The 72,089-nt window shown below is 42.8% G+C and overlaps 1 protein-coding gene across 1 annotated transcript; it reads right to left on the bottom strand.

Annotated features, from left to right (window-relative positions):
- Positions 1-35,185: 35,185 nt before the first annotated feature.
- On the bottom strand, positions 35,186-63,654 carry LOC147461451 (ER lumen protein-retaining receptor-like). Its single transcript, XM_086509009.1, has 6 exons — positions 63,351-63,654; positions 62,756-63,021; positions 61,940-62,055; positions 61,751-61,824; positions 35,780-35,843; positions 35,186-35,541 (listed from the first exon to the last, which is right to left on the bottom strand). Exons 1-6 carry the CDS (start codon positions 63,439-63,441, stop codon positions 35,505-35,507), a joined length of 648 nt encoding a protein of 215 aa, XP_086365135.1. The 5' UTR covers positions 63,442-63,654; the 3' UTR covers positions 35,186-35,504.
- Positions 63,655-72,089: the final 8,435 nt, after the last annotated feature.

Raw genomic sequence — 72,089 nt, 5'->3', positions numbered from 1 at the left:
TTAAAGTTTCGTTCTTGTCACTTGCTGGGTTGTCTAGATTTCCATTATTGGCATCTTCTTGAAGCTCCAAGTGTTCTAGATCTCGTCTTCTTCTTTGGCTCACTTTCTTGGATTACACTCACTGCAAACTAAGGAACAACATCTTAGCCATTTTCATCACAAAAATTTGTTGTTGGATCGTCTTGAATAGCACACACATCAAGAGTAGCCAAGATGTCTTCCCATTCAAGTGGCTCTAATTCTTCCTCAGAAAAGGGTCATGTTTGTAATATGTATCTTCAATTTCCCTTTCTAGCATGCCTTTCTTGCTTTAAGCTTCCACATTGTGAAGCTCCACACATCCACAGTTCTTTAGGCTTACCCAAACATGCTGGAAGTTCTGATCCTACTATAGTAGCGAAATCAAACTCCTCCATAGGTGTTCTTGTCACATCCCTATAACTATGGTTCTTAGGATTTTTTTTTTGTCGTGGTTTCCAGATGTCTCACGTAGATATGATTATATTCCCAATCCTGGACCATTTTCAAATGTCTCATGAATGGTCTTCCAAGAATGATATCGTAGTTGTTCTTCTTGCCATAGTCAACAATAGCAAAGGTTTGTACATATTCAATGCCACAAGAAGTAACAACTACTTTTTCTAGCAGTCCTATGGGCCTTTCCATGTGTCTGTCTGCAAGATACAGTTTCATCCTAGTAGCCCTCATTGCTAGCTTTCACCATTTTTTCCATACCTCTTTTGTTGCGATAGCAACACCAGCTCCACTATCAAGGATTGTCATGGTTTTTATACCTTCAAATTCCACAGGAAGAGTGGTGTTCCCATCTTCTCCCTCATAGTACTTGCCTACCTTGTTTAAAGGCACTGGCCTAGTGTTTAGCTGAGGCATTTCAAGCTCTTTTATCCCTGCCTCGATTTGAGTAATTGGTTCTTTAACTCCAAATTTCTCTAGGAATTTTCCCACAAGAGCCCACATGTTTGGACGTATTCTAAGAAACTTGGCTAGCGTTATTGTACAGGTGACTGGTGTCGACAAAATGTCTATCGGTCCTTTTGAATCGATGACCTTGTTGGGAGACCGTCTTTGTGATGGGATTGCAACAACCTCTGACTTGGCCTCGTACTCTCCCGTATAGGATGGTAGTGTTCTTAGCGAATGGGGTAGACTGTCAATAGACTATACAGATCCTGTCTCCTCAATACAATTCCACTTCTAAATTCATTTGAGATCCAGTCTCAATTTCTTCTATTGGTGGAAGAGACAATCCTCTTCAATCACACATCTGGTTTACTTGCCTGATTATCCACTTGCTTCATTGGCCTCTCTGACTTGTTTCCATAATTCGTCAAGACCGTCTATTTCTTTACAGCTGTCAGGTATAGCTATGTGAAATCCCTAGGAATAGTTATTTGTGGTATTCAACACCATCCTTTGTTCTATTGTTGTGTCCTTGAGCTTTTTTCCGTGCTTGTGACTAGAATCTGGCTCTTTTTGTTCCTCATTTGGTGGGGTTATTGGTGTAGGTGGGACAAAGATCACACCCTCAGGTTTTCCAACTTGTGGTTCTAGTAAAGCTTGGGTTGTTTGAATCATTTTCTTGCACATTTCAAGACTGTCCTTTTCTAGTTCGCATATGGATATGTCATCCACCTCTATTCTTGGGTTTGGTTGTTTTTTAGCATTGTTTCATAGGCTTTCAAGAGGGCGTCTAATGGCGCATTAACCCTCTCTACCAATACCGATCCTCCCGAACTGGCACTTCTCGGTTTCTCATTTGTGGATGTTTCTTCTGGAGGTTGAGCCGCCTCTGTAAGAGAAGGTGCAACCCTATCCTCATGTTGTCTTATCTTCTCTTCAACTTGGGTAAGCTTCTCAACCAAGGATTTGTGCTCTCGTTCCCTACGTGCTTTCATCCTAGCCTTTCTAGCTTCGAGCTGTTTCATTTGCTCTTGGTTTTTTGACTAGGTGTGTCGGTCTTTGGCGCACCCGTCTCTAGACTCGTGTCAGTTTTTGTTTTCTCTATATCTTGATTCTTATCAGCTTCCTTTTGAGCTTGTGCTCTCGTAACTACATGAACATGTACGGCAGTTTTATTTTTCGAGCTACTGGGTAGCTGCACAATTCCTGAGACATTCGTTGTGATCTTTCCGACTAGGTTTGGGTTTTTTGGACATTTGGGGATCAAGTGAATGACACCACAGTCAAGACAATCTGCATTTACTTGTGTGATGTCTGTCTGAGAGCATTGTTTGGCCAAGTGGTTGTCACGGCTTTTGTGACACTCTATCTTTGGTTGAGGACCTTCTTCTTGCAATTCCTCTTGGCTGTAAATAGGCTTTGACCTAGCTAAGCCTCTATTCACAATGAACCTCAATGTCCTTTTGTCCATCACAAACCTTCTTTCTTCAGGTAAAAATGCACGAGATGGAGGTTGTACCGGTCTCACCATTCCATGTGTTTCTCTCATCTTTTGTCGCTACAAAGGGCAATACCTACTTTGGTTGTCATAATACATTGTAGCTGGTACTAGCACTTGTTTGTTAGATGCTTCTATGATCAGCGTGTATCTCATGTCTATAGGAATTCGAGCACCTAGCAGTAGAGGTTGTTGTCAGGTTGTGGCCTTGAAACTCCTGTTGGTCTTGATGTGTTCCCTGTAATGTATCTAGGTGGAGTAGGTGCTACTGGGATAGGTTGTACATACCTCTTTTTAGCATATTCCATGATATAGTAACACTTTTCTCTTGTGTGCTTTGTCCATTTTCTCTCAATTTTGCACCACTTAAGCTCCCTTGGATCAAAATTTACAAGAGGATATAACCTCTTGACCATTTCGTTGATAAACTTTTCTTGATCGAAAGGTGCCGCTGGTTTTGCAATGGACTCACTCATTTGTGAATCACTGTGCTGAGAGGATGTGTCGTCCTCTTGACTCTTACAATCATTTTCTTTATTGTTTTCCCAGTTATCCACCAAATAAAGAGCTTCTTTCATTAATGTTTTTAGAGTCAAGCTCCTTATCATGTGCAGATCTTTTTGAAGACCCGCATGTCTCATTCCCTGGATAAAGATCAGCATTAATTGTGCTTGCGTAGGTAGTTCAGCTCTTGAACAGAACTTGACATATCTTTTGAGCCGTAACGTTGCTTTGCGTACTGATTCACCCTCTTTTTGTTTGAATATGTGAATTTGCGAGACAATATTGTGAGCTATGCCTTTCTACAATAATTCTTCAATGAATTCCTCAAACAGCTTTTCTAAAGTCTCAAAATCACATCTTTTCACTGAGTCGGACCATGTAGCCGCGTCATCTTCCAGAGTCAGTCCAAATCCCGCAAACTGTGTTGCAAAATCCAAAACTTCCTCTACTCTAATTACTCTTCTGAAAGCCGCTACGTGATCTCTTGGATCTTTATCTTGCGAGTATTTTCTATTTACTCATTTCTGGATCTGGGATGGTCTAACTCGTCGATGTCTACAAGTCTAACCATAGACTCTCCCAATCCTTCTCTCGCTTAAGGTCTTCCACTATGCCTAGGTTCTTCTTCGAAGGGATTAGTCATTCTCTTGGAAATTGGTCCTTGAGAAGGCATGTATGCCCTCTTTGTGATCACTTCATCTCTCGTTACCGCTCTAGAACGGAATCCAGGTGGCTCCTGATAGTGGAAAAAAGAGCAGTGCAATCGGGTGGCCTCTGTACTCGTGCACACTCCACAAACCACGCCTCATGCAAACAAGCAAAGAACAAAACAAAGGGGGCACCACCCTAAATTAAGAGGTTTAGGGACCTCACACATAGTGCACATAGGCAAGTGAGACTTCCGGCATTATGATGGCATCAAAACATATGGCAAAACACGAAGCATATACACAAGACATCAGCTTAACAATACGACGGCATCTGATCATACATAACAAGGATATAGAGAAGCAAGCCAAGGATGGCATAATCCCTTGTCAAAAACAATCAACCCAGCAAGTAGGTATGATCCTACTAGCAACACATCAATACCTTAGAGAATGATGGTGAGGATGGTGGCCATGGAGCATGAGAGAAGACTCCTTATTTAGGTTTTAGGGCTAGTAATGTAGCATACTAGAGGGAGAGAGAGTAGAGCTCCATCCATAGCTCCTCGTTGTGAGCAATGTCGTCATAGCTTCATTGCTTGGTGAAGTGGGTGAAGTGTTGGTTTTGAATGAGAGAAGGCCTCCTTATATAGGTTTCTGAGAGGGTTTAGGATTAGGGATAAACATGCTTAAATCCGCTGATTGGGGTTACTTTTTGCTTAGGGTGGTCAACAGATTGAGGTCACCTGATATGTCACCATCAAGATATTCTCTAGAGTGATGTGAGAGGGGAGGGTAAATGCTGATTTTTCTGATTGTGACACATGGGGATAAGGCCTTGACCAGCATTTAAGAGCAGGTAAGGTGGCTGTTGAAACTGGAGGTTCTGCACATGTCAGAGGGGGACCTGCGGGGGGGGGGGGGGGGGGGGGGGGGGGGGGGGTGGCAGCTGGGTTCTCCTGAATATCAAATTCTCAAAAAATCCTCAACCATGGCTTCTTTTAACATGTGTTCTTTGAAAAAATCAGCATGTCTCTTTTCAACTCAAAAGTCTTTATCCCTGTTGACTCACCTTTACCATAAGATTTTCCCCTTTTCTCCTCCTGTAACTGCATTGTTGATGCCCAATCACTGCTTCTAGTAACAGTGAACTGTTACCTACCAAATACTTATGGTGCAGTAAAAAATATTTACCATGGGTAAAAAAAGTTACTGTAGGTAAAAAGTGATTTGTATTTACCATGTAGGTGAAAAATATTTACTGTAGGTAAAAAATATTTACTGTGGTAAAAAAGTGAAAACGGAGTATGCTGTGCTGTGAGTCCACACGAACATCCCCGTGTAAATTTCACTAGAAATTGACACCTAGAATGGGCTATTCTGTAAGATATAGGTTGTAGGCATGCATAAGAGCTCGTTCCCACGTATCTTCTGTCCATGGCACTTTTTACTCTTTGGTGCTTGTGAAGTAGATTTTTCTTCTCTTTCGAGATCCCTTGGACTAGAGTATCCTCATCTCCCCAACAACTGACTGTGCCTTTATTGCATCTTCAGAAGGGGTCCTAAAAACCATGCATCAGCTCCCTCTTTGAAATTCTCGTAGGAATTCTCCTCTTTGGTGGAGGTATTTGTGGTCCTTCATTGACCAAATTTCGACCTATGTCTAATGCACTCTGTGGGTTTGTGCTTTCTACAGCTTTGTATTCTTGTCCATACTTGTCAACAACTATATATTTCCATTGATTGTCAACTCTGTATGTATAGACATATAAGAGCTTGTAATCTGTCAGCTCTTCTGGGTATGGCTCTGAGCACCTATATAGGTTGACCTCACTATCCTCAACGTATCTATACTGTCCTTCACTCTTATGATTTGTTATCCAAACTCTTTTAACAAGATTGCTCTTTATCAACTGCAAGTTTGGAATATCCATTGTGGGTGGATGCTCCTCTATCACTGGGATTCCGAAGCTTGAATAAGCTGAGTTTGACTCTAAAGAGAACATGATCTCTGGGCAAAACATCTCCAGCTTGATGTAAGAAGACTTGTACCAATGTGTTCAAGTGCTTTGGTTAGAGAAAAGTCAAAACTATGTCCAAAACCATGATCGTTTTTGCATAATTCTCTCAAAATGTCGATTTTAGACACCCCTAACTTTCGGATGAATTTTGAGGCCTTAAATGACATTTTTTCAGGCACTGAACTACAATGAATGACCTGTTGTCTTTCATGGTTGTTCAAGGTGGAAACTGAAAGTCGTAGAGCTACTCTGGAGCTTCGTTTTGATAAAAACAGTTTTTGAATCCGATACTGGAAGCTCAAGTTATGGCCAAAACAGTTTTTTTCTGACTCAACCTATGCCTGGAGACTTTATACGCATATAATGTCTCCTGACTCAGACTTGCTCCAAACTTAAACTATAGACTCCCCTTGATGCCTTCTACCCACTGCAAGTCTCAGTTTGTGATTTTGACCTTTATTTTGACACTTGAGACATTATACGCGTATAAGGTCATTGTGGCAGAATGAGGTGACTTCTATCCCAACGATTCCTTATCACTCAAGAAACTCTCAGAAACTTTCGGAATTCAATCAAACATTTTTTGGACAAGTTATGATCACTACAAGCATGAATTTGTCCAGATCTGCCTTCTGGCCTTTACAAGCTCAAATGAGCTCCAAATGCAATGAAAGTTTGGCTAGGGACTTCTTTTAAGCTCTAAGACACCGAGGTATGCCCAAATGTTTGTTTTGACCCAAATGTGGCCCATAAGATATTATACGCGTATAATGTCTTTTGGCTCAGAATGACATGAAATTTTGCAAACAGGCTTAAAACATCATTTCCAACCCTCTTATGTGGTCAAAAGTGAATTTTGACTTTCAGATCTTGGCATGAGACATTGTATGTGTATAAAGTCTATGTGTGCTCAGAAATTGATAAAATTTGGTCTATGAGCTTGTCTTGTGGTGCTTAACATCCTAGTATGCTCAGGTCTCAAATTTGCTCTCTAAAAGTACCCTTTAGACATCATATGCATATGATGTCTAACTGGTCAGTTTGAAGTGAATTTCATTCTAGAGGTTCCTCGCTATATTGGCAACTCACACTATTTGAGCGAGTTATGATCAATTCAAGCAATCACTTTGCCTAAATGCGTCTTATGGTCTTTGCAAGCCCAAAAATGCTTCAAATTTGATGAAATTTGGCTTGTATGCTTCTTAAATGTTGTAGATCACAAGGGTCCACTCAGTTCCAAATTTTGACCTTAGATCTGGCTTGTAAGAAATCATACGCGTATGATGTGCAAGTGGTCAGAATTCCTGTTTCTACGATACATGTAAACAGTGAACACCAGATCAGTACTCCATAAAAACCTCATACCAAACATACAAATATCCCTTTAAGGAAAATCTTTGAACAAAAATTTTGCAAATTAGACTATATTTTTTTTCCCATACCCACAATAGTAAGTGTTTTTAATATATTAGGAACCAACAAAATTACATAGGTAGCCATGCTCCAACCGAGCCATGGCATCATATAGTAGCTACCTTCCATCCAACAAATACATTGGCTGATGAAGGGTGCCACCCTAAGAACGATCATCTTCCAAAACAGAAGAGAACATACACCGGCTTAGGGTTGTCACCAGGGAGCAAGCTATGCCACTACCAACCCCTTGATTGCCAAGTCAAGGTTAGATCAACCAACCGAGGACAATCACTTTTTCTTCTTCTTTCTTTTTAACAATCTAACAATGCTAGTCAAAGGACCAATCACCTTTATCAACTGCCCAATGAGGTCTAATTCTTGAACATGTGCACCACCTGAGGGAATGTCGGGTTGAATGGAATCATTGGGTGTTCAAGTCTCAACAAAAATAGGACCAGTAAGTGACTCTGGTTTCTCTGGCATAGTCTCTGACTGGCTCTCTGTCTCTTTGCTTATCTCAACACAACTTGGAACAATTGGTTTCAAAAGGTGACAACATCATTCCAAAAGGTATGATCTACCCAAGGAATGGGGTAGTGTTTGCTGACATCCATCATTCACTTGCTTCCCTCTCAACCTTCCTCCCTGACCTCTCAATCTCCATTCCTAGGAAATGTATATATAAAGCCTTATACTCACAAAAACAAGATAAAAAAGTAAAAGAGCAAGAGCCACCAAACAATAATGTGGAAACTTACAAGTTCTATACATAACACAAAATCATAAAAACACATTATGCACAAGAACACGACCCTTGTAATATTTGCACTCTAACCATCATCTATCTATGTGTACGGATATGGCTGGTACGCTAGAGTCATCCACTCCTTCCTTGGGCGAGAGGTACCCTCGTTACTTTTCACAAGTGTTTCACATGGTCTTTCTGGTGGCTTGCCTGGTGAATGGGATTTGGTAGGTACGCTAGCATATGAGAGGAATTTCGAGGAGTTGAAATGGCCGATATGTCTCTTGACCACCACGACTGATCCATACTTAGTAGAGAGTGTCTCTCTCATTGCACAAGCCTATCCTTTTGACCAAGATGACTATAGACGTCTAGTGACCTTCTTAGTAAACATTGGTGCCTCTGATGATGAAGAAGATTTACATGATTACACGGATGGCACATATGGTCTCATGGATGATGACTTTGTTTTTCTCAACAACGAGGATAGGGGTTTAGCCTTAGGGTTCCCCCCCAATCTCTCTAATATCCTATTCCCTTGACTCTCTAGGGGGAGTGCAAATAATTAGGTTACGTTTCCTTATGTTTTTTTAATTGTGTTCAATAAGTGTTGGTATGGATGTTTATATGTTAAAATGGATGTTCTCCATTATATCAGATGTACTACTTTCTTTTATCTATGCTCTCCACAGTACATGTTTGCATCTTGTCATTTAAGTTTCTAACAATGCATAAAATTTATGAAGTTGTGACATTGCCAATTTAGATGCTATAATTTTCTCAAACTTCTAGTACCTTGTTCTTCTCTTTGAGTTTGGTATATTAGTTGGCTTTAAGTAGATATCAGGACCTTAGGCTAAACTAGGCCACTTAATTGCTCACTTTAATTCCTAAATAGTTTATTAATTGTAGTAACTTTAGTAATGTTTTAGGCTATGAGGATATAGTTCTCTCTAGCTGATTCCACCTTAGTGTGACTTTTGTGTGGAAGTCCATGTGTTAAGCTGATATTTGAGACCTCGAGTCTCCCAGCTAGTTTATGCTCAAACTGGTATTTGAGACCTTGAGTCTCCCAGCTGCTGGTATTTGAGACCTCGAGTCCCCCAGCTACTTGTAGCAACTATGACAACAACAAAAAAGAAAACAAAGGGAAAAAAAAAGAGAAAGCAAATAGCACAAACTTCCTTGTATTTTATGTTGATCATACTTAAGTGGTATAAGTGACAAGATCACTAGTCCTTAGACCCCGACAAGCATTCATAGGGTTAACTACTCTTTAGTCGAAATTTTTTAATTAACGTTGGTCAATTTAGTACTTACTTTAGCCCTAGCTCTTGTGTACTTCTCTTAGAGTCGACCTAATAGACTAAAACTCAATTGCATTTTATTCAGGTACTCCGCTTGTTCTACTTGGCAATGTTACAATTCATGATTTTTTTTGCATTTCCTAGAATATCATGTATGCATCTCACTTATTGCACGCCTGCACATGCTGCCTTTGAGCTTTCACCATGTTGCTTTTATTCTGACACAGGTACTCCTATCGTGGATCCCGATGCTGCATTGTTATATTTCGAGGGAGAAATCTACATCAGGAAGGGGGGCATGTTAACCACCGACGTCCACTTCTACTTCTAGTAGTCATAGACCGGGCTTGCCCGGTCCAATAGGGAAAGGGTAAGAGTGATCGCCGATGAGAGGTGCACTCTAACTGAAATATTCAAGGGTTAGTTGGCTAAGCATGGGCGCCCAAGTGTGAATGGGCAAGCTCATATAAAAGTCACCTAAACCTAAAAATCACTCATCTCTCATTTGTGCAATTGAAGAGTGCTCTTGCTCCATCTCCATCTTCTTCTTCTTCATCTCCTTGTGTGTGTGTGTGTGTGTGTGTGTGTGTGTGTGTGTGTGTGTGTGTGTGTGTGTGTGTGTGTGTGTGTGTGTGCGTGAGAGAGAGAGTGTGTGTGTGTGTGTGTGTGTGTGTGTGTGTGTGTGTGTGTGTGTGTGTGATCGAGCATTGCGACGACGGCAAGGGGACGCGTGAGAGAGAGAGACAGTGTGTGTGTGTGTGTGTGTGTGTGTGATCGAGCATTGGGACGACAGCAAGGGGGCGGCGCGGCGATTGAGCGCTGCCGTGCTGTGACACGTACATAGTAGGAACGCATGCTACAAGATCTATCTTGTAACTTTTTAGATACATAATTATCTTTCCTATAATGTACATATGGATATTTAAGTATAATAATAAGCCTTCTATCTCATCCTATTATTTTTCTCAAGGATAACCTATCCTTACTTTACCATCAGAAAATACTATGGGAAAAGCATCAATAGCTCCGCCTCTTTAACTTGGGGCAAAAAGCATTGATTCTTTATTTCTACTATTTCATTATCATCTCACACCCTAACTAGATCCTATATCTAGGATAAACTCCAATATATATATATTCTATGTATTTTTTATACTTTTCTTATATTTATTTTTAAATAGCTACTAGGAGGGAATCAAATCCTAGTGGGACACTAGGTGGCATGATTTCAAAGATACACTTATTTTAATGCATTATTGCAAGCATGATTACAAAACTTTGTTAAGGAGAAATTTCATGCTTTCATATGGCATGAGGTGTCCTTTGGAATTAAATGAAACTCTAGGCTAAGGGGACCACGGGAAGACTTTTGCTGCCAAAAATGGACCCTATTTTGATGAATTTTTTACACAAGGTTCCAATCTGAATTGGAAAATGATTTTAAAATGAAAATCGTAGCTAATGAGCTGAAGTTTTTGTCCCTATTTTTACTTTTTTATTTGGAGCCACGGTTGAGGAGATATGATCAAAATACTGGACCCTAGTCTGCCCACATCATGCAGAGACAGCTCATTTCCAACTTTTCCAATTCCTATTCACACTGGCTCCTCTCTTCTTGTGTAAACCCTTGGGGGTTCCCTTCACCTATAAAAAGGGACCTCTTCTTCCTTGAAAAGAAACTCAAGCATTCAAGCCATTGATGAGAGGAATTCTTGAGGGAGTGAGTAGTAATGCCTAATTGTACTTAGCCATTAGCATAAGCCCAAGCCTACACTTTCTCCTAGAGGGAGACTAGCATTCTTGCAACAAGCTAACCTTGGAAGATCAACTCTAATCAAAGAAGGTCTTGCACTTTGTGTATCAATCAAAGTGGAATTATCCACTCTTCTTCTCTCTCCGTCAATAATGGTGCCGAAGGGTTTGTCAAGTAAAATGTGTTCTACATTGATGTTTTCTTGATTTCTTGTTGTTTTCTTTTTCATCTCTAATCCAACATATATATATGTATCTAATCTCATCTCCTTAAGCAAACCTATCTCTCTCATTCTTCGTAATTCATCCTCTCTACAAATTCTAGGTTCTTTTTTCTACAGGTACATCTCTCCCCGTAGTATCCTTATTGCCTACGGGCAAGAATAGGGCTTGGGAGGGAAACTTCTCATCTCTTCACTTCTCTCATATCTACATTTCTCACATACTATCCTAGATGAATAACCCACATGATGATCATTTCTATCGCTTTCACTTTGTACGATCTATTAGAATTAACGTATGGATTAGCCGTAAAATACACTTTCAACAACGTATAGTGTTTCTCTTTGGCCCAGAAAGGCTTAATGAAATACTTCTATCACCGGATCCCATCATACTACCTCTCATAGACTATAATTTTTCTTTTGACGTAAGCGTAGTTATCTTGCTATGAACCAAGAGGATTTGTACACACAATTAATCCCAATCACTAGACAAAATATAAATATTATGGTAAGCACAAAACTACAATTCCAAAGAACAATTCGTAGCCTATTTGGTCAGCCAAGATTGAATGCCATTAATTCATCTATTAACCCTTTCATATTACCCATGATACGATATGACCATAGCCTTGATGTTTTCATCTTCGTATTGTTTTGACATTCTCTTTTGTGTTCTTTCTTTGTGTGTGTGAGTGCAAGAGAGAAAGAGTGAGTCTTCTTTGATTGCACTTCTTTCCAAACCCTAGTCTTCATGGCATCTATGGTTTAACTCCTTCATATAGTTTTTGTTGAGTTCTCTCACAAACTCTCACAGCCATAAGCCCAGTGCTTTCCTGGCAAGACCGCAAATTTCTCGACAGCGCGGCACGGCGATAGCTCCTTCTTCTTAGTGGCGAGGAATCCTCCACGAAGGCGAGCGTAGGGCGGTGAGTGACACACTCTTGCTCTCTTGAGCTTTCTAGGTTAGTCTGTTTGTGTGCTTGCAGCCATTTGTGGCTCACACACAGTGTATCAACAAGTCCCTTGCATTGACACGTGCGACAAACGTGCACAAACTCGGGCATTTAAATCATAGCATAAGAGAAGAGGGAAGCCCCTCATACACCTCCCCTCATAATCGGGCCCTGAAATGTCTTCTCAGACACACACTCTGCCACATAAATCCTTTGCCCACCATTGTGAAGAGGCAGATCACGTTTTTGTGGTTTGTCGTTGCCGCAGCCCACTCCCATAAGCCTTGGGATGACACATGAAGGCCCATAAAATATAATACCACCAAGTGGGCACAGTAGGCCTCCAAGCTCTAAATCACTGCCTCTGGACTGATCTCCACCTGCATCCATATCCATCTTCAACATTATTTTGACTAAGTCTAACCGCTCCTTGCAAGCTCTCCTCGGTTAGTGTTCGTGAGCCAAAAGAGAACTTCAGTATCTTTTCCGGACTAGAAGTGGATGCATTGGAATCATTCACTCTCTTCTCCCTCTCTGTTGTAACCAAAATGATGACCCTCCCCCCCACCTTCGTCGTGTGCATTGGACATCCCCCCGTCGTGATTCATGTCTATGGGCCCGTCCCCTTACAATAGCCAAGGCAAAAAAAAAAAAGCTTAAAAGACCCCGCTGAGATTGTAGCAAATATCGCAATAACAATCTAAGCATTGGGAGTGCCTAAGGGAGCTCTAACCAGTGCTAATCAAAACAAACTAATCATGATTGTGTCTCTCCTGTTCCTCGGGCCCTGAGCTCGCCGAGCAATAAAAACTGGTTGGATCTTAACCTTAGAAGCCCTCACTACTTATTCGCCTCCTCCCATGGTCTCTCCCTTCGCCTCTCTTCAAGATCCTCCCCAAAAAACCTCTAGGAGAATCCCAAGGCCACCTATGGCACCCACCGCCCGCACCAACAACCATTATGCTCAATCACCCTCCGTGCATAAAGTCATAGATCATCGTTGCTCTACCTTTATGTATTAGAGTCTTGACAAAACTTGTACAAAGCCAAGCTACTCTCTCATCCTACTCTCTTTATAATATAAGTATCTACAGGTAAATTAGACTATATTTTACAAAAATCCCTTTAAGCAAATCCTCAAACAAAAATGTTGCAAATCAGACTATATTTTAGCTATTTTTACACTATTTTCTTGCAAAACCCAAGTGACAGTTTTCCTTTTCACTCTTTGCTCAATGGGCTATCGTGAATCTCTAACTGGCTCAAGGCTAAGCTCAAACACACTTACCCCGAACATTGCAGTGTCATGGCAAGGGTAGGACCAGGTAGGGCCAAGGGCCAGGACAGACATGCAGTCAAGGGGGTCTCTATGTTTAGCACGCCAGCATGGCTGGGTGGAGATTAGCATGTTTGAGTTCCCTCTGCCTTTCACTGGTATGAGAGCTCACGGGAAGGACCGACTATGGAGGAAGGGGAAGGCTTGCACGTTTTTGCATGGCAAGTGTATGATCTCTCTCTCTCTCTCTCTCTCTCTCTCTCTCTCTCTCTCTCTCTCTCTCTCTCTCTCTCTCTCTCTCTCTCTCTCTCTCTCTCTCTCTGTGGGCGAGCTTGGGCCATGGAAAAGCTCCTTGGCAAGCAAGGGGAGAAGGCCGTGGGCATGTGCCTTGAATACACATGTTCATCTCGGGGTCGGGGTCCACGGGAGTGGCCACTTGCATGAAGGAGATGGCGTGCTATGACCTGTGTAGATGTGACCCCTGTTGAGCTCGTTGGAATCGCCATGGGCCAAGGAGGAGAACTCGTCATAGGGCCGGGTTGTATGGATGGCTTCTTTGCGAGCGAGGGTCCTTTCTCTCTTCCTCTGCTCGGCGCATGCAATGCGCGATGGCTGCGATGTGTTCATACACACAAGGTCGCTTAAGTGACCTTAGGTTTTCTTGGACAAGAGGCCGCTCCCATGGAGGTTTTTAAGAGTTTTGTTTTAAAGACAGCAACGGCCTCTACGGCCACATGCAACAACGGGTACAAATGTCGGTGGCTGGTGCAAATCAAGGAAAAGCATAGAGATGTTTTGTGGTTCAAGCAAGGCCCTTGGCATCAGATTTGGCCATGGCTAAGGGGTATTTCTCACCTCCTATACACGAGCCACCGAGGGACCACTCCCATAGAGGCAATGGTCGACAGAGGGAGGAAAGTCCTTAGCACCACCAACAAGGGTTGAGACATGCAGGACATGCAAAGTGCAAGAATGAGACCGGAAAGCATTCGGTTTACAGCATGTGTAGAACTTTGGATGCGAACCTTCAATACAATATCCAAATGCCACAATGATCTGCAAATCAAGGTGTGTTTTGGGCAGTTGATGAAAGCCGTAACTAGCCTAGTAACACATGCACTCGGCAACACAAAGTGCTAGCCCAATTTTCAAGGCAAATTTGACAAATAGCATGTTCTCAAGATGCTCCAAGGGAGATTTAATCCAAGGGATATGCTCATGGTTTGACTTGACCAAGGTTCTGATGGAGCACAAAGATCGAGATTGATCAACAGATAGCGGTGGCAACAAATGTAGATGCATCGCAGGTTGATTCTTTGTTGATTATTGACACAATTTTTGACATACATGGCATGTGGATTGTCCTATGAAGCAAGGCTTCGGTTTGAAGGCTTCGGTTTGCTAGGACATGGATCCTAGGCAGGTTGTCTATCATTGATGGAATCAGACAACGAAGAGACCCACCCATTGTTAATATTATGTCGTAAAAAATGTTGTGGATACACAATGTGCAGGTGGGTGAGGTGGTTAGCCTGTGTGACCCTAAACTTGGACTGCAAGGTCATGGGTTCAAATATTGGTTGCACACCTCATTTTTTATGCCGGCCAGGTTTACTGCACCTCATTTTTTTGACAATGTGCCTCGTTTTTCTCGCTCAACAAGTTTAGTACGCCTTGAGATTCCACCCCCCAACGTCGACCGTCAATCCCATTACTCCCCCGCATTAAATATAGGTGTTACTTAGTTCCAAAGTATGTCTATCAAAAAGTGTGAACATTTGCTCTAGCACGACTAGATAGACTCCTATCTACCTAGTAGATTTCTATATATATTTCATTTTCTACATTAACAATGTCAAAAACAATTATCTATCTTTAGAATTTCTTTTCTTGTACAATTTGACACCCTAACCTCGGGGGGGGGGGGGGGGGGGGGGGCACCTACTTATCAACTTTTATTAAAACTCTCCTAAACAGGCTATTTTTTTTGTAACATTTACTGTACTAGTAACTTGTGTGTAGCAGAAATTGATAACATAGTGAGCATTTCATTAAGAATACGTTCCTAATGAGCATAGAGAGAGTACTTAATTTGAGAAAATGATATAGCAATTTACACCTAGCTAGTTTGAAACTGACAATACTTGAAAAGAGAGAGAAATAGAATTGACAACAATTGAGGACCGAATTTACATGGAGCCAGTTCCCCCTCCATAAAGGCTTTGTATTATAGCTTTGTATTAAGAAGACTTTTGTACAATAGATTGGGAAGCTTCATGCACCAAATTATGCTTGAAAAACACACCTAGTGTCCCTAACCTCAGTCCCAAGACCTCACACACCTTCAAAAATGGTGAGAGCTAACAGGGAATGAGGATAGATTGAGAGGAAGAAGATGTATCTTACGAGGAAGAAGTATTCTCCTCACATAATCACTCTAATAGCATAGCTTAGCTTAGTAATTAGCATGGTAGAGGAGATGAGCATGCCATTGAAGCTTGGCTCTTGGTTGGATTTGCATTCTATAGCCAAGAGTTGTTGGTGTAGGCCTCCACTTCTCAATGCTTGCAGAAGGAGATGGAGTTCTTCTTGCACACATGAGTTGTGTGTGTGTGTGTGGCAATGTGTTAAATGCAGCCCTCTCTCTCTCTCTTCTTGGTCGACCTCTCTTGCTAATTGCTCATGTTGGCCTCCCATTCGCTCATGTAAAGCTTAGCCAATCACAAACTAGAAGCATAGTGGATAGCTTTTAGACAAGTGTCCCCCTTTCCCCTTTTGTGAGAGCTTTAGGTAATTAAATAATTCAATTAAACTCCCATTGGACCTCTTAGTCTTCTGGCTAATAGGAATCAAGCAAGCCATTCGCCTGCTGAATGCTCATTGGACCCCTTGGTAGATTGTCCAGTAATCTTCTAGGGAGCTTAATTTCTTTGGTCCCCTCAAATCCTATTGGATGGCCATAGAGGTGGATCAATGAGAATTAGGCTAGAGTAAAGTTAGTCTAATCAATTTAAAAGGCAACTGGCCTAGGAGCGTGACATGTGTCCAGTATTCCCTTTGTGTAAAGGGAAAGCTTTGGAGAGAGAGAGAGAGAGAGAGAGAGAGAGAGAGAGAGAGTGTTTGTGTGTTTCTCTCTCATCCCCTACTAAAAGCGCTCACTCTCTCCTTCCTAAGGATGTGGGAAGGTTTCTTAGTCTTCCCATGACCATCCAATTTTCCCCTTGCTTTGGCCATTGGACAATTGAGTTAATTTTTGGAACCTTAGCCTATGGAAGTCTTAATGGAGCTGAACCTTAGGGTTTTTAAGCCCCATAGAAGCACATTGCTCTTTTGCTAACTATCCCCCTTTTGATCCCTATTTTCCCTCCTTTGAATCCCTGTAGAGACCGATCTGGTAGCCTTACCAATATTCTATCTTTTGCTCCCTGGTATTTCCCCATATTAAATGATCAATTTAACATGATAAAATCATATGGGAGAATTAGATATTATTTTATATGACATTGAGTCCATTTGGTGCTTGAGAGCCTTAGCTGCCACAAGCATGTTTGCACATTAGTCTGTATCAATCTTCCATAGCAGAGTGACAAGCTCTACTTGGTGTTCCGGAGACGTTGTCTCCACAAACATGATCCTAAGCATGCATACTTATTAATATTTGTCCACAATAAAGAAAAAGAGAGTCTTATAAAACATATTTACATTTGCTTACTCTAGGGAATCATTGTAAGCACTGACAAGGTTTAAGTTATCCTTTAATTGTATGCCTTGCATCCATCTAGCATCTTCAAAAGGATAATTGTGAAACTTGATAAGATATCGTCAGATAGTCTTACCACCTCGTGATACCTTGTCTTCGTCTCGGAGAATGGGCTCAGGCTACAGCACCTCTTCTTGGTCCTCGATCTCCGGTGGGTCTTCAATGATTGCTTCTTGAGGCGGCTCTCCTTTGTAAGGCTTTAGTAGGCTCACGTGGACAGCATTGTGCATGAGCCAATAGTTGGGCAACTTGAGTTGATAGTTCATCTCATTGATTGGCCTAAGAATTTGAAAGGGGCCATAATACCTTTTTGCTAATTTAGCATAGTACTTTTGGCGTGCCGTAGGATTCTTGCCCGTCGTGTGCCTTGATCAAGCCTTGGGAAACTTAAGCAAGACCCATCCATTTTGTTTAAAGGTTAGGGATTTTCTGTGCTTATCAGCAGTAGCCTTTTGCCTTTGCTGAGAGATGGATATAGCATCCTTAATCTTTTGGAATGATTCTTGCAGGTCTTGGATATATTCATCTACAGAGCGAAGATATTCCCATGTACCTTGAGTAGCAGGGGACTTTTTGATCTTCCCTTTATCACCTCAAAAGGTGCTTTTCCTGTGGAAGTATGTAGAGTGTTATTGTAGGCATACTCCACTAAGGGTAAGTACTTCTCCCATTGGGACTTTTGATCTACTTTTGTGACAATAGATTTTAGTATATCAAGAATGGTTAGGTAAGCTATTTCACTTTGGCCATCCATTTGGGGATGATAGACCGAAGAGAAGTTTGGCCTTGTACCTAAATTCTCAAAGAGACCCTTCCAGAAATTATGGGTCATTCTAGGATCTCTATCCGACACTATGGACATCGGCAAGCCGTGGCACTTGAAGATTTGTGATATAAAGAGGGTTGTCATTTGATGTGCCTTGATAATCTTTTTGACAGGTATGAAATGTGCTTGTTTTCTAAACCTGTCTTTTCCATATTCTTGTTTTCCCATGGATAGACTTGGAAAATACAAAGATAAAATCCATGGATATGCTCTCCCATGGTGAATTAGGGATTGGCAAAGGTTGAAGCAATCCAGGTTGCTTCTCTCTATCAAACTTTGTCTTTTGTCCTACTACACATTTTGAAACATACTCTTGTATGTTTGCTTTCATGGTAGGCCAATAGAAATATGTTTCTATCCCTATTAGGGTAGATTAAATCCCTATATGCCCCGCATAAGGAGGAGCATGAGATTCATACATTACTTTCCCATGTAGTGAGTTAGTAACGCATAGTCTATTGCCATGGAGAAGATAACCATCTTGTAGGGTAAATGGTTCTTTCTTCTTCCCTAGTGCAAGGGCTGAAATCACATCTCTAAATCGGGATTGATAGCGTACTCATCTATCATAGAATATAGATCATTGTGAGTTGCTATGGATACCGCATTCACTCTTGCTCGTCTTGAGAGCGCATCGGCCACTTGATTATTTTTGCCAGCAATGTGAGCAATATGAAAATATAATTGCGGAAGGAAATTTTTCCACCTCATTTGTTTGTCGAAGAGCTTGGTCTACATCATGAAGTACTTAAGGCTTTGGTGATCCGTTCGCAGAATGAAAGGAATCCCCAATAAGTTGTGCTTCCACGAATATAGAGCAGGTAGAACTACTAAGAGTTCTTTCTCATATATGCCTAGAGCTTGCTCAACATGTCAAGCCTTCAAATGTCATAGGCTATGGCGTGCCCTTCTTGGAGCAAAACAACTCCAAGGCAATCACCACAAGCGTCACATTGGACCTCAATTGGCTTTGAGAGATCTGACAGTGTAAGCACAGGTTGAGAGATAAGCTTCTCTTTAAGCTTTTTGAAATCATTGTTCTCCTTGGTGGACCATATATACCTAGCGTGTTTCTTTGTTAGGTCATTTAGTGGTCCCCCAATTTACGAGAACTTTTCTATGAAGCGTCCATAGTATGCACACATACCTATAAAGCTTCTTAGTTCATGCCGATTCCTTGGATTAGGCCATCCTTTTATTACCTCTAGTTTTGATGGATCCATTTGGATGCCATCTTGAGAGATAATGTGACCTAAATACTCAATGTCTTGTAAGAAAAATTCGCTTTTCTTTCAATTATATAAAGTTTATTCTCTTGCAAAACTTGAAATATTACCTGGAGGTGTTGTTTGTGTTCGTCTAATGAATTAGAGTAGATCATTAAATCATCAAAGAACACTCCTGAATAGCTTCTCCATCAAGCCGTTAAATGTGGCTAGTGCATTGGTCAAGCCAAAAAGCATGACAATGTAGTCGTAAAGACCAAATGTAGTGCGAAATGCGGTCTTTACAATGTCTTGATCAACTATCCTTATTTGATGATAACCACTTTTTAGGCCAATCCTACTGAAGTAGGTCGAGCCTTGTAGCTTATCAAATAGGTCTTCTACCCACCGTGGAACGGGAAACCTATTCTTGATAGAGATCCTATTTAGTTCTCTATAGTCGACACACATCCGATATGTGACGTCTTTCTTTTGCACTAATAACATTGGTGAACAAAATGAAGATGAGCTAGGCCTAACCATGTATTTCTCAACCAACTCATGTACTTGTTGCATAATCTCCTCTTATTGAGCTTGAGAAACTCAATAAGGAGGTTTATTAGGTGGTGAGCTTCCTGGAAGAAGTTCAATTGCATGGTCGTCGTTCCCTTGTTTGGGAGGTAGTTCACAAGGGATGTCGTCAATAAAAACATCTTGGAACCCCTTGAGAAAATTGGATAACTCTTGTTCCTTTTGATTGTTTATATTTTATTTTGCTAAAGCATTAGGTTCATTTTGAGAATCTTTAACAAGAATCATGTACACAGAAATAGAGCTCTTTACTGACTTATTGGAAGCTTGATTATGTACAAGAGGTATGGTACTACCCAACTCCTTAGCATCTATGTACATATCTTTTTCCCTGAACCTAAAGTAGATTTTTCTTTCAGGGAATTTAACATTGGCATCCATGCAATCAAACCATGGTGCCCCTAGGATTACATCCTCATGCTTGAGAGGAGAGATGAAGAAATCCTCCTTGTCCACATAGCTTTGGACATGGAACCTCAATTTCTCAATTAAGGGAGTGACTGAGGCCTCTTGCCCCTTGAAAGCACCATCAACAGGTAGGACATCTCCCATCTCATAGGCTTGGATACCTAGCTTGGTGGCCAACTCTGTGGATATGAAATTGTGAGTAGAACCGGGTTCAAAGAGAATAAAATCATCGTGTTCTCTTACCTTTTTCCAAGCATGGCATAGAGGAGATCCTTTGTGATGATGATCCTCTTCTTGAATTTCGACCAAGGTAGCTCTAGGAGGCTCATTACGTGTATTCTTGTGGGGGCAAGCATGATAGGCATGCCCTTGCTCCCCGCAGTTGAAACAACGGTTATCTTTCCGATAACACTCTAGCTCTTCAGGAGAGAGTTTAATTTTGCCTTTATAAACTCCTTCTCCTTAGCTTTGTTGTTATTGGCGTTGCCTTTGGGAGACTTTTGGACGTTGTCCTTCCCCTAAGGCTTGTTACAGTCCTTGTTTTTTATGGGCTTCAGATTTCTCTTAGCTCCTTGTTGGAAGTTGATTCTTTGAAGCCACCATGTTATGGTGTATGACCGCAGATATGGTGTGTGGCCTTTCGGAGTTAACATACTCCGCCATATCCTCAGTTAAACCCGCACAAAATTGTTATTTTTGCTCTCCAAAGTCCATCTTTTTGAAAACAGTGGCTTTGAGATGTAAATCCCAAAACTTATCTACATATTTATCAATAGATTTGTAGGGAGAGAGCTTCAAGCTTCACCATTTGGTGAGTACTTTGTCTTTGGCATCGGTAGCCAAAAATTGCTTCATGATGGAAGCTCTTAAGGCTTTCAATGGTCGTGGAGCTTCACCGTTTGCTCGTAGGGAGAGAGCTTCAAGCTTTGCCATTCGGTGAGAACTTTGTCTTTGGCATCGGTAGCCAAAAATTGCTTCATGATGGAAGCTCTTAAAGCTTTCCATATTCATGGAGCTTCCCCATTTGCTCGTAGGCTAGACCACCATTGCCTGACAGACTTTTGAAAATGCATAGCTACATAAAGTAGCTTAGAGGACTCCGTGAAGCCCTCATCTCCAAACTCCTCACCGAATTGTTGGATAAAGGCCAAGACTTTGTCCGTAGTGCCAAAGGTGCCATCGTAGGTAAGAAAAGAGATGTTCTTTCCTCCCTCTTTGAACTTTTTGAGATTGGACAACCTCACCCAGGCGGAATAGGATTTCCTATGGCCTCTTTTTTTAGGTGGTTCAAGAGCTGCACCATCACTTTCTTGAGAAGAGGAAGAGTATGAGGAGGATGGAGAAGAGGGTGACCTCTTTATCGCCTTTTTCTTCCCATTGTTCCTCCTTGTCTACACCATCACTTTCTTCAGAAGAGGAACAGGATGAAGAAGTTGGAGAAGAGGGTGACCTCTTTCTCGCACTTTTCTTCTCTTGTTTTCTCTCTTCCCTCTTTGAATTATAGTGTAGAGAAGTATGCGATGGCCTTCTCAGTTTAGGGGATGCTGGAGAGCATTTCACCGTTGTCTTGATGGAGCCATCTCCGCCGAGGTGGCAGGAGACTCACTTCTTTCTCGTTCTTCTGGTGGGGGCACTACCGTTGAAATTTGGGTTCTCCTTTGGGAAGGAGATGCCTCATCGATAATAAGTTTTTGAGCCCTTCGTACGGATCCTCTTATTTTTCCCTTATCGGAGAGAGTCCTCTTTTGGAAGTCTCACAAGGAGATTTTCTAGATAAAGGCAATTTGAGCTAAGACCGGATCCTTCGCTTGTCCACCAAGCCAAGAGCAAAAGAGGGAAAGGTGAAATTCTTCTGCTTTATCAGGAAAGATACTAGGCAGATTGTTGAGGGCATACCAAATAGCATGGTCAAACCAAATTATGCTTGACTCGCAAGAAGCTTTGGGGTCTAAGAATCTGCAAGCACACTTAAGGTAAGGCCTGAACACATTCCACACTATCTGATGTAGTAATCAGCATTGCTTTTACTAAAGGTCATCACTCCTTTAGTTCTTGCATATAACCCTGTATTCGAACTACATTTTTTATCATCAAGGAAACTCATATTGAAAGGAGCTTTAATCAGATCCCCTTTGTCCAAGAGCTGGATCCCTTTCAGAACTTTAAGTTTGCATTCCTCAATAGTAGCAAGGGCCAAGTTGGCAAGGAAGACCCAGGTTTCCATGGATATGGGTGCAAGAAATCCTTTATTCGGAAACATCCACAGCGTGTGCTCTACTCCCAAGGATTCTACCTCAACTTGTCGTGACGGTAAAAAAGGAAAGGCCCTAGAGACTTTCGGTACCATGTCCAAAAGCGAAGCTTCACTGAGTGAACAAAGGTCTTTCTAAAATTCCTTTACTACTTCTAAAGCGGCTGCATCTCTACAGAAGAGGCTATTCGGTGGAGAGACAATAGGCGTAGAGGGAGCAGTAACAAAGATCGAACTAAGCCCACAAAACTTTCTAAGAAGATTGGACAGTTCAGAACCTTTCGAAGAAAAAGACGCTAAGTCTAGAATATGTGCTTTAGAAAGTCTGGCCAGATTCGAAGTAAATTCCATCAAAAGGTTGATACCATCAGATTTATTTTTTACAAGGAGAGCTAGTACTTTAACCCATAGGTCAAATGAAATCAGATGGACAAGAGATAGACTAGACTCCTTTGAAGCATCATAAATTAGGGCAGAAGCTTCTCTATCTTGTATACATTTTAGTACAAGAAGAGAGGCAAGGGAAAGGGGTTCCACAGGAAGAGCCAGTCCTTGGGAAAGGGAAACAATCTGCAAAATTATCATTAGTTAGAATTCCATAGTCTAGGAAGAGGAGTATAGACCTGAAGATCTAATACAAAGAGTTACATCTTTTTGAATTTTACAGCCCTATGAAGATAAGGCCTAGTCCTATGTGAGATACAAGGGAAGGTCTTTTCTATTTCTTTAGCTAGACGTAATTTCTTTGAAATCAAAGCTCCTTTTTCTGGGTCATCAGAGCAAACTTTCATTCTTGCAGTGAGCTTTCCCACGACCTGGTTAACAGAAGTAATAGATTATGTAACTGATAGTATTTAAAGTAAAGTGAGAAAAATAAATATAAAGTGGAATGGTAGTGCTAGCAACCTTATCACCAGTCAGGTTACAAAAAACCACAGAGACTGTGTGATAGCACCCCAGTCTATTAGAGTATAAACATTATACTATCATACGCGAAAGTTTCTAGAGTCATTGTCTGAGAGAGAAAAACTGTCAAGTCAATCTCTCTTTTGCGTTTATTGTGTGTGTAGTCGTTCTAAATCTATATATATATATATACGCAAACGAACACTAACTGTTCATAGACTAACAATTCTAGAAAAGTAGAGTGGCTTTGCATAATAATTTATTTGCAGTTGAAAATAAATTTTCTACAAGGTAATGAAGATAACAAAATACAGCTCAAGAATCCATAAACCCAAAGTCTGGGAAATTTTGCGTCACACTAAGGGATCCACCATTTGTTAAGAACTAAACATTTTAATCAAGGAAGGTAGCCCTCACCTGCACCCATAGCCACAAGAAAACAGTTCGTTAGCACGTGACTGTACGCAGGTGATGCTGGGCATCCCAATTGTTATCGATGTCACCATAAAAAAAACATAGTTCTTAACTTGTAATTTGTTCTTTTTGATAAAAAAAAAAGGTTGTTTCTTTTTAAACAACGAAGATCCTTGGCTTTTCTGCCAATCTGATACAGACGGTACCCAACCCCATAGAGCAGCCATAAATTCTGATTTATTTTTTCTCAAAAAGCATTTCTTTTACCAATCTTAAGGTTTTAAAGGAGTTTTTAAAAAAAAATTACCAGAACTTCATCATTAACTAGATAAGAGTGACTTATATTCCATTTGAAGTAGTCTCAAGCCAGATCAAAACTACCCACTTCCTTGTATATCAACAACATTTGTAATAGAACCTTTTATTCAGAACTAGTTTTATAATCGGGCTGGGATATCCCCAAAAAAAACTTTTAGTATTTACCACTTATTACCTAACGGAGATACCCCTTTCTTAGAGAAATTTCATAACCATTATTCCCAAAAATCATTACTATTATGTTATGTCACTCCTATTGCTGCCATATGCCAGCTAACAAATGTATACTACAATATATTGGACTACTTAGTCACAGTGAGCCAACTTAGACTCAGTTCGAAAAAAAAATGCTCCGGTCATGCCCAGATAGAGGGAACTATATGCCATACTCATCTACCATATAATGCATTCATTTCTATCAAATATCAGAAACTAGGGCAATAACTCTGAAGTAATCTGTAAATTCAGAGTATCATTTTAGTTAAATCAGTAAAATAAAAACGTCTGTTATTTAAAAACATCAGATTAACCAGCCAGGATCCACTTAAGGTCACTATATGATTTACCCTATAGTATCGAGATCAAACCTACTAGCAAGATTGTAGATAAGGACAAGTGCCTATATATTTTGAATGAGAAAAAGAAGCCAGCAAAAGAAGGTAAGCAAAAAGAATTGAGTAGCCAAGGTTCGACCTAACCTCAGCCATCAGAAATCTGTCACCACATTGAACTAGTGATAGGTTAATCAGAACCTACCGCTATTCTTCCTAGCATATGAGACACCAGTAAATTAGAAACTTTCTTTTATTCAACCTTAGTCCAGTATGTGCAGTCAGCATATAGGGCACCATATCAGAAGCCAGTACTCAGTATATACAAAATAACCTTTTTAGCCGATTCAGTCCAATAGGCAACTGGTAAAAAGATCAGTCTAACTTGTAAAAAATGGTCGAGTTAAGTTGAAAAAACATTATTTACTCCTACAATCAGGTATGCGAAACCTTACATAACCTTTTGACACCAGTAATCAATAATTTCAGAATAACCTTTTGTCGATTCAATAAGAACAACCAAATCAGGCCAGGATTTGTTACCTTACCTAGAGCACTACATCACATCGGTATTCCAACTTACCAAGGTAACAGAACCATCAGCTCATTGTTTTGTGTTTAATTTATAAGTATACTTTCAAGCTTATTTTTTTGAATTACCCAAAGTCAAACAGTCTCAGCCATCAGAAATCTGTCAATAGGCTGAATTTGTGATTAGCACAGGAAACTTTCACTCATCTTCCATCTAGTGCTGTAATACGAAAAAAACGAGCGAGTAAAAAACACATATAATACCTCCAGAGTATCATCCAATATCGCCACAAATCTGAAAACAGTCTTCAGTTTATTCAACGTCTCTTTAGACAATTCCGAAACTTCGGTACCAGAATCAGTCTGAGGTCAGCCCATGTACATAGTGTACTCCGACCTCCTTAGTATTACAGCTGACATAGGTCTCCGACATTACTTGCTCACTGTTTTTTAGCCTTTTTTTAATATTTGTGAATTTCTGGCTCTATGCAAAGACCAGCTATACATACATCAAGTAGCTTTTTTTTATATAAAAATTGAATAATCACCAGCTAACCTTACTATTTCCAAAAAAACATAATGCAGTCCGATCCTAAATCATGCCATATATTTAGATATGCTCAAGTTATATTATTCCTTAGCCGATAGGGTCAGACTTATCCTATCCAAAAAAACTAGCTTACAGAACCAGTTTTTTATTTCCCATTCCGCTTATTTCACGGACCCTTACAACATTAGTCAAAGAGAACCATAACTTGCATCATTCCCAAAGCAAACCAATCTTACAACTCATATTACACCCCATACACAGGAAAGGTCAGTATCCGGAACAGGGTTATTTTAAAAATAAGTACTGGTTTTTTTACAGCTTCTCAAAACAGTCTCAGCAAAGCTTCATAGTATTTTTAGACATTCTCGAGAGCAAGAATGAATTTTTGTTTAACCTGTAGATTAGGAGACGAAGAAGCTTCCACGATCTCCTTCCCATTCTTTTTCGGCATGATTGAGCACACAGTAGAAAATAGCTTCTAACCCACACAATATAGAATGCACGCACAGGTGAATACAGCACGATGCTAAGTGAGTAAGAGTACTTAAGAGGCAATTTATACTTCCTGAAGCAAATCGGGAGCAGATCCACCACTGACTCGGACCAGCTACCGCACTAGAGGGCGCCCATACGGGCCAGATACTCCAGGATTATCCCCAGCAGAAGATCTGGTTGATCTAGACCAAGTCGCCCCAACACTCGCTGCTACAATCACCTGCCAACTCAACCCTAGTACAGGCAGTGGCGTGTTGCAGGAAGTCCGACACAAATGCAGAGAAGCTTTAAAACGCTACAGAGTGTATAGAGAGATTTTTTTTAATTTAAAGCAAGGTCAAGTCCTATAGTACCAAGTCACACTATGACTACCAACCAAAAAAACTTATGCAATCGATACCCAGTTTGAAACACCTTACGAGCTTTTTGTGTAAGCACCAAGGGACTGCCATGCCTGGTCCATCTGCCCAGCCTCCCTTTAATAGGCTCCTAGCCCCTTTCGGACCCCTTCCCACTGGCAGCCGGCCCGAGTCCGTGACCCCTTGGTTTGGCCCTTGGCCTGACATTACTCCCCCCTTGGAGAAGCGTTTTCGTCCTCGAAAACAAAAGTGGGGAATTTCTTCTTAAGAACACTTATGTTTTCCCAAGTGGCACCCTCTTCAGGGCGATCTTTCCACTTGACTAAAGCTTGACTACGTACATGATGACGAGTACGGAGTTCATGAAAATCTAAAATGCCTTCAGGTTCATGCGGTTGAGTGGGAGGTTCAGTGAAATCAACCAATATCTGCTGGCCGATAACATTATCGTCCCCATGCAAGCGTTTACGTAAACGGCTTACATGAAATACCGGATGGACATGCGAGTGCGCAGGTAACTCAAGTTTGTAGGCCCTATCACCAACTCGCTTGAGTATCTTGAATGGCCCGCAATAACGGGGAGATAATTTGGGTGTCGGTCCAGTCGTCAGAGTTTCTGAATGCTCTGGCACACGCAAAAATACCTCTTCACCTTCCGTGAAGGTAACTTGCCGACGTTTCTCATCAGCATACTTCTTATACCGATCCTGTGCTTGTCGAACATTTCGACGAGCAAGTCTCAGCATTTCCATATGATCTTGGAGAAACTCCTTGACCTTTTGGAACTTCTCAGTTGCCAACCCCACCGTCACTGGTGATCTAGGTTGAAAACCATACATAAGCATGAATGGACTAAAACCAGTTGTAACATGCTTAGCACTATTATTTGCAAACTCAAGAATAGAAAGATAATCTTCCCAATCTGATTGCTTCTTGCTAACGTATGCTCGTAGCATATCCTCTAGCACTTGGTTGACTCGTTCCGTCTGACCATCTGTTTCAAGGTGATCAGCCGTACTTAAATTAAGTTGTGTACCCAATAGTTTAAAAACAGCCCTCCAAAAATGACTGTTAAACTTGGGATCACGATCACTCACAATGTTACTTGGCAATCCATACAACCGGTAAAGATTGTCCACAAATAACTTAGATTATGGAGTCTTAATGGTTGACTTGGTTGGAATAAACCGACAAAGTTTAGTCAACCGGTCTACGACCACCCATACCGAGTCATGTCCTCGAATAGTGGTTGGTAAACCCACAATAAAATCCATGGAGATACTTTCCCATTTACCGTTGGGAATCTCTAAAGGATGTAAGAGTCCTCCTGCTTTCAGGCGCTCTGCTTTATTAACTTGACATTTTTGGCAATGCAAGACATAGTCTTGAACATACCCATGCAAACCTGGCCAGTAAAACTGTCATCTTACGAGTGCATAAGTTTTCTAAATTCCCGGGTGCCGTGCACTTGGACTATCGTGACATTCATAAAGAATTTGGCGCCGAATGTCCGCGTCCGTCGGTACACACACTCTCCCCTTGTGGAGTAGGTACCCATCATCTATGGAAAAATTCTTCCATCTCTGCAGTTCATCACTCGAAAGAGGAGAACTGGGTGTGGAGGAAACAAAACCACTACCAACATTGGAGTGAGAAGGATCCCTCTTTCTAACATAGCTCCACACCTTGGAGTATGCAGTATCATGCTCGCACTTACCTTTGAGAGATTTCAAAAACTCACTCCGCAATTCCGTGAAAAGGAGAGAGTTGATCTCTGGCATTCGGCTGAGAGCATCAGCCACTACATTGTACCGCCCTTTACGATATCGTAGCTTGGCGTCATACTCCTGAAGAATCTTAGCCCACCTGGCCTTGCGACCCTTCAAATCACTTTGTTGTGTAAACCACTTAATACTTTCATGGTCAAACACAATCTCGAACTGTGCACCATACAACTAATGTCGCCATGTCTTTAAAGCAGATACTATTGCATAGAGCTCTCGTTCTCCTCTTTCTAACATAGCTCCACACCTTGGAGTATGCAGTATCATGCTCTCACTTACCTTTGAGAGATTCCAAAAACTCACTCCGCAATTCCGTGAAAAGGAGAGAATTGATCTCTGGCATTCGGCTGAGAGCATCAGCCACTACATTCTACCGCCCTTTACGATATCGTAGCTTGGCGTCATACTCCTGAAGAATCTCAGCCCACCTGGCCTTGCGACCCTTCAAACACTTTGTTGTGTAAACCACTTGATACTTTCATGGTCAAACACAATCTCGAACTGTGCACCGTACAACTAATGTCGCCATGTCTTTAAAGCAGACACTATTGCATAGAGCTCTCGTTCGTAAGCAGAGTAATTCTGTTGTGCTGAATCCAGCTTCTTGCTTTCAGCACGATTACTAGCATCCGTTTCCAAAACGAATGGCTTTAAGGGATCCACAATAGCCAAAACAGGAGCTGTGGCTAATGTGTCTTTAAGTTTGTCAAAACTTTGCTGTTGTTCTAATCCCCACTGAAAAGTCTTGCCCTTGGCTTTCAGCTGATCTGTCATGGGAATAGCAATATGGGCATAGTTTTTAACGAATCGTCGATAAAAACCTGCAAAGCCTAAAAAAATATGGAGCTCTTCCAAATTTTTGGGAGAGGGCCACCTCCGAATGGCATCCACCTTGGATTGATCCATGTGTAACCCTGCAGCCGAAATAACATGTCCCAAGTAGTGAATTTCCTCCTTGAGGAAAGCACATTTGGATTCCTTGGCATATAACTGATTTTGGCGTAATAAATGAAACACTTGTTTCAAATGTACTAAGTGCTCTTCCTCAGATGCACTATATACAAGAATGTCATCGAGGAAAACGATAACAAACTTTTCCAAGTATGGTCTCAAGACGCTATCCATGAGTGTCATGAACGTAGCTGGAGCATTGGTTAACCCAAAGGGCATTACCAAAAACTCATAATGTCCAAACCTTGTTCGGAACGCTGTTTTGGGTATATCCGCAAGCCTGATGCGTACTTGATGATACCCAGATCTTAAATCAATCTTTGAAAATATACGAGCGTGGGTGAGCTTATCAAACAGCTCATCTACTCATGGCAATGGGTACTTGTTCTTAACAGTAACTGCATTTAATCCACGGTAATCTACGCACATGCGCATACTACCGTCTTTTTTCTTCACCAAGAGAATGGGAGAGGCCCATGGTGAAGAACTTAGTTGAATAAACCCTCTACTGAGATAGTCAGCAAGCTGACGTTCCACCTCAGCAGCCTCCGAATGACTCATTCGGTAAGGCGGTTTACTCATTGGCTTACTGCCTGCAACCACGTCTATGCCATGTTGCACAGAACGTGTCGGCGGTAGCCCTGGTGGCAAATCATCTGGGAACACATCCTTGAATTCCCTTTAAAGTTCCTTCAATTCATTAGCAACATTTGCTTGTTTTGAATTAGTAGACATAGCTGGAAGAGGAGAGAGAGAAGAATGCGGCGTTGAGGAAGTTTGATGCAAAACTTTAGCATCATTAAAAACATCATCCACATTGGAAATAAAATGGCACAGTGAGTAACACAAAAAGAGTTCTTCTATTGCATCATCAGAAGCGAGCTTCATAAGCTCAGCTTTACAAATAAGTGGTGAGGAAGGTACATCCTTCTCCCCCAACAGCAGCACGTGCACACCATTGGATTCGAACATTAGACTATTATGCTCATAGCTACGTCTAAGGGATGATCCTAAACTATGCAACCATTACAACTAAGAACCACATCCGCCCTCTCCATATTCATGACTTGGAAATCCAAAGAGGTACGATATCCTTGAATTTCCAGAGGTACATCTTTAACCTGAGTTTCCCATATCTAAGCATCATGGCTGTTAATCATTGCTACCTTGTAGCGATGGAAACTCGGGGTTTGGGGCAATTTGAGTCGTTTCACCAATTTATAATTGATGAAATTGTGCGATGCACCGTCGTCTACCAAGATCCGCACCCTGTGCCCTTAGATAGATCCATGCATACGCACCAACTCATGTGGTCCGAAAGTCTGCTGCCACATGGAGGCCGTGATACAGCACTCATGCACCGCCTTGGTGTGTGTTACTTACACATTAGCAAACTGGGAAGAGGACTCAAGAGGTAAAAGCTGCACCATGTGTACTGCTTTTTCCTTCCCCTTGTCTTCAGCAGCAGATTTCCCCTTGGGACAATCCTTCTTGCTATGTCCAGTTCCCAAACATTTAAAGCACAACTTTTCTTTTTTGGCTTTCTCAAACTCTTCCGTTGAGAGAGGACCTCTAGACCCCTTGGGCTTTTTGGAGGTCTCTGATCCAGTAGAGACATTTTTTCTTTTATGATGCACATGTTGTAGACGTGTTAAAACAGGTGTAGTGCCGTGCACATGCGAACTATGCAATGCCTGATCATCGGGATCATCATGGATGTGAGCTTGCACTATTGCGTCCTCAAGTGTTTGTGGATCCTGGGTTTTAATGTGCTTCTTAAGCTCGGGAGTTAACCCACGGATGAACCCACGCACCTGCTGAAAGGTATCCATCCCTTCCAGCTTGAGGATCACATCCCGATAATGGGAAATATATTCCAATAATGTTTTATGCTGGCGCATAGAACATTCGTCCCAGGCGGTCCAATTTCTATCCTTCTCATGGATAGGTAGAAATTCCTGAAGACAGTCTCAAAAGCTGCCCAAGTCTGTGGTAGCATGCCCTTCTCCTTGAGAGACATCCACCATTTGTAGGCCTTGCCATCCAAAGTCAGATTTGTCTGCAACGCCTTGGCTGCATCTGGGGTACGTTTAAGGTCATGAATACCATCCCACTTATTGAGAAAAATATTCACGGTGTCCTTGTTTCGCTCACGCTCTTCTCCCCGAAAAATTGGTGGCTTTGTATTTTTCAACAAATCGTCCACCTCTTTTTGGGTCAGAGAGTGCAGCGGTCTCGGAGGAGGGCCTTGCCCAGCAGCCGGCCCTTGGCCTAGTGTGGAGCCGTGCTCCTGAATTGGCTGACTAGTAGGGCCCGTGGCCTGCTGCCGCATATGCAACTTAATCAAATCGGATAATGTTGTGACATTCTGATTTAATTGTGCAAAATTCGTTTCAAGCACAGTCATGCGTGTTTGCAATGCACAGAAATCTTGCATGTCCAGCAACTCATACGCATCGTCTGTTGCCGTTGGGGCACGATTACTCTCCGTGAGAGGAACCGTCCGTGTGGCATCGGCAGACGAAACGGGTGCGGACTGCTCGAAATCAAATGCATGATGCATATCTATGTCCGAATCCATGCTGTGGACGTACTGTGCGAGAAAAGAAAGGAGAATACCTGAATTCCAACGAGCTCGTAGCCGTATGCGATAAGGAACCGTATAATTACGTCTTTGAGAAGAAAGAACGCCGACTTCGAAAGCGTAGTTCAATCCGTGACCACTACCAGCTTGACAACAACGAGCAAAACTCCAATGGATGATTCACTCGAAAGCACGGAGAAAATTCGAGGTGCTAATAGTCTGGTTTGCGTCGTATGCAATACACCAAATAAACTTGAAAGTTGCCGACAATTGGGACAGCCGATGAGGAAGTTGAAAACACAACTCAATGGATATCACTGACGAGGTGGCTTGCATCGTATGCAACCACCAAATCGGTTGAAGGTTGATGACCAATTTGCACTTTGTCGAAACTTCAAAATCTGATTTGCAGCAGGTGCGGAATGCAAAAGTTGCAAGAAGCTACCACCGGTGTGTGTTGTGTATGCCCACCGATGAAAAGAGGGCTTCGAAAGAAGGCAGCTCGCCGTGCCGGTCTATGACCCCGTGGGCAAAGGCTCTTCACTGAGTCCTAGGGTGACTCAAGTGAAGAGAGAAAAAAAAAATTTGACAAATTCTGTCTGCAACAGAAAGCGGCTCACTGCGCGATGACAAAGGAGATGCAAGCTCGCGATGCAGCAGGTTTTTGGGGCCGGGCCAAGCACGAGATGTTTCTGAAATCTCCTTGCGCTCCAACTGACCCTAAGCGCGTGCAATTTGACGCAGGTCGACAAGAGGTCAACTTCCCCGCTTGGAGGTTCTACCCACGCCCTAGCTCTTCGGCTTCGGCTTCTTTCCCCTCCACTAGAGATTGCATGCAACATGCATCCCAAAAAACGTGCCTCAGTCCCAAAATAGCCTGAAGCTTTGATACCAGTGTAAGCACCAAGGGACTGCCATGCCTGGTCCATCCGCCCAGCCTCCCTTTAATAGGCTCCTAGCCCTTTTCAGACCCCTTCCCACTGGCAGTCGGCCCTTGGCCGAGTCAGTGACCCCTTGGTTTGGCCCTTGGCCTGACATTTTGTACCTAGCCCAGGTTGATCCCACACACCCCGTTATCAATTCAACAGAACCTTACAATTAGCTTAAGTCATGCAGCCATCCACTAGGGTACATTATACCTGCCATGGTCTTAACGGTGTGAGATACACTACATAGCAACAGCACTTTTTTGTGATCATTTATTATTTCCAATTTTGTCTCGAAGTCAAAAGGTGGGTCTATAAAAGCCACATGACATTTATACATAACCACCAAGGTAACAGTAAGAAGTAACTTTACTCAAGTAATTTACATATCCGTTTATTTACTCCTCACGTGTGTTTATCCAATAATGGCCTACAATCGAAAACTGGTTTTTTCCATAGTAACAGCACACCTTTATCAATCAAGTGAATCTACTCAGAGAGCTACTTTACTCCGTTATGAACTTCATCTATTCCCGCAATTAGGAACCTCTGTCTCCCAAACTAAATGATGATCATATCAGAACCGAATGACTCGTGTAACCCTTTGGGGTAGCGAGCATTTTAGGAACAATATCATATTGACAATGGTAACTGAGACTCTGGGCTTAGGGCCACAATATTATTACATAGAACATTCATTGAAGCCAAGTTTTTCTAAACGGTTATACCTACTAGCCCAATTCCTTCCACCTCATAAGATTTTTTTGTATCATAGTTATGGTCATCTATTAAGATGATATTTTAACAGTACTCCACGCACCCGAGAGCATGGGTTAGTCTTGGCAACTCGTATCTTACCTTTAGCAGAGCGTCCAAACACTTGCTTTTACTGCGACAACTGTTTGTGTGATCATGTAATGGACGGTTTAATAGAGATGTAGATGAGGGGATCCCAAAATACTTATCAACCCAGCTTCTTTTTGTCAAATTTAATAGAAGAGTCACTTGAAAGACCTCATGTTATTTTGTGTGTGTGTGTGTGTGTGTGTGTGTGTGTGTGTGTGTGAGAGAGAGAGAGAGAGAGAGAGAGAGAGAGAGAGAACTTGAAATCTTAAGATGTTTCAAAATTCTCCTGGTTTTTAGGTCAAAATTCGAAGCTTTTGTCGATAATTACACTAAAACTTGTGTAAATTTCTCCTTTTTCTTAAAGGCAAGCTCAAAATCTAACCAAGATTTTACAATTTCAACCGGTTAAAATACACTAGACCCCGGTTTTTTTCTATCACTACATACAACCTTAAGAAATGTAATCATTAACATGTTTAAAACGAAAGAATATTCAGCAAATGATAGCCTCTTCAAACAACACGAACAGAGGTATTATTATGTGGAAATGATAGCCTCTCCAAACAATTTGAACAGAGGTAATAAAAAAAGATCAGACCCTCAAGTAAACGCTCATAAACATTTTCCCAAAAATGTCACATCCTCAAAGCAAACATTCATAGAAATGTTCCCAAAAATATAGCACCCCTTATCTGACGGTAACATTTACAAAAGGGCTCTCACTATTTATGTCTGCAATTCAAACATTATTTCAGATTAATAAACTGACAAAAGCAGAGTCCAAGCTCCAAAATATGCTGGCAGCAGCTCCCAAAACAAGGTCAAAATATAGTGAGAAGAGAGGAACTGACGCACAGTCTACCTGCCCATCAAAACCTCCAGGGTTGAGCTGTCCTCAGCCTCGAATATGTCCACTCAAATAGGGCAAATTCAGTTCCTATGTAGTCATCTTCATCGTCATAGGTGTGTGTGCAACCTCGAATCCAAGGAAAGGGCCCAAAATCCCAATTAATTTTAGAGGAAACCGCAAGCTATAATTTTATGATGGTCATTCACAAGACAAATCTATACTTTGCTAGACAAGCAAAAGATTGGGATTATGAGAGTTGGGAAAAATCTTAGCAACTTGGAGAGTTCTTATAATCAACTTTGGAAGTTTGCACCAGAACATGAAGCACAATTAATAAAAAGTAATTCCCAAAAGCGTCCTGAGATCTCCTGCCACACTTTGTCCACAAAAAATCAAAACGATGCATTAGCACATGCCTCCGACAGTGCCAACAAAAGTAGGTACAAGAGAGGGATCATTTGTTTCTAGAATCCCATATATGGTGCTCAATAAATCATTTAACAAGGATGTATGTCTCTCCTTCACACAGAGAAGAACGACGATAGAGCAATTAAATACAGCTGAACTATTTCTGCAGCATAATTTTGTGTGGTTGCATGGGGATACACGCCTCATTAATCTAATCAAAGTTTATCAAAGAAAGACAGCCAACAACAATGACAATTAGGTAGAAAGGGCTCCAACAAGGGCTTCTTGACAAAAAGCCCGAATCCCAAACATATGGCATATGATTTTACAATTTAGCCTACTTGAAGATTTGAGACAAAATCACAAATTGAACGTTTCTCACTCTGGCGCTGATGATGGGCAGTGAAGAAAAAACTGAAAAACTCCTGTTTAATTCACTTCAATGTTGAAATGTCCCAGTGTTAATCTATACAGAGTTCCAAGTTATGTGGAAAGTATCCTAGGGAGCAATACAAACATCTCGAGGGACAGAAATTGGTATGGCGAAGTTTGCACCACGACTTCCAATCGAGCATTGCACGCGTCTTTAAATTCATTGTTCCTTGTAAGAGGAGAATCAGCATGCAAATTTCTGGTCAATCAACTCCACGTTGAAGAGTTCAATGACTTGCACTTTTGTAACAAACACCAGCTTTGAGATCACAAGGTAAACCCACGATTGATACATCAGGCCGGAAGCTGCAACCTTTCACTATTTCTCCAGCTGTTGGAAAAAAAAAGGGAAGATTCACACAACCAAAAATAGTACAGAGCATTCAATTCATGTGAGCGTTGTCGTAATGTTTTCTTATATCTTTAGTTACACCCAATAGGCATAAGGAAACTAGAAGTTTAGTGGCTCAAAAATCCTTCGGTCTCCATGTCAGCAGTTATCAACACAGTTTACTTAATATTTGCCATTGAGGACTAACAATTCAACAAAATCCTTCAAAGGCACTTACCTCTTGACATAGTAATAGAAAAAATCTGCATAAAGGGCAGTTTGCACCAGACCAGAAATCCATGCTGCAAGAGTGAAACTTCATTAGCTCTCTCTCTCTCTCTCTCTCTCTCTCTCTCTCTCTCTCTCTCTCTTCACATACGGCCATGAGACAGTGGAATATACAGATGCTTACAACTACCTTGGGGTGGCCTTTAATGGACCAGCATTTTCATTGAGAAGAGCAACAAAGACTAGACTGACCAGAGCATATGCAGCATTGGGTGGATTGGAGAGGATGTGTTCACAGAGTCAGTTTCACGAACCTCAAACGAAGCTCTGGCTTTTTGACACTCTGGTGGCTTCTACGTTGCTCTATGGAGTTCAGATATGGGGCCCCGCCTTCATTGGATCAGACATTGAGTTCATACTCAGCAGAGTGTTTCAATCATTCACTTCTAGTCATCTTATCGCTCTGTAGCCATCTCATCCCTCGGGAACTCTTGATGCGCTCACCACAGTTTCATTCAGTCATTCATCATAATTTAAAATTCACGATCCTTACCTCGAATCGTGAAAAATCTAGATCTGTGGCGTACTGATCAACCATGTCCTCGAAGCTTCTATGATGAATCGCGGAAATAGCCAAGACTAACAGCTTCTGAAACAAAGCATATGCCACCAAGTTCTTCTGTCCCTGAACATGGACAATCTGGAAGTGAAATTGTGACAAGATGTTAGCCCACCGCATCTGCTTTTTCGAAAGCTGCTTCTGTGATAAGAAGTAGCGTAAACTTTGATGATCAATGAGACCGTGAAATCGGCTCCAAGTAAGTAATGTCGCCACTGAGTAAGAGCATGGATCACTGCCAAAAGCTCTCTCTCATAAATCTGTGCTATCAATTCTGGCCTTGAAAACAATCGGCTTTCACAAGCAATCACATGGCCTTCTTGCATCAAGACCGCTCCCAGACTACGACCACAAGCATCACAATATACTTCGAATGACTTTTGCAAATCTGGCAAAGTCAATACTAGTCCAGTAGTCAATTCCTCTTTCAGTGTCTGAAAGGCAATCATCTTTGTTGGTCCCCACGAGAAAGGGACTCCTTTCTGTGTCACAATGTGCAAAGGGAAAGCTACCTCTGCAAACTTTCGAATGAACCGCCGGTAGTAAGACACAAACCCAAGAAGCTTCTAACTTCATGAACATTCTTCAAATTTGGCCAATCACATATAGTCTCAATCTTGGCCAGGTCCATCTGTACTCCTACTATTGAGACGGTGTGTCCCAAAAAGTGTATCTCCAGCAAGAAAAATTCACTCTTTTTGGCATTGATAACTAACTTGTGATCTCACAATGCCTGAAAGACCTGTAGCAGATGGTGTCTATGGTCTGCTTCATCCTTGGAGAAGACTATAATGTCATCAAAAAAAGCGCCGACAAATGGTCTGTACTTCTGAAAATCATATCCATCATTCGGCTGAAAGTCGCTGGAGCATTGGTAAGGCCCACAAGCATCACCAAAAATTCATACAAACCAAAGCTCGTCCGAAAGGCCGTCTTGTAGACATCTCCCGACGCGATTCAAATCTGATAATATCCGCTTTTCAAATCAATCCTGCTGAAAGAAGAGGATCCCTGAAGTCGGTCAAGAATATCATCGATCCTTGAAATCGAAAATTTGTTCTTAATGGTGATTTTATTGAGAGCTTTGTAATCAATGCACATTCTCCAAGATCCATCTTTCTTTAAAACCAACAACACCGGAGAGAAATAGGGTGAAGTACTCGGCTGGATAAGACCCTTTTCCATAAGGTCTTTTACTTGGTTCATAATCTCTTCATTCTGGGCTTGGCTAACACGGTAAGGTGGCCAATTCGGTGGTGTGCTTCCAAGAATCAGATCAATGGTGTGATCTTCAGGACGAGATGGTGGCAACTCGCCTGGCAGGCCCTCAAAGAAACAATCAACATGTGTGGAGAAAATCTTGGCGTTCTTTATCAAGTTCAAACATGTTGTAACAGACTTGGACACTCCAAGTCAAGAATCAATGGCGACAGCACCAAATAACCACTTCAAAACAATTCACAGATCACAATAGATTTGCACTCGCCCGACGGAGTTCCGTGCCTAGAGATAGTGGCCCCAAGGAATGGCGACCCTTTCGGTATTTCTTTTTATATTAATCAGTTCAAAGTACAAGAGAGTGGGTCGGGATTCACTCTCAGACTCTGCATCCAGATGCTCTGAGAAGTGAGGCCTTCACCACTAATTTAAAGGTTACAAGGGATGCCCAAATGCAGAGCCCCAAAAGCTTCAAATCAAAAGCAATTGCTCTCTCTCACACAGAGAGTCAAAACTTGAAAGCAAAAGCATTCTCTCTCTTTCTCATTGCGTAGAGAAAAAGCAAAATTTGCGTCGCTCATCATTATTAAAAAATCAGCCTCCGCCATTTCCGGAAATTAGGGTTTCTGGCAGAAATTAGGGTTTTTGTTGTCCACCACGTCATCACTTTGTGACATACCCCCCTCTTGAAAGCATTGTAATCGACCGCGATTACGCCTGCAAAACCGACAAAAGCCATAAACCGTCTTAGCAAACACTGACTGTTAGTACCTACGTACTAGGAACACACATCTAGCACATGTACAAAATCGACAATCACATCACACGACATCACAGGACATCACCAGACATCACAGGACATCGCATGACATTTAACATTCATTCGAATCTTAGACCATGATTTATCGGCACTGTAGCTAGCAATCACATCTAGGTCCAATCGGGACCTCATCGATGTCCGATTGACTAACCCCTATTGCAACCATGTCTATTCGAGATCAATCAGACCAAACTGCTGCAATCATTTCGGCTATCAGTTCCTGCACTCAAAAGAAGTCAAGAACAAATCGGTATCATTATCAGGAATTCCATTTCATAAAGTCATCCAGCGGTTCAGCTCTCAGTATCCCTGAAGCTCAAAGAGACATTAGTGACTTTAGTATCAAAATCAAGGCATCTGTTGACAAAGGAGCGGAGTTACTCCCCTCTTGTGCATCCCACTGCACCAGATCTTCGGCCAAGCTGAATTTTTGGGTTCTGTTTGGAGTAGACTATGCTAAACCAAAACATCGAGGTAAAGTTTCACAATCCGAGGAGTATCTGCTAGGTCCTCCTCCTCCATCCACTTCGCATCAAATGCAGGAAAGTTCTTGAACTTAACCAAGAACCGCCTTCGGACTTTACCTTTCTTCGTATCCGTATGTGCCAAAATCTGTTCAGGAACAAGGGTCTCCTCGTTTCCTTCCACTGCGGGTTGATCATCAGGCTCCCCATCATCAGGCACATCACCCTTAACAGGTTTCAACTTTCAAGAGACTCACATGCAATGCATTGTGAATCCTCCAAGTATCTGGCAGTTTCAATCGGAAGGAGACATCATTTATCTTTTCAATAATCTGAAAAGGTCCGTAGTATCGCATACTAAGCTATGGAAAAAGCCTCTCCTTTCCCTTTTTCTTTCTTAGGCGTGCCTTCTCAAAACGTAAGAGCACCCAATCATCCTCCTTCAGTTTCAAGTCGCGACGATGGCGATCCGCTGCCTTTTTCTGTCGTTCTTGAGACTTCTGCAAAGTCTCGCGAACCTTGGCAAAAGCCGTATCCAAATCTCGCGAATATTCATCCGCTTCAAATATCTAATCTTTCATGCTCAGGAAGGATGGAACTTTCGCAACACTTTCAACAATCTCAAATGGCGTCTTCCCCGTCGAAGAGTGTATCTTGTTATTGTAGGCAAATTCCACCAAAGGTAAGTTCTTTTCCCATTGAGTCTTCTGATCCGAGATACAAGACTTCAATAAATCTAAAACCACTGAATTGGCAATCTCAGATTGCCCGTCAGTTTGCAAGTGGAACGATGACGAGAACTGCAACAGCATGCCAATGTTCTCCCAAATTGCATTCCAAAACAAACTCATAAATCTGGGGTCTCTACCGGAGACAATCGTCTCAGACGCGCCATGTAATCGGAAAATCATCGTGATCATTCTGTGTTCTCGGGAGATCAAAAATGAAATCCATTTCAATATTTTCCCAGGGGCGGGTGGGTATGGGTAAAGGCTGTAACAATTCCTGTGCCTTATGCCTGTCAAACTTGACCTTACGGCATACTGCGCACAAACTCTTCCACATCCTTTTTGAGTCTCGACCAAAAGAAGTCTCTCTCTACCCCTTCATGGTGGTAGCAATGCCGCGGTGACCCGTAAAAGGTGGACAGTGGCATTCAGTCATAACCTTTTCCCGCAATGGCTGTGTAACGCACAACATTGTCTTTCTCATCAAGTAGCCTTCCCGAAGGGAGTATCCAGCTACTGTCTCCTCATCCCGTATCCATGTGAAAATATCTGCAAAATCTGTATATGTGGCATACTGATCGACCATATCCTCGAAGCTCCTATGATGTATCACGGAAATAGCCAGAACCAACGGCTTTCGAGACAAAGCATCTACCACCACATTCTTCTGTCCCTGCATATGGACAATCTGGAAGTTAAACTGTGGCAAGATGTTCGCCCACCGCGTCTGCTTTTCCAAAAGCTGCTTCTGTGGCAAGAAGTAGCGCAAACTCTGATGGTCTGTAAAGACGGTAAAATCCGCTCCGAGTAGGTAATGCCGCCACTGAGTAAGAGCATGGATAACCACCAAAAGCTCTTTCTCATAAATCTGTGATGTCATCTCCGGCCTAGAGAACAATCAGCTCTCGTAAGCAATGACATGGCCTTCTTGCATCAAGACCGCACCCAGACTACGACCATAAGCATGACAAAATACTTCAAATGACTTCTGCAAGTCCGGCAAAGTCAAATCTGGTCCTGTAGTCAATTTCTCTTTCAATGTCTAAAAGGCAGTCACCTCTGTGGATCCCCACGAGAAAGGGACTCCTTTCTGTATCAAGATATGCAAAGGGGAAGCAACCTCTACAAACTTTCGAATGAACCGTCTGTAGTACGAACACAGTCCCAAGAAGCTTTCAACTTCATGGACATTCTTCAAATCGGGCCAATCACAAATAGTGTCTATCTTGGCCAGATCCATTTGCACTCTTGTTGCTGAGACAAAGTGTCCCCAAAAAAAAATTGTATCTCTGAAGCATATGATCTCTCTGGTCTGCTTCATTCTTTGAGAAAACAATGATATCCTTAAAGAAAGTGCCAACAAATAGCCTGTACTCTTGAAAAATCTTGTCCATCATCCGGTTAAATGTCGCAGGAGCATGGTTAAGCCAAAAGGCATCACCAAAAACTCAAATAACCCAACAATCGTCCGAAAGGCTGTCTTGTAGACGTCTCCCGGTGCGATTTGGATCTGATGATATCCACTCTTCAAGTCAATCCTGCTAAAGCACGAGGATCCCTGTAACCTGTCGAGTATATCATCGATCCTATGAATCGGAAATCTGTTCTTGATGGTGATTTCGTTGAGAGCGCTATAATCGATACACATTCTCCAAGATCCGTCTTTCTTCAAATCCAACAACAGTGGAGAGCAATACGGTGAAGTACTATGCTGGACAAGACCCTTTTCCAAGAGGTCTTACACTGGGTTCATAATCTTTTCATTCCGTACTCGGCTCACAGCATAAGGTGGCCGGTTCGGTGGCGTGCTTCCAGGTATCAGATCAATGGTTTGATCTTCACGCCCTCTAAAAAGCAATCGGCATGAGTGTGGAGAAAAATCTTGGCGTTCTTTTGATCAGGTCAAAACATATTCAACCTTTATCCATCGTTCAGTTCTCTCCCAAAAGAATGAGTAAGAAACTGAAGTTCATCAAGTACAATCTCTAAGCCCTTCATTTATCAAAGTCGCTTTCTCGGCCCGGTAGTCAACCACAGCGTAGTTCTTGTGGTACCAAGGGATCCTGAGTAGAACGTCACTCGCGTGCCCTGAACACCCCTGTCATTGCATACGAAGTTTGCCAATGCTCGGTGTAATGGCAACATCCCATCCGGGTGCCAGTCGTACCTCCGCCTGTAACCGGCCTGTTCAATCCAAAAAGGGCGGTAGACTTTACTTTAAACCTTGATTTAGCTTTCACCCATTATTAGTCGTCTATTTTACTTGTATTTTCAAGACACAACAAAGGGGAGCGGGATACAGGCTGCTAGATTGCACCTGTATGAGTAGACAGACACCAGATTGGCCCCTAACTTAGGCGCCCCTTTCGGTATTTCTTTATTATTCAAAAGAGGGAAGAAACGCTGTGGTTCCTACAAGCTGCCCCGCACAAACTCGGCTGAATTTCCACCGTTCCAGCCCGATTTCGGCAGCATAACTGTACTAGAACCCTTCACGGTCAGTATTCCCACGCATTGACTGACTTTCCCGACGCCTACGGGCACTTTGCAAAACCTGGCGAGAATCTGCAGCACGCTGAATTCTCTGTTTTCAGCCCTGAAAATACGCCAGATCGCCTGTACAACGGTCCCCTTGCGTCCCCGAACCTCCTGGGGGTATTAGGGTCTGTTTAGGGCCAAAACCCTAAACCTGCAAAAATACACAGCAGGCTGTAATTCACTGTTTCGGGCTCCGTTTCGCGTGCCGGTCGCATCCGTAGCAAGTCCTCGAGCTCCCGCACCTATAGGGCTACTTGCCCTTTGAATCGGACGAGATTTCTGGCGTGAAACCTCTCCGAATTCACCTGTACCTGCGGGGGGATTAGCCGCTAGCTAATCCAGTACCTGTGCAAGAGGCTCTTGCCTCGGCAATCGCGCATGAACCCACACAACTGTACATTGGTCATATGAAGAGCCCACTAGAGGGGCATAACATACTGCCAAAGGGGAGAGAGAGGGCAGTGCGTAGCGTGCAGGGCATCACTCCTGGCACCGCACTGTGCATAAGAGGGAAAGCAAGCACTCCATAGCTCTTAACCTGTGACAGAGACTTGCAAAATGAGCCTCCCAGCTATAAATCACGTTTTTGCCTTCTCTATAAGTAGTAAACTGGCCTCAGAGTGCCAAGTGTCACTCATTTGTGCATTTTCCCGCTTTAGACCCTCGGGTCTAAAAATATCTCACCTGCAGCCTCTGTTGACTTGGCCACAGAGTAACAAAATGATCCCCATGTCAAACTGCACGTAATGACGCGAAGACATTTTCAGGTCCCAAAATAGCAGTTCCCTAAATTTTAGGAGATGCTGCCATTGTATCTTTCTAGGTCATCCGACCCTCTTTGTACACTGCGGCCACATCCAAAACTGAAATGTAGCCTCTGTAGCAAAGGATTCCACTTTGGCTAGTCAATGACCCCACTTGGCTAACCATAGTCCTTGTCCAACCTTAGTGCTCTCTTGCCCTCAGGCCTGGACTCCCTCTGGACAGTTCCACACTAGCTATGCAATGCAGGGCAGTTAGATTTCCCGAGGGGTGTTTCCAAAAAGTGAAAGTAAATAGATAATAAGAAAGAAATCAACAAAAAGGATAGATAGTAGTCACACGCTGGTGACATACCCCCCTCTTGAAATCTCAAACGTCCTCGTTTGCATCTATGTCGTCCATGCTTACTGTCAACACTGATGTATTCAACACCTGTCGACACATATACGACACATACATGCTCATTGTCAACCCTGGTGTATTCAACACCTCGTCGACTCATGTATTGCCTGCGTGTGAACCCTGTCCCAATGACATAGTGGTAGCTTCGCACTCTGCCATTGCTTTGAGTCACGAACTTTCCAATGACAAAATGGTAGCTGCACATTTTGCCACTGTCTTATAGTACACGTTGGATCCCGTAACACTTGCGAGCATACCCAAACCGACAGTTTAAGAATGCAGTTACACATGTACTCTTTAATAGAAGCAATCACTGTATCCTTGACAGACTGACAAGAAATACTCACTTCTATAGCATTAACCAAACTTTTGGACATTCCATAAGAGCAATTGCCAAACTGACAATCTGTACAGCTCTAACATTCATGTAACAGGTATTTGATTTGAGCTCACTTTAAATACCATGTACATCATTTGTTTCAGAAGCCATTGTCACACTGACAATCCATGTAGCTTTGAAACTCAAGGGGTCAAGGTAGGTTGCAAATCGAAGGCTTCCAGGTAGAGTGATAACACAGTTGGTGACTCTGCAAGTTCACCTTCTTCCATCCACTTAGCATCCATTGGTGGATAGTTTCTGAACTTTACCAAGTAACGCCTAGCAACCTTGCCTTTCACTTTCCTTTCTTTGTGTGCCAAAATCTGTTCAGGGAGCAAGATTTCGTCAAGTTCCTCGACTTCCGGCTGATCTTCAGCTGGTATATCTTCTGGCACATCACCCACATAGGGTCTGAGAAGACTCACATGAAACGCATTGTGAATCTTCCAACTGTCAGGCAATTTCAGCCTATATGCAACATCACTGATTATGTCGCACACTTGAAAAGGCCCATAGTAACGCATGCTGAGCTTTGGAAACAGTCTTTCCTTGCCCTTCATCTTCTTTAACCTTGCCTTTTCAAACCGTAGAAGCACCCAATCACCAAGTGAATATACCACTTCACGACGGTGACGATCAGCTGCTTTCTTTTGCTTTGCCTGAGTTCTTTCTAAGGCCACTTTGACCTTCTTGTACATTTCATCCATGTCTTGAACATACTTATCTGCTTCAAATATCTTATCCTTTGTATGCAGTATGGGAGGAATTTTCTTGCCACCTTCAACTATCTCAAAAGGTGCCTTGCTAGTTGATGAATGCACTGTATTATTGTATGCATACTCCACCAATGGCAAATACTGCTCCCACTTTCCTTTATGTTCTGACACATAGCACTTCAGCAGATCTAGGACAGTAGAATTTGCCTCTTCTGACTGCCCATCTGTTTGAGGATGAAATGACGAAGAGAATTTGAGCGTGGTACGCATATTCTCAAACAAGCCTTTCCAGAACAAACTAGTCATGCGTGGATCACGGTCGCTAACAATCGACTGTGGCATGCCATGATACTTGAAAATATTGCTCATAAACAAGCGTGCCATCTGATCTGGCTTTATCTTCTTCCTGACAGGAATAAAATGAGCCTGTTTGCTGAATCTGCAAATAATGGTCCAAATACCATCATTTCCTGTCTGCGTTCTTGGAAGATCAAAGATAAAATCCATAGCAATACTTTCCCATGGTTTATCTGGAATAGGTAGTGGTTGCAATAACCCTGGTGCCTTTTGCCTGTCAAACTTGACCTTTTGGCATATTAGGCATTCTCGCACAAAGGCATCCACATCCCTTCTCAATGTAGGCCAATAGAAGAATGTCTCAACCGCTTTAACTGTAGCATCGATACCACGATGCCCTGCATACGGTGGGACATGACTCTCTTCCATAACTTTGTGTCGCAATGGCTTTGTGACACACAATCTGCCATGCATCATCATGAACCCGTCTTTAAGAAGATAGTGTTCATGATGTTGTCCATCCATTAGTTGCTCGAAGACCCTTGCAAAATCTTCATCATTTGCATACTGTTCTCTCATATCATCAAGTTCATGATGATAAGGAATCGACACAGCTGAAATTTGTGGCTTCCTTGACAAGGCATCAGCCACAACGTTCTTCTTGCCTTCCACATGCACAATCTGAAAATGGAACATGGACAAGATATTTGCCCATCGCATATGCTTCTCAGATAACTTTGTCTGTGTCAAGAAGTATCGCAAGGTCTGATGGTCCGTTTGGACAACAAAGTCTGCACCTAGCAGGTAGTGTTTCCAACTTAAGAGCGCATGAATCACAGCCAGTAACTCTTTCTCATAGACCTGCATGGTCATCTCTGGCCCTTGCAAAATTCTGCTCTCATAGGCTACTACCCTGCCATCTTGCATTAGCACAGCACCAATGCTACTACCGCAGGCATCACATTGGACCACAAATGACTTCCTAAGATCTGGCAAGACAATGACTGGATCTGAAGTCATCTTTTCCTTTAAGAGATTAAAAGCTGAAATCTCTTTCTATGTCCATCTAAAGGTGACTGCCTTCTTTTGAAGAGCATGTAAAGGTGAAGCAATCTCAGCGAAATTTCGGATAAACCTTCTGTAATAGGAGCATAGTCCCAAGAAGCTTCGGACATCATGCACCGTCTTCAAATTTGGCCATGACTTGATCGCTTCAACTTTTGCAGGATCCATTCTGACACCATCCTTTGAGACAATGTGTCCCAGAAAGTGAATCTCTTCCAGAAAAAACTCACTTTTCTTTGCATTGATGAGCAACCTATGACTGCGTAGCTCTTTGAACACAATGGCCAAGTGATGCCTATGCTCCTCTTCATTCTTTGAATAGACTATCATGTCATCAAAGAACGTACCAACAAACTGCTGGTGTGGACGGAAAATTCTGTCCATCATCCTATTAAACGTAGCAGGAGCATTTGTGAGACCAAAGGGCATCACTAAAAATTCGTAAAGGCCAAACGTTGTTCTAAAAGCAGTCTTGTGCACATCCTCTGATCTAATGCGGATCTGATGATACCCACTCTTTAGATCTATCCTGCTAAACATAGCTGCTCCTTCTAATTTGTCCATAATATCATCAATTCTAGGTATAGGGAACCTATTCTTGATGGTATTCTTGTTCAGTGCACGGTAGTCGATGCACATACGCCATGAGCCATCCTTTTTCTGCACCAACAACACTGGAGAACAGAATGGAGATGAACTGGGCTGAATCAGCCCCTTTTCTAACAACTCCTGTACTTGGCCCATTATCTCTTTCTGCTGAGCCGCACTAACCCTGTACGGAGGCTTATTTGGTGGGCTAGAGCCTGACACCAAATCTATCGCATGGTCCTCGGGTCTCTCTGGCGGTAATTGAGATGGTAATGAATCGGAGAAACAGTCACTATACTGTTGTAAAAACATTGACCTTTCTTTATCTAGCACAGATAAATTTGATTCATCACAATCTGACACTTCACGTGCAAAAACCAAGTACGCAGAAAGATGCTTTTTCATTACAGAAGTAATAGCAGAAGCTGATACAGTAGGAATAGACTCCCCTTTAAGCTTTACATCCAGAATGTGAGTCTTTCCCCTGCTCTGTACAGTGATCTTTTTGTTGTAGGCATCCATGATTCCCTGTACACGAAACAACCAAGGAATACCTAACAACACATCACATCCGTCCAGTGGCATGATGTAAAATTCTTCAGCATCTACATAGGACTGGATATGTAGACGCAACTTTCCAATGATGGGTGTCACAGCCTCTGTATGGCCAGGACATGCCAAACCTGCCTCTGCTGTATACCCCATCTCTTCAGGTCTGATTCCCAACTTTGAAGCCAATTCTGGGGAAATAAAGTTGGCTTTGGCACCTGGATCAAAGAAGATAAGCACTGTTTGATCCCTAACCTTTCCCCATGCTCTGCAAAGCTCACTTGCATCTGAATTTGGCTTGTCGCCCACCATATCTGGCACTAGACCAGCCATGGGCTTCTTTCCCTTCCTGTCCTCCTTGTCTTCAGAATCAACTGGCCTTTTCTTTGTAGGACAGTTGTAAGCAATGTGGCCAGGCTGCTCACATATAAAGCATTTGTTCTCTGTCCTCAGGACCTTCTTTTGCTCTTCTGACTTGCGAGGAAAACGTCTTTTCCATTTCTTTGCGGGTCCTTTTTCTGATTCAGCCGTAGCTTTGTCTTTCCCTGCGTTGGCTGACTCCTGAGTCCCTTTAGGAGCCTCATTGGGAACGTGCTTCTTGGCTGAATTTTTCTTGCCTGATCCTGCCTTGACGCCAGTGTTAAATTCACAATCTTCTCCCTTGAGCAAACCATTGCCAGTGTTTGCTACCTCGATGAGCTGCGTCAAAGTAGTGACTTTTGTCTTCGTACAGTACTTTCTCAATCCTTTAGGTAGGCCACAACAGTATTTTTCAATCTGTTCTGTCAATGGCACAAACCTATAGGAAGTTACTGGAAGTAGAGCTTTCCAAAACTTCCGATTATAATCATCCAGATTTCTGCAAATGGCAGCATTAAGCTGGTGCCATTCTGTCATGACATCTGCTTCGAAATCATCAGATAACCATGCTGCTGCAAAAATCTGCTTGAAGTAAATCCATGTGGACGGAGCTTGCCCTTGAAGCAATAAAGTTGTCCACCATTGTCCCGCATTCCCTGTCAAGAAAGTGGCTGCCTTGCGGACCTTTGAAGCCTCTGTAAAGTTTCCCCCTGCATAGGCCTTGTCAAACTGCTGGAGGAATGAAAGAGCCTTCTTCCTGTCATCAAACCCTGTAAAGGTCGTGAATGACACTCCTTTGCCACCTTCTTTGTACGGAGTTGGCCTCTCCAGCGGCGTTAAATTGTCATATGGAAGTGACTGAAACATGGGAACACTATTAAGGTTCATCTATGTTCCTTGGCCGCTATTAACTTGACCTGGAAATGCCATATTTGGCTGCTGATTTGTAATTCCAGCCATACCAAAATTTGCTTGTGGCATCCCAAATTGTCCCTGAGTGCTTTGAAACCCTGGTTGCATACCCATGACACTGTACATGGGGTTAGGCATCATCGTTTGAGCACCCGCAAACACTGTTCCTGGCGTATAAAACTGATTTCCAGGTGCATGACCAGCCATGCTCTGAAATACCGATCCACCTCCAAAATAGCCAGGGTGTACTGAAGGTGGTGGGAAGACCTGTTGCATAGCCTGTAGGTTGCTTCCCTGCCCATTAGAACCAGCTATAGGCTGCTGAAAGGTGGCGGGCTGAATTGGTACAGCTTGAAAAACTGGCATCTCAGCCACCTGTTCTTGCACCTTAGGCATACGTTGTGGAGACTGCATGTTCTCCGTCAAGTGTACAGGTGTTTCCATTGACTGTGCGGTATGAATCACCTGTGTTCGAGCCTTAACAGGCTTTTGAATATGATCCAGTGACCCAACTTGCTGAGACGGAACCGGAGGTTGCAGAAAGGCTAAAAACCTCGGATTCTGCATTACTTGTGTGAACATAGCCACAGCAGTAGCCAACTGGGTCCTGAATATATCATCATCAGTCTGTGGTGGTCTTGAGGACTCACCCACTTCATGTGTCTGTTGACCCTGTGAAGAGGAAACCTCTTCAGTCACATCATCTGGTCTATCAGCCATAATTGCAATTCCCTGTGTCTGGTCTATGATCCCCTGTGTCTTCAAGCCCAAAACTGACCAAGGCTCACTTCTATGGGAAAAAGTGATTTAATCCCGTCGATGGAACCATGAAACCGGCCTGTTCAATCCAAAAAGGGCGGTAGACTTTACTTTAAACCTTGATTTAGCTTTCACCCATTATTAGTCGTCTATTTTACTTGTATTTTCAAGACACAACAAAGGGGAGCGGGATACAGGCTGCTAGATTGCACCTGTATGAGTAGACAGACACCAGATTGGCCCCTAACTTAGGCGCCCCTTTCGGTATTTCTTTATTATTCAAAAGAGGGAAGAAACGCTGTGGTTCCTACAAGCTGCCCCGCACAAACTCGGCTGAATTTCCACCGTTCCAGCCCGATTTCGGCAGCATAACTGTACTAGAACCCTTCACGGTCAGTATTCCCACGCATTGACTGACTTTCCCGACGCCTACGGGCACTTTGCAAAACCTGGCGAGAATCTGCAGCACGCTGAATTCTCTGTTTTCAGCCCTGAAAATACGCCAGATCGCCTGTACAACGGTCCCCTTGCGTCCCCGAACCTCCTGGGGGTATTAGGGTCTGTTTAGGGCCAAAACCCTAAACCTGCAAAAATACACAGCAGGCTGTAATTCACTGTTTCGGGCTCCGTTTCGCGTGCCGGTCGCATCCGTAGCAAGTCCTCGAGCTCCCGCACCTATAGGGCTACTTGCCCTTTGAATCGGACGAGATTTCTGGCGTGAAACCTCTCCGAATTCACCTGTACCTGCGGGGGGATTAGCCGCTAGCTAATCCAGTACCTGTGCAAGAGGCTCTTGCCTCGGCAATCGCGCATGAACCCACACAACTGTACATTGGTCATATGAAGAGCCCACTAGAGGGGCATAACATACTGCCAAAGGGGAGAGAGAGGGCAGTGCGTAGCGTGCAGGGCATCACTCCTGGCACCGCACTGTGCATAAGAGGGAAAGCAAGCACTCCATAGCTCTTAACCTGTGACAGAGACTTGCAAAATGAGCCTCCCAGCTATAAATCACGTTTTTGCCTTCTCTATAAGTAGTAAACTGGCCTCAGAGTGCCAAGTGTCACTCATTTGTGCATTTTCCCGCTTTAGACCCTCGGGTCTAAAAATATCTCACCTGCAGCCTCTGTTGACTTGGCCACAGAGTAACAAAATGATCCCCATGTCAAACTGCACGTAATGACGCGAAGACATTTTCAGGTCCCAAAATAGCAGTTCCCTAAATTTTAGGAGATGCTGCCATTGTATCTTTCTAGGTCATCCGACCCTCTTTGTACACTGCGGCCACATCCAAAACTGAAATGTAGCCTCTGTAGCAAAGGATTCCACTTTGGCTAGTCAATGACCCCACTTGGCTAACCATAGTCCTTGTCCAACCTTAGTGCTCTCTTGCCCTCAGGCCTGGACTCCCTCTGGACAGTTCCACACTAGCTATGCAATGCAGGGCAGTTAGATTTCCCGAGGGGTGTTTCCAAAAAGTGAAAGTAAATAGATAATAAGAAAGAAATCAACAAAAAGGATAGATAGTAGTCACACGCTGGTGACACCGCCTGTGGCGTCAGTCTGTCGGGCGTAATTCCAAATCGAGCCGCCAATTCCAAGTGAAAAGAAGTTGGCCTTGGCTCCTTCAAAAGAGCTTCCTGATCCTTCACTTTGCCCCAAAAGCGGCAAAGTTTGTACTTTCATTCATTAGATTCGGTGCAGGTCCCACGCCATGTGGTACCAGTTCTGCTTTTCTATCTGCCTTTTCTGCCATGTTCCTCAACTGCTCTCGAACTCTCAGGCCTGTCGTCGTCTTTATCATTCGGTTCTTTCTGTGCCTTTTTAGGGCACTTCGCGGAGATATGTCCATGTTCCCCGCATCCAAAGCACTTCCTCTCTCTGATGAAGCGAGCTCTCTCCTCAGGAGTAAGCTTGAGTCGTGCATCCTTTTTCTCTGGGTTGCTCTTTTTCTTTCTACTTTCATTCCCAGAAGTCTGTTCGGCTCGTTGTATCATGGCCTTATCTGTGGGGTAGGTCAGACTGCCAGAGTGAATGGCAAAGCCCCGCTTCGCATGACTCATCAACTCCTGAATAGAAGCTAACTTCTGTTCCAAGCAGTGATCTCGGATCTCTGTAGGTAGACCCAAGGTAAACCGCTCAATCTTCTCTCTGAACGAGATCTTCTTGAATGAAGAGACGGGTAGAAAAGAGCTCCAGAATCTTTCACAGTAAGCATTGATTGTATCTTTCTTGGTCATCCGAAGATGGTTCCAGGCAGCTCGTATATCTCGTTCATATTCTTGCGTCAACCAAGAAAAAATAAAAAGCTTATTAAAGTTCAGCCATTTAACTGGCGCAGTCTTGTTTAAAAGAAGCGTGGACCACCAAGTACGAGCATTCCCCTTAAAGTAAGAGGCAGCTCTCTGAATCTTGGAGTGCTTTGAATAGCGTCCTCCCGCGAAAGCGATGTCAAACTGTTGTATAAAAGACAAAGCCTTCGAAGCATTTGAGTATCCTGAAAAAGTATCAAACTTGATCGAGTGGCCACCTTCCTTAAACTCTCAGACTTTCTTGCTTTTATCTTCAGAAAGTCATACTAGTTAGTTTTGTAAAAATTCGTCTTGTTCGCATAAAAGTTTCCGTCATCGGAATCTGAGCTGTCTGTAGACGAGTCCTCAGTAGAACTGTCAGTCTTTGGGCGAGATGTAGCCTTCTTTGCCTTTTTCTTGCCCTTTCCGAAGCTTTGTTTCTTGCTTCGCTTTTTACCTTTTCTGTCTTCTTCGCTCGAATCTGAAGAGCTAGAACAACTGTCAGATGAAGAAGAAGAAGAAGAAGAAGAACTGGGTACTTCTTCAAATTGAACACGCTTCTTCCGTTTCTTTGCCTTGTCAAAAGTCGACTGACGACCCAAATATCCCGAGAAGTCAGTGCTTTTCCTCTGCTTTTTGTCGTGCTTTTTGGCTTTCTTTTGCGCGTCAGAAAGCTGAGCAATCCGTGCATCAACCACCTCTTCTAATTCCTTCTCTGAATATTTCTTGTGAGCAGAAGGTTTCTTGAGAGTGGGTGTAGTGGTTTTCTGCCACTGCTCATGCACTTCTTGAAAAGAAGTCTCGCTCATATATTTTGCAAATTTTGGGTCCTTCGCAAAATTGAGCATCATCTTCGTTGCATCGCCGATCAACTGGCGACGCTCCATCTCTCGCCGCTCCGCTTGATTAGGCCGAGGCGGGCCATACTCTCTGCCGGAATCTTCGTTGTGATCCCTGCCCGCATCTCCAGAAGCAGAGGGAGTCGACTGATCCTTGCGTGAAGCCATAGGTGCCGCGGAAAAAAAATTGGGGATTGGATTTCTTGTAGAAGAGAAATCGGCCGTGCTCTGATACCATTGTAACAGACTTGGACACTCCAAGTCAAGAATCAACCACGACAGCACCAAATAACCACTTCAAAACAATTCACAGATCACAATAGATTTGCACTGGCCCGGAGGAGTTCCGTGCCTAGAGATATTGGCCCCAAAGACTGGCGCCCCTTTCGGTATTTCTTTTTATATAAATCAGTTCAAAGTACAAGAGAGTGAGTCGGGATTCACTCTCAGACTCTGCGTCCATATGCTCTGAGAAGTGAGGCTCTCACCACTAATTTAAAGGTTACAAGGGATGCCCAAAAGCAGAGCCCCAAAAGCTTCAAATCAAAAGCAATTGCTCTCTCTCTCACACAGAGTCAAATATACCTAGATGAATCTAGGATAAGCCCAGATTCACCCTTAAAAGGAAAGTGCAAGGTACAGACCCATGGTAGTCACCCACAAGACAATATAACCATCAGCTCCATCATGCATAGTATTGACTAAATACCACGACATCCCCACTAACGTCGTCAGTGCCCAATAGTGGGTGTAGAACTAAACTTGAAAGCAAAAGCATTCTCTCTCTCTTTCTCATTGCGTAGAGAAAAAGAAAAATTTGCGTCGCTCATCATTATTATTAAAAAAAATACAACCTCCGCGATTTCCGGAAATTAGGGTTTCTGCCAGAAATTAGGGTTTGCTGGAATTTTAGGGTTTCTGGCAGAAATTAGGGTTTTTGTTGTCCGCCACGTCATCACTTTGTGACACATGTTTGTTCTGTGTTCATCATTTAACTCTTTCAAGTAGATGGAGTAAACAAAGAGACTGGATTTCATTAATTTGGAAACGGCCAAAGCCGATACAATAGGGACGGACTCTCCCTTCAGTTTTACATCCAGTACAATTTTTCGGTCCTTTTCATTAGTCAAAGTTGCTTTCTTTGCCCGATAATCGACCACGGCGTTGTTCTTGTGGTACCAAGGGACTCATAGGAGGATGTCACAACCTTCCAAAGGCATTATGTAAAAGTCCTCGTGCCCTAAATACCCCTGACAATGCAACCAAAGTTTGCCAATGACAAGTGTATGGCTATGTCCCCTCCGGGTGCCGCTAGAACAGCCTCTATTGGTGGTCTCATTCTGTTGGGTGTAATCTCGAGCCGAGCTCCTCCATCGAAGAAAATCAAGGCTTCTTGATCTCTCACTTTGTCCCAAGCTCAGCAAAGTTCTGTACTTTCATCAATCAGGCTTGGGTCAGTACGCATGCAATCTGGTACCAGTCCTACTTTCATCTTGCCTTTTTCTGCCACGTTCCTCTCCTGCTCTCAAACTCTCTAGCCTGTCTTCCGTCTGTTCTTGCTGTGCCTTTTTGGGGTACTTTGCAGAGATGTGCCCATGTTCCCCGCAACCAAAACATTTCCCCTCTCTAATGTAATTTGCCCTCTCTCGAAGAGTGAGCCGGGCTCGGGTATCCTTATCCTTCTTTTCTTGGGAGCGGAGCTCTTTTTCTTTCTACTTTCTTTATTGGAGGTCTATCGAGTTCTCTAAGCCAAGATCTCATCAGTGGGGTAAGTCAAATTTCCCGAATGTATCGAGAAACCTCGTTTCGCATGACCCATCAATTTTGTATAGAATTTGACTTTTGTTCAAGGCAGTAGAGTCTCGAATCTCTGTAGGGAGTCCGCAACAAAACCGTTCAATTTGTTCCTTAAAAGAGACCTTCTTAAATGAAGAGGTTGGTGGAAAAGTGTCCCAAAATCCTTCGCAATAAGCGTCCAAAGAATCTCCCTTGGTCATCCAAAGATGGTTCCAAGCGGTTCATATATCTTGTTCGTACTCCCGGGTCAGCCAAGAAGATATAAAGAGCCTTTTGAATCTCAACCACTTGATTGGAGCTTCCTTCCTCACAAGAAGAGTGGACCACCATGTTCGAGCATTTCCTTTGAACAAAGATGTAGCCCTCCTAATCTTGGAGTGCTCTGAGTAGTGCCCTCCAGAGAAGGCTATGTCAAACTGTTGGATGAAGGCCAAAGCCCTCGGAGCATCTCGAAATCTAGAAAAGGATTCAAATTTAATCGACTGTCCACCTTCTTTGAATTCTTTTGCTTTCTTGCTTTTGTCTTCGAGGAAGTCATATTGGTTGGCTCTCTAAAAATGTTTCTTCTTTGCATAAAACATATGGTCATCGGAGTCCGAACTTTCAGAGGATGACTCCTTTGTAGATCTGTCAAAAACTAGGCAAAATCTGGGTTTCTTTGCCTTTTTCTTATCCTTTCCAAAGATTTGCTTTTTGCTTCGCTTTTTGCCTTTTAAGTTTTCTATCCTCCTCGCTCGAGTCAGAAGAGCTAGAAGAACTGTCAGAAGAAGAGGAAGAAGAAGAACTGGGTAGTCCTTCAAAACGTACTCGCTTCTTCTGCTTTCTTGTAGATGCAAAAGAAGATTGACGGCCCAAATAACCACAATAGTCAGTCCTCTCCTTGCGCTTTTTCACTTGCTTTTTGGATTGATTGTTCGCGTCCAAAAGCTGACTGATCCGTGTCTGAACCACCTCCTATAATTCTTGTTCTGTAAACATTCTCGGAAAAGGAGGTTTCTTGATTGCCAGTTTGATGGGTGGTTTTGTGGCTTTCTACCACTGGGTGTGCACTTCTACGATGGATTGCTGAGACAAAAATTTTGCAATATAAGAGTCCTTCGCAAATTTAATCATTTGCTTTGTGCACTCGTCAACCTGCTGTCGACGTTCCATCTCTTGAAGTACGTACTGAGTAGGCCGAGGTGGCCCGTACTCTTCCTCTCTTAATTCGGTTGAATCTTCTTCGTGATCTCCCGCATCAGCAGATGCAGAAGAAGTAGATTGATTCTTTTTGGAATCCATAAGTGTCGCGAGAAAAGGATCGGATTTCCCGGTAGAAGAGAAATCGGCCACACTCTGATACCACTGTAACAAACTTGGACACCCCAAGTCAACATTCTACAGCGACACAGCAGAGATTCACTTCAAAACAGTTCACAAAAGACGACACGGTCCGACGTAGTTCCTTGCCAAGAGATATTGGCCCTAAAGACTGGCGCCCCTTTCAGTATTTCTTTTTATATAAATCTATGTGCAAAGTACAAGAGAGAGTCTTCGGGAACTCACACTCTGACTCTACGTCCAAATGCTCTGAGTAATGAGGCGCAAAAGATTTATTTATTCTTACAAGGGATGCCCAAAAGCAGAGCCCCAAAATCTTTTTATCAAAAGCTTCCAACTCAAAAGCATTATTCCCAAAAGCTGCCAGCGTTGATTTCCGTACAGCTCCGTAAAAAGCGAAAATCCGTACAGTCACGCGGAATTCCATACGCTCAGCCAAGTCACTCTATCAGCGAGTTTTGCGAGTCCGTAAACTCCTTGCCACGTCAGCCTATCGGCACGTTTCCCGCTGGCCTGCCACGTCAGCAGTGTTTGTCCGAGGGTCTCCCACGTCACCAGTTTGTGACAGGATGTCCAACTCCATGCTTCCCAATCCATACAAATGCGAGTTCCTGGCTCCTATTTCCGGTTATCTGTCACAAACAACCAGATTGTCAGTACATCAGTATCCCTTTCAATGTCCTTTCCAATATCTGGCTCATCTTCCGATCAACAGTTCTGTTCCAGTTCTTCTTGCAAGTAAAGCTTCGGCTTTTTTGCACTCGTCTGTCCTTTCAGCTTTCCACTCCGTCCTGAGAAGAGACTCAATGGCCTCACGCCATCTTGAGTGAATCTCATTAATCGGGTAATTCTTCAGGTGTTTCACAAATCTCGGGTCTCTAGAGTACTTGATCAACCTTTTCACACACCTGTCAACCTACAGTTAACGCTTGTACTTCGCTCTTGCAAACTTCTCTGCCGAAAAATCTACCCAAATCTTCATTCTTTTCTTCAGTTCTCACACTGGATTTCAACTTTTCTTTGCTTTTCCGTTGAGAGGTGTTATCTCTATTGGATTCTCCACGAGAACCCATGTGTAATCTGGGATTCTTTTTGGCTTATGCCCTGTAAGACAGAGCGATGAAGACGAGAGCGCGCCCGATGCGCGATGAAGTAAGGGTGAGAATGGCTAATAAGTCCGAGGTCGGGGCACAAAGATTCTTCGATATCAATTTCCAAAGTGCCCAAGTTTCTTGTCTCCTCTTTGATAGGACTTGTATACTTTGAGAAAAGCACACACCTGATGCTCTGATACCACTATCACAAGCTTGGGCACCCTAAGTCGAGAATCTGACACGACACACGAGAGAATCACTTAACAATACTTCACAACTTTATCACACTTTCACAATTTTAGTCGAAACGGCCCGGCGTAGTTTCGTGCCCAGAGGTATTGGCCCCAAAAGCTAGCGCCCCTTTTGGTATTTCTTTTTATATAACAACTGAGCAAAGTTACTACTCCCAAGGGGTCCTCTGCGTCCAGACGCTCTGAAGAGTGAGGGCCTTTAGGTCTATTTATTGATACAAGGGATGCCCAAAAAGCAGAGCCCCAAAAGCGTCCAAACTCAAAAGCTAAGTGTTCCAAAAGCCACTGGTTCCCAAAAAGTTGCCAAAAAGCATCGACACGATTTGCGAAAATCCATACATGTTAGCGCTTTTTGCGAGGTTACCACGTCATCAGCCAACGCAAAATTCGGGATTCCGTACACTCTGCCAGCCATGTCAGCATCCATACTGCCACATCAACGTCTGTATGCAAGTGGTCATGCCACGTCAGCCATAGTTACCCGGACGGCCGAACGAGAACGGCAACGGGGGAACGGCCAGGGGTCCAGAACGGGAACGACGCGGAACGGGAGGCATAAAAAACACCCAAATAATGCAATTTTCAGCTCTACATGTTTGAAATTTGAATACAAGTAGTATTAGAGTCCTTTGACTCTAATACTCACAAAAAACTCGATTTGAAGACCCTTAGGCCATGGATGATGCGAGAGGGAGAGGGAAAGGGAGAGACTCGAGAGGGAGGGAGAGGGAGAGAGCTTGAGAGAGAGAGAGAGGGAGAGAGCTTAAGAGAGTGAGAGGGGGAGAGCTTGAGACTCGAGAGTCGAGAGAGCTAAAGCTTAAGCCTTAGACCTTGAGGGCACGTGGATTTGCTTGAGAAGGGAATGGGTGTGAGGGGTGCATTTTGAGTCCTTACACACTTTAAAAAACACCTAATGTTCGGTACAAATTTGCAAAAAACTGCCCATTTCTCCCCATTTTGAGAGTTGGCCGTTCCGAGCCATTCCGGAGCCGTTCCGACCGGCCGTTCCGGTATCAAGTGGTCACCCGAAACCGCAAAACATTCCGGGACCTTCAGGCCTTGCAAGGGGGGAGGGAACGGCGTTCCGGCGTTCCAGGGCCTAGGGAACGCGTTCCCCAGTAACTATGATGTCAGCAACTCCATCCACGGGTGGTCATGCCACGTCACCATTTTGTGAGACATGTTAATGGTCAAAGGGTCATTGAGTTGTTTGATTCTGCAAGTTCTCAAGATGTCATAAGTGAAACTCTTGTGAAACGTGCACGTCTTCAGACTTCTCCTATCTCCACCCTCCCAGTGCAGGGTTTCTCTAAAGTCATGGACGCTTCGATCTTTCAAGTGTGTGATGATATCAAATTAATCATTCAACAAACACAATTCACTCATCATTTTATAGTCTCTCACTTGTAGGATGTGATATCATTTTGGGTATTAAGTGATTTCGCAGAATCAAGCCTATTATCAATTGGAAGAAGCTCACGTTTCTCATCAAAGATAATGTGTCGCAACACGTTCTCATTCGAGGCGAGATCGGTATTCCCTCTCTCCCTCTCATCTCTTACGTTCAGGAGAACAGAGAGTTGTGTCAAGGAAGATGAATCCAGGATAAGCCCAGACTCACCCTTAAAGGAAAGTACAAGGTATAGACCCATGGTAGTCACCCACAAGACAATATAACCATCAGCTTCATCATGCATAGTATTGACTAAATACCACGACATCCCAACTAAGGAGAAGCCAAAACCAAGTGACTTCTTGTTTAGGAGGCTTCACCCTCCCAAGGTACGGTTTTTTGGGTTACCAGTTCTCTTTGTTTGTAAGAAACCAAACTCATTTCAGTTTTGTGTTCGCATGGCCGTTTCCTTGGAGCGTCTGTCAGAGGCACAGCGAGTTTCCAACGTGGACCTGACGAGTTGTCGCCACAAGGGTGGACTTCCAAGGAGCAACCTCTCATTCCCTTTCTTCAGGGAAAGGTAAAAAGAACCATCATTCAAGCTAAAAGGAATCACTAACGCAAGGAAAAGAAGTTAAGGATTGTGGAAGTGTAAAACCTAGATCTTCACCATTTCAATTCCCCTACACCTGACAAGATGGGGTCCCAAACCACCCTCCAAGGGCCTCCCTCTCTATCTCTAGAGAGGTATTTGCTTTAGATTGCACAAATGTTAATACAATGGTCCTAGATGCTGAGAGGTTGATGGGATCTTGTGGTAGATGCTTGGATCTGCAAGGTTAAAGGCTGGAAATGCAAAACACTAGGGATGTTGAATGGGATCTGCAAGCTCGATGAGGCCATAGGCTGATTGGGCTGATCGGAAACTGTGGGCTGATGCTGGGCAAAAACACCATGGTACTGAGGATGTTGGTGCTTGTACTGCGAGTATTGGACTTATGCTTGAGAAGTGACCCCTAGGGTCACTTATATATGGAATTATGCTGGGTCGAGCAATCTCATGAAAAATCCCACTATTTCTTTAGATGTCACTTACTAATGAGTTAATAAACTCACTTGTAAGAGGTGTTGCACATGCAAATAAATACCTAGGCTGGGTACTAATGAACTGTATGGGAACACTCCCCAGTGACTACACCTAGCAAACATTGGTTGTGCTCATGTGCAATCAGAGGGTATGCAACTAATCTAAGTGTCTGGCAAAACCCTAGGCTATACGAGGCAAAATACATCCCAACACCTAGTAGACATTGGTTGTGCGCATGTGCAATCAGAGGGTATGCATTAAAATTTGATCTAACTACCTGGCAAACCCTAGGCTATACGAGTCAAAATACATCCCGACATGAGAAAGCTACCTCACTTCGGGCGGGCCCAGCCACAAAACACCCCTCACTCCCTATAACATGTTCCTAGAAGCTACTAGGAACGACTGGACAAATCCAGAAACATGTCAAACTCTTACAGAGAAAGGGATCCAATTCTCCAGTTAGTCAACGACAGATTCAAAGGTAGATTCAAAAATGAGTGCGGTAGCATTTGAGGAACATAAGGCACCGGTCAGGCATGCGATATGAGACATCACCTTTTCCCAGATTTTTCACACATGACGTCCAACAGTGCTTTTGGGTCTTTCAATGCAGGTTCTGGTGCATTTAAGCCTTATGGTGCCGGTAGGGGTGCTTATTCACCATATGGCATAAGATCGGGCCCTTACAGACCTTTTCGGATGGTCCCTCTTGAGGAGCACATGGAGCCCTAGTATTGCAACTTGCATGAAAAGTTGCAATTTGTAGAGCTATCACCTGAAGCACAAGTCTATGTACATTCAGAGGATGCTAAGAGAACGACAACGGTAAAAACAAACGCAATCTGAGCCACAGTGTGAGCACCATTTATTCTAAAAAAACACTTAAGTTCTAGTCTACAAAAATGACTTTCGTAGTCTTGGGAGAAGGGTTGTTGGGCAACAAATGAAGCTTTGCTTGTGGGGACTCTGTGCGTGTCACCGAGCATAGTAGCCATGAAGTTTCGACACGTACCGTATGAAAGGAGTTTCAAAATGGTTTTGTTAGACTAAGAAACAACACTATAAAAGGTTCACCACCAACATGAATAACAAACCATGAAATTATAAGTGCAGAGCTTACACATCCTACCCATTGGCACACAAACCCATTGTGAAGGAGTAAGAGAGAGTAAAAAGGCACTTTGAAGTTCAAACTTTGGACCAAACTAGAAATCATAACAAACGCTTTGGAAAGAAATAGAAAGCATAGCCTTTGAAACGTCCAAAGAGAAGTTTCGAAACATTTGAAAAGTTACGTGAAGTTTCTTTGTTAAAGAAACGGGTTTCTTGGCAACTATGTCGCCGAGTAAGAGGTTTTTGTCTTCTTCTTCTACACTCGAGCTTCTCCTCTTCTTTCCCAACGACCAGGTTCACGAGCGGCAACGCTCTGATACCAGGTTAGAGTAGCACAATACGGAAGCGTAGATGCGACACACTCAGAGAGAGAGAGAGAGAGAGAGAGAGAGAGAGAGAGAGAGAGAGAGAGAGAGAGAGAGAGAGAGAGAGGCCAAGCTTGAGATTGCTCCAATATACTCTGACCAAATGGATACAAAGTGATAGCCCTAGGGGCCCTTATATACTTCCCATAGAAAGTTGTCCGACCCAACCCAAATAAATTATGTCAAATACACAAAATGACTAACTTAATAAATAGGTTATAAACTTGGCACATCACATGAGATGCATAACCTTGACAGCAACCAGGTGCTTAAGGATTGTGGGCTGAAAATCTAAGCAAGGCATGATCTCATAGTGGTTGACAGCTTCGAGCTGGTAAAAAAGAGAAATGCAAACATAAGGAATACACATGATAAGGGATGCCCAGCACGGTATCTAGCATTTTAAGAGGAGTTAATAAAAGATAGGTGCCACTTCTGCAGACAAAACAGAGGAGATGGTTGAAGAAGTATCTCAGTTACTTGCATAGATCTACATAAATTCTCTCCGCATCTCAGAAATTATTACTCCGGCCTTCTCTACTACCATGACATCTCATACATACATAAAGCGCAATCATACAGCATCTCACATGGGACTGCCAATCCCCCATGCTTCGACTTCAACATCATCTGCATCAAGCTCATAAGATCTCCATATAGTCCTCCTACATAGGAAACGCTCATCCTCCGTAATAAAACCAAGCGAAGGTACCACGAGGTCGCAATCTCTAACCATCCCAACCACCTCAATGCATCATCAAAATCTTGCTCTATGTCCCCACTCAAACTTGAAAGATTATTGAGTCAAAAATGGTAATCTCAGTCCAAGGATGGTCTGAAACCTGAAATGCACCGTCGGTGACCCCTTAAATTAAGGATGGCCAGTCCCCATCTCGCCAAATACTGCATGAAGACTACTACTGCAGCATCAAATAAGGGCCTCCTTACTTAGGCCTTGATAAATTACTTAAGTTTCGACTGTAGGCTGTCGATCACAGCCAGCCTAATGAATAAGGGCACATTAATCTCACGCGATCCGACTCAAGGGCTGCTCTATTGGAATTGGATGGAGCCTATCTCTTCTGATGCTGACGTACATCGCAAATGTGTGCCATTGGCCTCTAAGCCCCCAAGGACCAAGGTGCCTACCCAGCATAAGAAGTTTCAGAGAGAAAGCCAAAGCTCGCAAAAGAAACACAAACTCCTGAGCACAAACTTCCAAGTTCAAAGGGCATCAAGGAGAGTAACTTACTAATCCATTTGTAGTAGTTCTGTTCTGTAAAATATCGGTATATCCAATTAAGGATGTAGAAAGACCTGTATGCCCTGCAATGAAATAGTTGTCCGACTAGTCACATTACCACGATCATAATGTACCCACACAAAAAAACAAAAAAGATTTCGCCCTCCTCCTTTCCTCCTGCTGAACCTATGTACTTACCCAAGAAAAAATACATAATGTCCTGTGAGATTGTCAACATTTCTAGTTCTTTGGAGGAGTACAAGCTGTGGTAAAATTGCAACTGCTTCGAGATACAATGAGAATGTCCACAAAACCTACCCAAATACGACACAAAAGTGCTTGCTTCAATCAGTATGACAAGGTATCAGAAACAAACAAAAAGATGTCTTAGAACATCGTCTTGACACTTCAGAGATGCATATGCAAACAATGCAGAAACTTCATGTTTTGTAAACTCAGGGCTCAGTCAAGACTAGCTCAAACTTTTCTGAGAAATTTTTGAAGGTTCTGTAGGCAGCCACTCATTGCATAAGACTGAGAAAGCCGATAGAAGTCATATTACAACATCAGAAAAAGAGCCTTTTCAAAAATGCTTTGTTTGATAGCTTAGACAAGTGGTGGGTTGTTTTGGTTTTTTACTCTTTCTTTTTTTGTGTGTGCGTGGTTTTGGCGGCGGCCGGGGGTTGGGGGGGAGGGGGGGGGTTAAAATATACAGAAAGTACATGCTTAACTATGGTTGTATGCGTATACGCAAGTGTGTAAGTGTGTATCAAGCAAACCAAATCTATCCGTAAAGAATAACCATCAATGGTCTTAAATGAGATTCGTAAATTTGTGCCAGAGAGTGCTCAGTGCAATTCTTGATACCAAAATATTTTTGCTGGTAATTCCAGACAGCTAATTAACTAGCACCAAAACTATTGTGAGCAAATAAGGCAACTCTCCATCAAGATATAGAAACAAAAACAAAAAAAGAAACTCCGAGTTTATGTAGGGAAACAATTAACAATGTACCTCAAGAAATGTGAACTTCTCATGTACTAGAAGAGCCAATATGAAGCATGGCAAAATGAGAAAATAATGTCGAAAAGTATCCTGATCTTTGTCATAGGATCGCCGGACCACGTTATGATATCTCATATACCATACAATTGTGAATGAGCTCCAAAGGAAGAACATTTTCATTAATGTATTGTAAAGCGAAATGTAGCCTGTAAAGATGTCCAGGTAGCGGGTCGCAAAAACTAATGCATACAACTCCTGAGTCTTCAACGAAACACCTGAAATAAATAAACCAGCAGCAGCCCAAATTTACATGAAGAAATAAATGGATCTAACACTCACAATTGCCCAGCGAAATTAACTCATTTTCCACACGTAGTAAGCATCGCAATTCAACTAGCAACAAGAGGTTCGAAAATTAGCACAACTCGAGAGCTGACAAAACTAGCAGCATGTTCTGATTCCCCCTTACACAAATCAATGCACTCCTAAAATTAGGCAGCAAGCATATACACGGGTACACACGGAAAAATGGCCAAGGAACCTGCTCAAAGAGCCCATCAAAGAATTACCTACAGAGAATTGTTTACATGAATTAGCCACGTACCTGCACATGACTTAATGGTGTGGATCTTAAGAAGCAGGAGGAGGATGCTGAAGAGGTGAGACATGTCTCCCGCGAGTCGGAAGATGTTCATTGTCGCAGATGTAGAGCTCGAGGAGGCTAGATGGTACGCTGAACAGCTTTGATAGCTCCCCTTAGAACGTATTACGCTTCACACAGAGAAGAGAGGGGAGGGGAGGCACGTCGCGACTGGAATGTACAGTTCCTCCAAGCTCCCTTCTCTATGGTAGTTTATTTCTCTGTGAGTGGTTCAAACGCTCATACGTTGTGTGCGTCATTAAGGTTATTTTGAGATGAGACATTAACAAGTCGTACTAGACATCCCAAAAATTTTGGCCATTGAAATTGTTCTCGATACCGAGTGCTTGAGATATAGAGAATTAACCACCATATAGGACTTTGTTATAACACATAATAAAGAAAAAGATGCCATGTCAGTCTTGGATGATTCTTATTTTTCACATGTAAAATGTCTCATATAATGATGTCGATAAATGCAACATATATCAAGTACAAGAAATATTTGTGTATGGAGGTAATTGGGAATACTCAACAATAAGAGTGAGAGGGACCCTCATAAACAGTGCTCCACACTCACATAACCAAACTTGGAGAGTTCCTAAGCTATGTCGTACACATGTGCCAAAGAACGGTCCCCACCTTGTAGGCCTATGATCGTTTTAAAAGAGGTCACCACTAAAAGAGTTTATAATACCCAAAGTGGATCCTTAATTCCATGATAAAGTAATTAACATGGATAAGAAAGGAGGGGAGGAGAGACACATCGCGGTTAGAATGGACAGATCCTCCAAGCTCGCTTCTCTAGTTTATTTCTTTGTGAGTTTCACATGTGGTTAGACACTCATACATTGTGTGTGTCATCTATACTACTCTGTCAAGGAGACCAATATTCAGGCATGCCAAGTGGCGGGGGTGGCTGGTCTGCACGAGACGAGAAGATGAAGAGTCATCCGGGGGGGTTGTGTGTGTTGAGGCAAAGAATTCGTAGGGCTAGAAATAGATGAAGAGGCGCTACACAAAGAGAGACACAGAGGAGGGGGGGGGGGGGGGGGGGGGCGGTTGGGTGTGTGTGTGTGTGTGTGTGTGTGTGTGTGTGTGTGTGTGTGTGTGTGTGTGTGTGTGTGTGTGTGTGTGTGTGTGTGTGTGTGTGTGTGTGTGTGTGTGTGTGAGGTTGTGGGGCTACATAGAGGTGAAGAGGCACTAGCAGAGGTTCTTTCAACTTCTAATGTTTCACTAAAATTTCTGAGCTGACATGGCTATGGCATCTCGGGAAGAAACTCCATTTTACGCAATAGAATACACCTACACAGTCGAAATTGTTCCTTCTGAAGAGGTGCACTTTAAAGTCTAGAGAGAGAGTGAGAGAGAGAGACCCCTAATCATTACATTTCAAGCTCTATACCCATGCATGTCAAAAAGTGACCCTATCTTCAGTGTTGTTTCGAGTTCACATTACTTGTGAAATGGTTTCTCTCATGCAGGCTCGTGCCGAAACTCAATCTCCTGTTTTTGAAAAGCTTAACGATAGTTTGACCATCAATCCTAGACCTTTCCATGGTAATTCAAATGCCAGTTTCAGTGAAGCTTCCATTAAACTATTGCTCGCTTACTTGTACCTTACCGTAGAAAGCATCATACTGTCTTTCAGGCCTATCAATTAGCTGAAAATTGCCATGCGAAGACCTCTTTTTTAGGAGTAGACAAACCTCTTTTTCTCTTGCATTCAACTTACAAACGGCCTTTTGTGAAGAAGCAACCAGATTTTGGCAAGTTATAGGTTCAAAAAACTCCCATCAAGGTCGGGAGTCGAGGGTTGAAGATCTCAGCTATCCATCACCACTCCATTTCCTATCATAATCTTGAGAAGCACTACTAGATGCATCCACATGAGTCACATCTACCAAGCAGTCAGTTTGAAGGCCTAATGAGAGAAACGCCAACCTAGAGAGTGGATGTTGAACACAATCGTAGAGTCAAACCATCAGATTTTCAAAAATGGGTCAAAAAATACAGTGGGTCAGGGAATCCGTACGATCGCTTAGCAAGCTTCATACAAGTTCTAAGAGCTAGATGCATAACCAACTTTCACACACAATTTGAGGGGTTCGGGATGATCTTAGAGAGAAAACCTTTGACCTGGTTCTAAACTATACCTGCTGGGTCAATAACCGATCTATCAACCTTGGCAATGAGATTTTTCATTGCATGTTTGAAAATGGAAATCAAGCACGGCACATCTACATCTTTTTTTTTAAAGGGCAAAACGGAGAGATATTGTGTGAGTCGAATGAGACAATACATTGATAGATGTTCGAAGTTGGAAATTCCAACCAAGGAATGGCTTGTCTCGCTGTTTTTAGAGGGATTACTAAACAAAGACTTGCATGCTATTTTGTATAGCAAAAAACACACAACTTAGGAAGCATGCAGATTGGACGCTATTGACTTGGGAGATAATTGCAAGATTTTCAATGAGGAAAGCACCATGAAGGATGCACAAAGTGAGAGGACCACATCTACTTTGCTAGCACAAGTAGGACCAATTGTGGTAACTTCTATCAACGTTATAGAAGACATGCTTAAACGCGTGAGCCACATGATGACTAACATGCAAAGGATGCCTATGAGAGGAGCAGGAAAGGGACCACCTCTAGGACAACCTATGGGGCAAAACGGACCATTGAAATGGTGTTTGTGATATTGAAGGAAAATGGACAAACTGTGAGACAAATGAGTGCTATTATAAGCCCAAATACGATGGAAATGTCCAATGAGACCACAAGGAAAACCCATGTATCAGTATCCGCCAAACGTGGCACCAATGTGCAGAGACCACCCATGAATAGGGAGAAACCACAACTAGTGTTAGGCCAGAAGCCACCACTACAAGGAAATACTTCAGTACCAGTTAAGTACATGCTGCCCGAGGGGCAAGTGGATGAGCAAGCTGCAAAGGCCGGTGGCCGGTGATCGGAAGTCAATGGCCGGTGCCCGGTGGCCGAATTCAAAGGCGGACTTGTCTTCTCAAGGGCGGCCACACATGGGCGGATTGGAGGGTCCGATTTGGACTTATCTACACAAGGGTGGCTACACATGGCTGCCTCTCATGAGAGAGGGCAGCCTTTTTGGCCTATAAAAGGAGGCCATTTCTACACACATTCCATAGTGTGAAGTTGATGCAACAAGGTGGGTGTGAGGTGGTGAGTGAAGCAAGGTGGGAGCTCCAAAAGGGTATAATCCCGTTGTAACCTACTTCTTGTTTTGAAGTACTAAATCCATTGAGTGGTTGCTTTCTCGTGGACGTAGCCCACATTGCGTGAACCACGTATATCGTGTGTACTCTCTCTCTCTCTCTCTATTCTATAATCTCTTGTGTGTGTAAATTATCTCTCTCCATTAAGTAATCTACTTAATTATCTACTTAGCTACGTCATATTTCCTGACAACTGGTATCAGAGCAAGGTTTGCTCGTAGCTAAGGTATCTCAAGGAAAGGATTCCTTGAATTGAGTGGGAGTTATGGCGAAGGAAGGGAATCTCAAGATTGAGAAGTTCAACGGCAAAAACTACCAACATTAGAAGATACAGATTGAAGACTATCTCTACCAGAAGGACCTCTATTTGCCACTAGGCGGTCTTGCAAAGAAGCAGCAACAATGGCAGATGAAGCATGGATTGTCCTTGATCGAAAGGCACTGGGAACAATCCAGTTAAGCTTGGCGTCAACAGTGGCCTTCAATGTTTCAGAGATGAAGACCACGGAGGAATTGATGAAGTCACTTGACGACTTCTATGAGAAACCATCGGCATCCAATAAGGTATTTCTTATGAAGCGCTTGTTCAATCTAAAGATGGCAGAGAATGGTTCAGTTGCAGAACACCTAAATGACTTTAGCACAAACATAAGTCAACTTCGATCGGTGAAAATCAATTTCAATGACGAAGTGTGAGCTCTCCTTATACTATCATCTCTACCGGATAGTTGGGATAGCCTTGTGATGGTTGTAAGTAATTCTATTTCTGGCACAAATACTCTTAAGTTTGATGATGTTGTGGGTGTTCTCCTAAGCGAGAAAATACAAAGGAGAATCATCAAGTGCTGCATTGTCAGTGGAAACAAGATGAAGGCCTAAGGAGAGGTTCAAAAACCAAAAGGGTCGTGATCGCTCAAGACGGAGCAAGTCACGCACAAAGTCAGTTCTTGAATTTTGGAACTGCGGCAAGAAGGGCCATGTCAAGAAGGATTGCTGGTCTAAGAAGAAGAAGGAGATCGAGTCTCAAGACAACAAGCCAACATCGGAGGCCAATGTGGCAGGTAAAGCAGAGCAAGATGCTCTAATTCTCTCATTAGACAATGTGTCTAATTCCTGGATAGTAGATTCTGGGGCTTCATTCCATGCAACACCACACAAGCAACATTTCCAAGATTACACCAAACGTAATTTTGGGTATGTATACTTAGGAGATGATGAAGCTTGTCAAATTATCGACAAAGGTACAGTTTCTATCAAAACTGCTAACGGAAATGAATGGAAGCTTAAAGATGTTAGGCATGTTCTTTCTCTTGAAAAAATTTGATCTCTACAGGACAATTGGACGATGAAGGTCACAACATTGCATTCGGAAACAAACGGTGGGAGATCTCAAAGGGATCTTTGGCGGTTGCCAAGGGAGAAAAGGTCGGTACACTTTACTTGTGTACTATCAGCACGCAACCTTAAGCTTGTGCAGCAACTGTAGAAGTTGACAGTGCACTGTGGCACTACCAGCTTGGGCATATGAGTGCCAAAGGAATGCAAATCCTTCAAACAAAGAAGCTTCTACCACGTTTGAAAGAAGTGGACTTAGAGTTCTGTGAAGATTGAGTTTATGGTAAACAAAAGAGGGTAAAATTTCAAAAAATCAGAAAATGAAAGAAAAAATAAAAAACTTGAGTTGGTTCATTCTGATGTTTGGGGTCCTGCAAGTACACTATCACTTGGTGGCTCATTGTACTATGTAACATTCATAGAAGATGCGACTAGAAAAACATGGGTTTATGTCATGAAGAATAAGTCCGATGTATTTTCTATATTTCAAAGGTGGAAAGCCTTTGTGGAGAATGAAACAGGTACCAAGGTTAAATGCCTCAGATTTGACAATGGAGGCGAATATTGTAGCCAAGCTTTTGAAAGCTTTTATGCTAGCAATGGCATTCGAAGGCAAAGGACAACCCCAAGGACACCTCAACAAAATGGGATTTCGGAAAGGATGAACAGAACAATCATGGAGCGAGCATGAAGCATGAGGCTACATGCTGGCCTACCGCTTGAGCTTTAGGCGGAAGCTATAAGTACGTCTGTGTACTTAATCAACCGGTCACCCTCAACGGCATTGGATGGGGGAGTTCCAGAAGAGGCATGGACAAGTAAACCGGTGAATTATGCATTTCTCAAAGTGTTTGGGTGTGAGGCTTTCATGCACATAGATAGAAGCCTAAGATCAAAGCTAGATGCAAAGTCCAAAAAGTGTTTCTTCATTGGCTATGAAGAAGGTGACTTTGGGTATCGCCTATGGAATCCTGAAGATGGTAAAATCTTAAGGAGTAGGGATCTAATTTTTAACGAACAAAATATGTACAAAGATTACTTGGAAAGAAAACAAACAAAAGAAACAGGTGATGAGTACATGGAGCTTGAGGACGGTGAAGACTCAAGGACTGCAAACGGTGACAATGTGCAACAACATCAACCAAATGAAGAGCCTCAACCTATTCCCCGAAGATCTACAAGAGCAAGTAGACCTCCAGAAAGGTTTGTTCCTTCCTTCGACCATCTCTTGATCTCAGATTCTAGAGAGCCGGAATCATACGAAGAAGCTATGCAACACGAATCCAAAGAAGAATGGACGAAGAGCATGCAAGTGGAGATGGACTCGCTACATCGCAACCAAACATGGGACTTGGTTGAGTTGCCTAAAGGTAAGTGGACACTTCAAAACAAATGGGTGTACAAGCTGAAAGAAGAAGAAGGTGGGAAGAAAAGGTAAAAGTTTAGGCTTGTGGTAAAAGGGTTTTCTCAAAAGAAAGGTATCGACTTCAATGAAATATTTTCTCATGTTGTAAAAATGAACTCAATTAGGCTTGTCTTAAGCCTTGTGTCTGCTCGTGATCTAAATCTTGAGCAAATGGATGTAAATACAACATTCCCTCACAGTGACTTAGAGAAGGAAATTTACATGCTTCAACCAAAGGGGTATGAAGTAAAAGGTAAGGAGAAAATGGTTTGCAGATTAAAGAAAAGCTTGTATGGTTTAAAGCAAGCATCAAAACAATGGTACTTGAAGTTCGATCGATGGATGTTAGATCATGGATTCAGAAGATGCAACTCAAATCATTGCGTCTACACGAAGAATTTGAAAGATGGGAAGTTCATCATCCTAATGTTGTATGTTGATGACATGCTGATTGCAAGCGCTAACATGCAAGACATCAAAGACCTAAAAGAGGAGCTATTTAAATCTTTTTCAATCAAAGATTTAGGTGCTCCAAAGAGGATACTTGGTATGAAGATATCAACGGAAAGGACGAAGAAGACAATAAAGCTATCTCAAGAGGATTACATCAAGAAGGTACTAGAAAGGTTTGCAATGCAAAATGCAAAAACGGTTTCCACACCTTTGGCTGGTCACTTTAAATTAACCATGGATATGTGTCCAAAGACACAAGAGGAGATAGCCTATATGTCTAAAGTTCCATATGCTGCAGCGGTAGGTTCTCTTATGTATGTTATGGTCTGGACAAGGGCAGACATTGCACATGCAGTGGGAGTTGTAAGTAGGTTCATGGACAACCCAGGTAAAGAGCACTGGCAAGCTGTGAAGTGGATACTTAGGTATCTCAAAGGGACAACAACAAATGCTTTGTATTTTGGAGGAACTGATATTTTTCTAGAAGGGTATGGCAGGTGACAACGATACTCGAAGGAGCACTGTTGGCTATGTCTTCACGGTTGGAGCCTACAGCAGTAAGCTGGGCTTCAAAGCTGCAGAAAATGGTCTCACTTTCTATCACGGAAGGAGAGTATGTAGCAATGACAGAGGCAAGCAAAGAAATTATGTCGCTTCACAGATTCTTAGAAGAGCTTGGATTCAAACAAGACAATTTTTTGAATCTTGTACAGTGATAGCCAAAGCGCTATCCATCTTGCAAAGAAATCAGCCTTTTATTCAAGGACAAAGCACATTGAGGTGAGATATCACTTCATATGCACTCTTTTGGAAGAGGGACAACTAAAGCTAGGAAAGGTGCATACAAGTGAAAATCCTGCAGACATGTTTACAAAGGTGGTCAACAAGGAGAAGTTGAGCTTTTGCTCATCTTCAATCGGCATTCAAGGATAAGAAGCCAGGATGGAAAGCAGTCATAGGTTTGGTTTGGATATCAGTCTCCAAGTGGAAGATTGTTAAGTATGGAGCCTGATTTACCCCTTGTAATTTTTTGTGTTAAAAACGCACATTTGTAAGGCCCCATTATGAGGAGAAGCCATTGTGCGTGAAGAAAAATAACTCGCCGGAAACCAAAATTTTAACGCCCAGTCTCGAGCCTAAAGCTTCGTTGGAATATTCCTTTTCGCCGGAATATTATGGTCGGACGGCGGTCGGAAAGTGGTCAAAAAACGATCGGTCAGTTGGCAAGCAAAGGCCGTTGGCCGGTAGTCAATGGCCGGTGGCCGTGGTTGAAAGTCAATGGCCGCCGGCTGGTGACCAGTGGCCAAATTCAATTGTCGGTGGCCGAATTCAAAGGCGGACTTGTCTTCTCGAGGGCGGCCACACATGGGTGGATTGGAGGGTTCGATTTGGACTTATCTACACAAGGGCGGCTACACATGGCTGCCTCTTATGAGAGAGGGCAACCCTTTTGGCCTATAAAAGGAGGCCATTTCTACACACATTTCATAGTGTGAAGTTGATGCAACAAGGAGGGTGTGAGGTGGTGAGAGTGAAGCAAGGCGGGAGCTCCAAAAGGGTATAATCCCTTTGTAACCTACTTCTTGTTTTGAAGTACTAAAGTGAACGTAGCCCCATTGGGTGAATCACGTATATTGTGTGTACTCTCTCTCTCTCTCTCTCTCTCTCTCTCTCTATCTATTCTATAATCTCTTGTGTGTGTAAATTATCTCTCTCCATTAAGTAATCTACTCAATTATCTACTTAGGTACGTCATATTTCCTGACATGTAGGTCACGGCTATCCTCATCGGTAGTGAAGATCTTCCCATGTACTTTAAGTAACAAGGGACTTTTAGGTCTTTCCTCAAAGATTTCAAAAGGTGCTTTTCCCGTAGAAGTATGTACAGTATTATTGTAGGCATACTCTACAAGAGGTAAGTACTTTTCCCATTGTGAGCGTTGATCTACTTTTGTAACATAAGTCTTTAGTAGATTAAGTATCATAAGATTGGCTATCTCCCTTTAGGATCTCTATCTGACACTATGGATGTTGGTAATCCATGGTGTTTGAAAATCTATGATATGAAGAGAGTTGCCATTTGGTGTGCCTTAATAGTCTTTTTGATAGGAATAAAGTGTGCTTTCTTGCTAAACCTGTAGACTATTGTCCATATTCCCGTATTCCCATGGATAGACTTGGGTAATCCAAAGATGAAATCCATGGATATACTCTCCCATGGTGAATTTGGAATAGGCAATTGACTGGAGTAATC

Source organism: Adiantum capillus-veneris, chromosome 3 (assembly GCF_014529385.1).
Source record: "Adiantum capillus-veneris isolate H3 chromosome 3, ASM1452938v2, whole genome shotgun sequence".
NCBI lineage: Eukaryota > Viridiplantae > Streptophyta > Polypodiopsida > Polypodiales > Pteridaceae > Adiantum > Adiantum capillus-veneris.
This window is presented reverse-complemented; position numbering and strand designations above follow the sequence as displayed.

Coding starts and splice junctions, on each gene's coding strand:
- LOC147461451 (XM_086509009.1), bottom strand. CDS start 63,441: ATGAACATCTTCCGACTCGCGGGAGACATGTCTCACCTCTTCAGCATC. Junction 63,022..63,350: donor CACCATTAAGTCATGTGCAG/GTACGTGGCTAA, acceptor TATTTATTTCAG/GTGTTTCGTTGAAGACTCAG. Junction 35,844..61,750: donor GAACTACTACAAATGGATTA/GTAAGTTACTCT, acceptor TCACTCTTGCAG/CATGGATTTCTGGTCTGGTG.